At 46.8% G+C, this 72,089-nt stretch overlaps 2 protein-coding genes across 10 annotated transcripts; one reads left to right on the top strand and one right to left on the bottom strand.

Annotated features, from left to right (window-relative positions):
• Positions 1 to 22,198: 22,198 nt before the first annotated feature.
• LOC130119216 (uncharacterized) lies at positions 22,199 to 29,566 on the bottom strand. The gene is made up of 4 exons (XM_056287652.1): positions 29,422 to 29,566; positions 28,851 to 29,283; positions 28,361 to 28,364; positions 22,199 to 22,248 (listed from the first exon to the last, which is right to left on the bottom strand). Exons 1-4 carry the CDS (start codon positions 29,547 to 29,549, stop codon positions 22,199 to 22,201), a joined length of 615 nt encoding a protein of 204 aa, XP_056143627.1. The 5' UTR covers positions 29,550 to 29,566.
• Positions 29,567 to 59,431: 29,865 nt separating this feature from the next.
• Positions 59,432 to 71,189, top strand: pecam1a (platelet and endothelial cell adhesion molecule 1a). 9 transcript variants are annotated; one of them, XM_056287236.1, is made up of 15 exons: positions 59,432 to 59,629; positions 59,765 to 59,785; positions 61,246 to 61,539; positions 62,188 to 62,484; positions 62,596 to 62,856; positions 63,407 to 63,685; positions 63,818 to 64,117; positions 64,269 to 64,550; positions 65,830 to 65,959; positions 66,109 to 66,176; positions 66,371 to 66,424; positions 67,274 to 67,363; positions 67,488 to 67,544; positions 68,671 to 68,693; positions 70,311 to 71,189. In XM_056287236.1, the coding sequence occupies exons 1-15, from the start codon at positions 59,575 to 59,577 to the stop codon at positions 70,479 to 70,481; spliced, it is 2,382 nt and encodes a 793-aa protein (XP_056143211.1). In that variant the 5' UTR covers positions 59,432 to 59,574; the 3' UTR covers positions 70,482 to 71,189. The 9 variants fall into 9 exon arrangements, with proteins under 9 accessions (XP_056143211.1, XP_056143210.1, XP_056143209.1 ...); XM_056287235.1 differs by having other exon boundaries at positions 67,485 to 67,544; XM_056287234.1 differs by having other exon boundaries at positions 67,226 to 67,363.
• Positions 71,190 to 72,089: the final 900 nt, after the last annotated feature.

The following is a 72,089-nucleotide window of genomic DNA, read 5'->3' as shown; positions in this document are numbered from 1 at the left end:
GCCTCTTGTTTTTTTTCCAGACAGTTTTAAGCATTCCATTGTTCACCCATTGCTAAAGAAACCTAATCTGTACCCTCTGTCCATATGTAGCTACAGACCAATCTCCAAATTGTCTTTTTTTTATCTAAGGTCCTGGAGAAAGCAATTTAATCACAACTGATATCTTTTATGAATAATAATAGTGTTTTTAACTGTTTCCAGTCTGGTTTTGGAGCACTTCACAGCACCAAGACAGCTCTCGCTAAAGTTACTAATGAACTACTGCTGACTGCAGACAGAGGTGACTGCTCGATTTTTATTCTTTTAGATTTAAGTGCTGCCTTTGACACAGTCGATCATAGTAACCTCTTACACTGCTTGGAGACTTGGGTAGGCATCAAGGGCTCGGCTCTTCGCCTATTACGCTCGTACCGCTCCAACAGAACTTTTTCTGTCGTTCTGGGCAACAACATAGGCAAAAATCACAGTGTGGGTGTGCACATGGAAAATCAGGTGGGCCTAGCCTGTCAAAGATCAATCCCAGTTAATAAGTTCTGAAACGCACATGTTAACCAAAATAGGCCATTACAACTGTACTTGCTTGAATGCACCACAGTGTAATCGTACAAGCGGTATACATCCTCAGAGGTAATGTTACAGACACCAACAACAGCATCGCATAGCCTGGCAAGCCAGCCACATATTCACACACAGAGACACAGCTGACAGATACAACAGCATCAAGCGTATGGCTAGAGGTACACCAGCGCCAACATGCTCAGTAACGCTAAAGATGACCCTTGACCATAGCCTGGCATGGAAGCCACATAAACCAAAAACATGCTACTACAGTCCGAAATTGTACATTAGCTTACTTTTGATAATTACAACAGGCGATGACTGGGCTTGGTGTTGAACACTGAAATTATTTCATTATAATCCAAGGATTCAGTCAGTTCTCTTTCCAAGGACAGCAAGGACAAAGAATTCAGTCTGTATGTCATCACTGATGCCCTGATGCCAGTTTTTATCCGACTGACAGTAGAAAGGAGTCTTTCAACAGTAAAGACGGTAGAAAAGTCTTTCAACAGTATAGCTGCTGACGGGGAAAGGGCTGAATTAGCAGCCACGTACGTGTCGTTACTACTTGGCACTTGAGGGGAAACTGGAACATGAGTCGGTGTCTGGGCTGAGAATGATGGCTAAACTTGAGCTGAATTCTCTTCCTCCCTGTCCTTATAACGTCTTTTTGTGAAACACTTAAGCAAACTGGTTTGTTTCGCCCATGACTGTCCTCTTTACCTACATTAAAAGTAGGCTTCCTCTGTGCAATGCGCGGGCTGTACACTGAGTGAAAGAGGAGGAGCTATTCACAATCTGGCATTGTGAAATCCACTGTCACTCAAAAAAATCTATCATCATCATATGGTAAACAAGAAGCAAGAAACAAGAATTGTTTTATTTTCATTGGTCATGTCAGTTTTTTCCCCAAATAATTTCAATAGTGCGATAATAAATAATATTGATATTTTTTTAATTTGCAGTTAACTCATACATTTTTGGGTGTGCCAACTTGAGATTTAGATGGCACAAGCACATCCGGGCACACCCGTGGCTATATGGTTGGTTTTGGGTAACTCTACTTCCTCAGTTGAGTTGTGGTGTCCTTCAAGGCGCCGTTCGTGGCTCCCTTCTGTTTTCTAGCACTTTTCTAAAACAATGTTACAAAGTGCTTTACAAAGAAATAAAACCAGACAAGGCAAAAATATCAAGGCCAAATAAGTAACAGTAACAATTAAAAAAGTTGAATAAATAAAAGCAAAAATCAAACATTTGTAAAAGCTTTCACAAAAAAAAGAAACGTTTTAAGATGCGATTTAAATGAAGCTAGATACTTGGTTTGTCTTAGTTCAACAGGAAGAGTGTGAGGGCTCTAACAGCAAAAGTCCAATCACTCTTTGTGACAAACCAAGACCTGGGAAAAACCAACAAGGCACCATCTGCTGATCTTAATGGACGAGAGGGTGTATACCAGGTCAATAAATCACAAATGTATGTAGGCGCAATACCATTTAAGGCCTTAAAAGTAAGCAAACAAATTTTTAAATCAATTCGAAATATATTTCTTCAGGTTTTTTTTTATAGGTAACTATAATGGGGCTCGAACATAAGGACCTTCTTGATGTGAGGTGACCGCGCTAACCACTGTGCCACCATGCCGCCTAAAAATAAAATCTAAATAGCTTGCCGTGTGGAACAGTTCTCTATGGCACAATCATCCAGATGCAACAGTAATATTAAAAGGTATGATTTAATTGGGCACTTGGATTTTTCTGACTGTGCACTTGTTAAAACATTTAAGCCAAAATAATAAACTTGCATATCATCTATTACTTCCATCCATCCATCCATCGAACCATCCGTCAACTCAACTCAACATCAGCTCAACAACAACAACTCAACATCAGGTTCAAAAAAAGAAGTGGAGGAACCATTAATGACATACTGGATTGATGGGGGATATAGAGTGATTAAAGGATGATGAATTAAAAGCATCACAGAACTTAAGTGCAGAGCCAGTGTTGAGCAGGTGAGAGCGTCTTTTAGGGCAGTGACTAGGAACTGCGAGCTGTGGTGGAACTTTGAAAACGAGAGCTTTATGGTCAGTTTCAAGCATATCCACCAGAATGAGATGAGAGTACAAGGTCTAAAATGTGACCTATGGAATGTGTGGCCCATTTAACAGATTGAATGAGATTAAAAAGTCTATAAGATCCACAAAAAAAAGTGAAGTCAGGGAATGGGAAGGACAAACACACATGAATATTAAAATCACCAAGAATAAGCACCCTGTCATATTTTATCATGACAATAGATAGAAGGTTAGAAAACTCAGATATAAAACTAACTGAATTAGGGGGCCAATAAATTAAGATGCAGAGTAAAGAGGGGAGGCCAGTGATTAAAAAACATAAAATGTCAAATGAGATAAAATTACCAAAAGTAACAGGGTGGCACTTAAGACCTACAGCTAGGCCACCCTCTCTTCCAGAGGGCCTGGGAATGTGAAAATATGCAAAATAAGGGGGCCGAGCCTCAATCAGGGGAACAGTGTCCCCTGGGGACAGTCATGTCTCAGTAATCATAAAAAAGTCCAGATTATTAGAAACAATAAAATCATTAATGATAAAGTAATTATTACCAAGAGCTCTCACATTCAAGAGGCCAATATTGTTTGGTGTCAGAGTTAAAACCAGCAGGAGTACAACAAATAGGACGCAACTTGCAGATATTTGCTCCAGATATTCGGTTGTTGTTGTGTCTATTATTACATATGTACATGTACATGTTGCCTCTTGACCAGGTTATTCAAAATCATGACATGCTTTACCATTTCTATGCCAACGACACTCAGTTATATTCAAACCCACAGATCCTAGCAGCCTGGCGAATCTCACAACTTGCCTCTCTGATATTAAATCCTGGGATATCCCAAAATGTTCTTAAATTTAATGATGATGAGTCTGAAGTCATTCTGTTCAGTCCCCCAAATTCCATCAGCTCTTTTGGTGCTAATCTTGACGATTTGTCAAATAATCCCAGAAAGTTGAATCAGTTCATCTGGACACAACTTTTATTGAGAGAAATGTTTCATCACTCATCTAAGTGACCTCTTCAGTCTAAACTGACTGCAGGTATCCCCACCCTGCAGGTATCCCCAACAACACAGTGACATGCTAACAACCGAAAACAACAATCGATTTCAAATGCAAATTGCTGTGAAAATTAACTAGAGTAACAATGGCCATGTGTACTATTCACAGAAGATTGGGGAATAGTTGCAACTACAGCATTGTAAGATGGTGACAGATGTATTCTTAGGCCCCCCTCTTGGTTCAGGGATGGTCGTTCCCTCTTCACATAGATGGCCCTCCCCGTTCAAACCAGCGTTGCTCCCTATCAAGGATGTGCACATCCTCATCCTTGAAAGAGTGGCCACTGGCCTGTAGATGGTGTAGACTGCAGAGTCCTGGCCTGACGTGTTAGCTCTTCTGTGTTGTGCCATCCTCTTGGCCAGAGTCTGTTTGGTTTCCCCGATGTACAAGTCACGGCAATCCTCCCGGCACCTAACAGCATATATTATACTGCTCTGTTTGTGCTGGGGTAACCGATCCTTGGGGTGGACTAATTTCTGGTGCAGCATGTTTTGAGAATCAGAATATTTTATTCATCCCCGAGGGGAAATTGGGCTCTATTACAGACACTCATGCTCTAGTAAATTGGGCTCTATTACAGACACTCATGCTCTCGCAGCCCCCCTTCCCATCCATCCCTGTATGTTTGTGCTATGTTTATCTGTTGTCTTGTTTCACCCCGTTTACTGTAAAGCGACTTTGAGTATAAGAAAAGCGCTATTTATTATTTATGATTTATTATTATTATTATTTAGTAAGAAAAAACTAACAAGATAACAATAAAATAGAAAGAAATCGAAACAAGAAAAACAAATAAATAGAAATAAAAGATAAAATAAGAACAAAATATATCAACAAGCGTGGTGCACATAACACCCTATCTATACTGCACTACCGCAGCACACAACAAGCAACTCAAACAAAACCTGACAGGGTAAAACAAGTCGAAGGGCCAGTCCAATGACCATTACCTCCGAGTGTCTGACACTCTGAGGGAGGAGTTGTAAAGTTTGATGGCCACAGGCAGGAATGACCTCCTGTGGCGCTCTGTAATGCATTTCGGCAGAATGAGTCTATTACTAAAAGTACTCCCGTGCCTGACCAGCATGTCATGGAGTGGGTGGGAGACATTGTCCATTATGGCACATAACTTCAACAGCATCCTCCTCTCAGAAACCACCACCAGAGAATCCAGTTCCACCCCCACAATGTCACCGGCCTTGCGGATCAGTTTATTCAGCCTGTTTGCATCCGCTACCCTCAACCTCCTGCCCCAACACACAACAGCAAACAGGAGAGCACAGGCCACCGCAGACTACCACATCCTGAGCATTGTCTGGCAGATGTTGAAGGACCTCAGCCTCCTCAAAATGTAGAGACGGCTCTGTCCCTTCTTGTAGAGGGCATCAGTGTTCTTAGCCCAGTCCAGTCTATTGTCTATATACACCCCCGGGTACTTGTAGTATTCCACAGTGTCCACACTGACCCCCTGGATGGAGACAGGGGTCACTGGTGTCATGTCCCTCCTCAGATCAACAACCAGCTCCTTTGTCTTAGTCAAGTTGAGCTGCATATGGTTCTGCTCACACCATGTGACAAAGTTTCCCACCACAGCCCCGCACTCGGCCTCCTCGCCCTTACTGATGCATCCGACTATAGCAGAGTCATCAGAGAACTTCTGAAGATGGAAGGACCCTGTGTGGTAGTTGAAGTCTGTGGCGTAGAGGGTGAAAAGGAAGGGAGACAGGACTGTCCCCCTGCGGAGCCCCAGTGTTGCTGACCACTCTGTCTGACACACAGTGTTGCAAGTGCACATACTGTGGTCTACCAGTAAGGTAGTCAACAATCCAGGACACAAGGGGGGCATCTACCTGCACTGCTGTCCACTTCTCACCCAGTAGAGCTGGTCGGATGGCATTAAAGGTACTACAGAAGTCAAAGAACATGACCCTCACAATGCCTGCTGGCTTATCCAGGTGGGCATAGGCATGGTTAACCAGGAAAATGACGGCATCCTCAATTCCCAGCCGGGGCTGGTAGGCCACCTGGAGGGGGTCTAAGTGTGGCTTGACCGTGGGCCGAAGCTGCTCCAGGATGAGTCTTCCCAGGGTCTTCATAATGTGTGAAGTCAATGCTACCGGTTTGTAGTAGCATTGACTTCACACATTATGAAGATGTTTGGAAAATACACATCTCAACTGTTCCGACACTCCCGCCCACATATGGACTCACCACTGGTTTACGCTTCGGGGATACCTGCAGTCAGTTGAGACTTAAGAGGTCACTTAGAAAAGTGACCAAACATTTCTCTCAATAAACGTTGTGTCCAGATGAAATGATTCATCTTTCTGTGGTTTTCTTACCTGGATTATGGAGCACGCATAAAGACATCTGTCAAATCATATTAAGCAGGCTGCTAGGAATCTAGGGGTCATAATTCATTCCACCCTCTGTTTTGATGATCAAGTCAATAACGTTGTTCAGTCATTTTTCTTCCAGCTCAAGATAATCTCTAAAATTTGGTAATTTTCACCAATTGCTGATCTACAAAAAGTTGTACATGCCTTCATCTATTCTCGGCTTGGTTACTGCAACGCACTTTACTCGGGTGTCAGCCAGGACTCCCTCCACCAGTCGGTACTCTCCAGTAGCTGCTCAACTTGTTAGCGGGACGAAGAGGCATGATCACATCACCCCTGTGCTTGCCTCCTTCCACTCGCTCCCTGTTAGATTTCGAATTGATTTTAAAAATTTTACCGCTCACTTTTAAGGCCTTAAATGGTCTTGCTCATAAATACATCTGATTTACTGACCTGGTATGTGCCCTCGCGACCATTAAGATTCATGGAGGGAGCCCTGCTGGTTACTCACGGGGTCATGGTTTTTGACAAAGGGTGATCAGGCTTCTGCTAGTGGAGCCCCCACGCTATGGACCTCTCTGCCTGCTGAACTCAAGACACATTAATTCTTTAGCTTCTTTTCAATCTCTTCTGAAAACTTTTCTCTTTGTGAAAGCCTTTGGAAATGGGTGCTATGTGTTTACTCATACTAACTTTATTCCTATTTATTTGATCTTATTTGTTTTATTGTCTTTACTTCCTCTGTGCTCGGGTCCTTTGGCCTTATTCTCATTTTCATTTTATTTGCCTTGTCTGGTTTTATTTCCTTTTGTAAAGCATTTGTAACACGGTTAAGAAAAGCGCTACGTAAATAAAGTTTATTACCATTATATTATTGTTATTATTATGCTTTTTATAATACGATTAGATGACTTAAGTGTTGCATAGTTTAAAAAAAATGTTATTATATACATGATGCGGTCCACAGTAGCGTTCTTAATGATTTAGCCCTGATACATTCATTTCAAATTTTAGATGAAGAGCACTTTTATGTCACTTTTATTTTTGCTCTTATTGCAATTCAGCCCCAAAGACATAAACAGCAAAAGCCAGACTGCATGTTGCTAATTGAGCCATGAGAGAATTGCCTGCATTTTGTTGTGATAGAAGGGAGAAAAGTGAGGAGAGTTTCTGCTGGCCCAGCGTTATTGCATCTGGAGAGTCGTGATGAAGTCAGATCTATCTGCCGTCCCGAGGACACGTTTACGTTCAGTACCCTGGCCCCGCTCCCACGGGCTAAGGTACCATAGTCTGATTCCCTTTTGCTCAAGAGTCCGCACTGCTCTCTTTTCAGGCATTGACTGTTGCAGTAACTTGGATTGGTGCCAGCCTCTTTGGTCGGTCGTGGACTGACTCAAAGAGAGCCTGAGAAACCACCTCAGAAGGTTTTCCAGTCCAGGAAAAGATAAACGGGAGGGGAATCCCATGTTGTTGAAACTCTGTTGAGGATCAAGTCCACCCAGCGAGCACAGCTTACGCTGTTACGTAACCCAAATGGCCCAGGAGGAATTCCTAAACGAACCGATACTCACATGAAAGACATCCCCAGACTCACACAGCACAGGCCTGACTGCCGCGTTGGACAACATGGTACCACGCTAAACGAGAGGAGTGCACGCAGTAGAGTACAGCTCTCCGCCGGGCGGATGGATCTCCAAAAAAACAACGCTTTTAATATGCAGCACTCAAGCTAAAAACAAAATCTGCCTAATAAAAACATTTTGTCTGTCAGTCTGGATGCCTCCTTGGTGGACAGTCGCACAAAAGCGACCGAGTCTACTAAGAAAAGACACAGATCAGGCTATCATAGTCTCAAAGACATTATTAAGAGGCGTCAAACGTGTTTAACCGTTGTGGTTTTCATGATATAGAATGACTTAAGGCAAATGGCTGCTCTGCTGATTGACTTTCATTCATAAAACAACAGTAAGAAAACGTAGCTCAGGGGCGTCCGGGTAGCGTAGCGGTCTATTCCATTGCCTACCAACACGGGGATCCCGGTTCGAATCCCCGTGTTGCCTCCGGCTTGGTCAGGCATCCCTACAGACACAATTGGCCCTGTCTGTCTGCGGGTGGGAAGCCGGATGTGGGTATGCATCCTGATCGCTGCACTGGCGCCTCCTCTGGTCAGTTGGGGTGCCTGTTCGGGGGGGAATAGTGTGATCCTCCCATGCGCTACGTCACCCTGGTGAAACGCCTCATTGTCAGGTGAAAAGAAGTGGCTGGCGACTCCACATGTATGGGAGGAGCCATGTGGTAGTCTGCAGCCCTCCCCAGATCGGCAGAAGGGGTGGAGCAGTGACCGGGACGGCTCGGAAGAGTGGGGTAATAGGCCACGTACAATTGGAAAAAGAAAACATAGCTCCGCCCTGGGAAATGTTCTGTTGTGGCTACTGGGATGATTTCCAGCTGTGGCTGTGATTAATCCTACTCTTGAAATTGTGTATTTGAACATTGGAGACTGTAGCACTTCCGCACGGCGGCGAGGTGAATAAGACGAATGAGTTCTGGTCCATCCAGCGCTCCTCCGGTTCTCCCGTGCTGAGATCAGCAGTGAAGGACTTGCTGGCTGGTGGAATATGATGGACTTCTCGTTTACTTTCAAAACTCACACCCCGATACGTGAGATGTGAGCCCAGTGGCTTGCGAGATTAATCGCAGACACACACACACACACAAGTGCTTTAGTAGTCTGGATTCAATCTGACGCAAAACATATTATGCACCGTCTTTGAAGAACAACAAAGCTATTTTTGTTTCTTTCTCATCTTGGGAAGAAGATAAGTTACATAATCTTCAAAGACCACGCCGAGGGAAGGAGTGACTGGCAGTTGAGGTGGCACTTATGAATTCCGTGGATAGTGAATAGTGAAGGAACCGACGGAGTTATTCTGAGAAACAAGGTCACGGGGGTCATTAGCCTCATTGTCCGTTGGTGCTGGTGTGTTCACTTATTGCTTATAATTCATTGATGCAACCTTATCTCCCGGCCTGGATTTCACATTTTATTGCTCACCTTTAAAGCACGGAGAGATGTTTGGCCAACAGTAATATATCAGCATTGTTGTTGTTGTTATTATTATTATTATTGGAGTGTTCATACATATTAACTGGTCTGCAGGCAGCTGATTTGAATTCTGCGTTTAAAGTGAGCCAAAGTAAACACACCTGACTTGCATTTCATTTCTTTCAACTTTTCAAAAGTTTGCACAAAAACAAAATGACTTAACAATTGGATGGAAACACGGCTACTAACTGCCAACGTGCCACAATGAGACGTGGTTATATTGCTCGTAGAAGAATACGTGTAGGCTGTCCGACTTGGTCAAAAGCGAATAGAGGTGATGGTTTATGAGAACGGTGGCCTATTGTTTTGGTACAGCTGTTTGTTTGTTTTTTAGAAATCCTTTCACGCTACCTTCGTTTTCGTCGCCTCGCCTTACTGACGTGCGGTGATCCTTTTGTACGTGACGGACGACATAATACCCCGCCGCTGGACCGAGCCTTCCCACGCCGCACGAAAAACAGTGGCCACGAGGCAGCTTTTACTTTTTGTCTGAAGAAGATTGATTTCCATCCAAACCAAGGGATGCTGCTCTGGTACCTCAGAGTCTTGACCCCCCCCTTTTTTTTTTTTGGCCCTTTGCATCCCCCCTCCCTTTCTCTTTTTGCTTGTCCTCCCCTCACACTTGAGACCTGCGGGCCTTATGCAACCTTGGATAAACTCACTGACGGTGTCCTGAGCAGACAACAAAGAGTGTGCATGCATGCACGCACACATGCACGTATACACACACTTGCACACACACGTGCACAGGCACATATACACACGCACACATGCACGTGCACATATACACACATGCACATACACATGCACACACACTTGTACATGCACATGCACATATACACACATGCACATACACATGCACATGCACACACACTTGTACATGCACATATACACACGTGCACATACACATGCACATATACACACATGCACATACACATGCACATATACACACACTTGTACATGCACATGCACATATACACACATACACATGCACATACACACACACATGCACATACACATGCACATATACACACGTGCACATACACGTGCACATATACACACATGCACATACACATGCACATGCACACACACTTGTACATGCACATGCACATATACACACACTTGCATATACACACCCTTCTCTTCCTTTGTCTGTCTCTGTTCTCTCTCTCTCTCTCTCTCTCTCTCTCTCTCTCTCTCTCTCTCTCTCTCTCTCTCTCTCTCTCTCTCTCTCTCTCTCTCTCTCTCTCTCGCTCTCCCAGACTCATGTTAGTGTTCCCGCCTGTCGAGCACCAAAGCCAGCAGGCCCACGTATATGCCCAGGCATTCAATATTCAGGGAGTTTCAGCGGAAGTGCCATATTTTTCCCTTGTGATGTTGGTTGGCTGCCATGCGTTGACCTGAGCAAGCGGCTGCCAAGTGTCAGCACTTGTCTCGAGCCTTCGTATGTCCCTATTTCTAACCCTCATTAGCCCGCCCTCCCCCCCCCATGACTCTAAAGTGCCTCCAATTTTAATAAGTGTCTGCTTTCTGCCTCCCTCCCTCCACAATTTTGCACAACAAAATGTGCAAAGGAGAGGGGAGATGTGGGATGGGAGGGAGGGAGAGGAGCTCTCCCCAGGGATTGGCAGAGAGAGCCCGTAAGGGACGTCAGTGATGGGCGACATCGTCACTGTGTTCAAGTTGAAACAGTGAGAAGTAGAGGGGTGCCCTCAGTGGCGTGCCGATCTCTGCCAGGCCTACATATCTCTTCGTCTCCGGTGTTCGAACTTGGCAACAAACCACCCCTTTTTTCGCCTACCGGGAGAAGGGAAGTACACTCACACACTGTGAATGGGAAATAAGGGGGGGGGGGGAGTGTTAAATATGCAGCCTTCAAGCTCAAAAATCAACTTAATAAAAACATTTGGCCCGTCAGTCTGTTGAAGATGCACAAGCCAGTGCATCCTTAGTGCCGGTCCCAACCCAGCTAAACGGGGAGGGTTGCATCAAGAAGGGCTTCCGGCATAAAATCTTTGCCAAATCAAATATGCAGATCGTAAATCAGATTTCCATACTGAAACGGATGATCCGCTGTGGAGACCCCTAAAGGGAGCAGCCTGAAGTAGTAGTAGGGTCTGTAGCTGCGCCAGCCTCCTAGGTGGAGCCTCGCATGATGGCGACCAAGTCTGACACCAAACGGCAGAAATTAAGCTATCATGATTTCAAAGCCCGTGTTTAAAGGCTTCAAATGTGTTCAGCCATCGCGGTTTCCGTGATATAAAATTAACGCTCTGCTGATTGACTTTCATTCATAAGACCGCGGTATGCAAACATAGATCGGCCGTGTGACAACACAGCTCGGCCGTGCAAACCGTTTTATTGGAGCCACTGAGAGGACTTCCAGCTGTGACTGTGATTAATCCGCCCACCCGTTATCCAAACCGCTCATCCTGCTGTCAGGGTCGCCCGGATGCCGGAGCCTATCCCAGCAAGTCATTGGGCGGCAGGCGAGGAGACACCCCGGACAGGCCGCCAGGCCGTCACAGGGCCCACACACACACATTCACACTTAGGGGCAATTTAGTACGGCCGAGTCACCTGACCCACATGTCTTCGGACTGTGGGAGGAAACCCACGCAGACACGGGGAGAACATGCAAACTCCACACAGAGGACGACCCGGGACGACCCCCGAGGTTGGACTACCCCGGGGCTCGAACCCAGGACCTTCTCACTGTGAGGCGACCGTGCTAACTGTGCCGCCCGTGATTAATCCTACTCTTGAAATTGTATTTTCAGAGGGCGGCGATAGTGAGAACAAAGATTTTTTTGAAGGTTTTCAATCACAAAAGGTTCTTCGTCATCGAATCACGACTGTGCACAAAACATTTAGGCTGATTCATCCAGTAGTTTCTGAGATTAGCTGCACACACACACACACACACACACACACACACACACACACACACATGCGACCAAATGCGTAACCCCCTCCCGGCTGCCTTCCACCGGGCAGAGATAAGAAGAGGGGAGCGAGGCAGTTTACCTAAGGAGCTGTTGTGGTGTCTGGAGCGGGTTTGGGATGACGGAGGAGAACGGCGAGGCCCACAGGCGTCGCGATGGTGACGGGCGGCTCTGGCCTCGGGTGAATCTATTTCCTCTGCCTCTCACTCAATCTCCCCCCGTTCAGCGGGTAGCGCCAGCAGGGTGAGCGACGGGTCGAAATGAGGACTCGCGGCGATCCGCCCACGAGGTGACAAGTTGTCCTCACGCGCCTCACTAAAGCGCTGGCTACTCCCGCGGGATAAACGCCCCCCCCCCCCCCCCCCGAATGGGCCGAGCAGCTTTTCAAGTCACCTCACGTCACCTCGAGACGGGCGCGGGTGACACGTGCCGGCGTTTGGGTTTGACCGAAGTCTGGCTCACAGAGGATTTTTAATTTAAAGAACAGGAGAATACAAACGTAATAAAGCCGAGGTGGAATAAACCGGGCCACGTCATTTCTCGTACCGTGTGGCCGTTCCTCGGCCACGTGTGGGCCCTGTGATGGACCGGCGGCCTGTCCAGGGGGTCTCCCCGCCTGCCGCCCAATGACCGCCGGGATAGGCTCCAGCATCCCCGCGACCCCGAGTAGGATAAGCGGCTTGGAAGAGGGATGGACCTCATTTCTGAGCGCCATCCGTAATTAAAAGTGACGCCTATCGTAATCAAATCCAAGGCTTCCTATGTGGCAGTTTGATCTCTGGACCAAAAGATGAGAGAAAGCATAACTCCCCCTGTAACAACAGTGAGAGTGTGTGCAGGGCAGTCAACCAGAGAGTGTGGGGGTGGGGCGACGACAAAGGCATAAAAGGAGCAGCGAGGCCTCCTCCGCCAGATTGGAAATACTTTGTGTCTGTCTCATTTATTCAGCATCTTGCCAGGGCCCCAGTGGGACGAGCGTGTTAGACTGAGGAGCGACTGTCGCCACCTCCCCTAGCGTTGCCCCGTGGCTTGCTGCGCCGGACCGGTGGAAAAGGCTACGTTTTCCCCAAAGCCTGTTTCAACTTCATAGCAGAAAACTCTGTGTTGCCTTTGAAATTGCACCGGAGTTGGAGCCAGCGGGGGGGGGGGGGGGGGGGGGCTTCCCCGGCGGAGAACAGGTAATGAGCACCTCCTTTCTGTACTTGGTGGGGAGTTCTGGCAGTCCCGGCGAGAGAGAGGGGGGGAGGGGAGGGGGGACAACCTTCTCCATCCTTTTTACACACAAATTCACATCTTAACACATTTATACAGGGAAGAGGAAAACATGGGGTCGTTTGTGGAATTCCCTCACATACTTGAGGAAAAACCTCCTCCTCTTCCAAGACAAGGAGGACTCGGCTGTCTGGTGAACTCACGTCAGCCTACGGACATGTGCTTGGGAGTAGAGAGCGAGGCAGCAGCAAATGTCAGTCTAGACACTCTTGGCAGGCCTGGGAGTTTGGAAGGGTAGGATAACGCAATTACAATTACGCTTTCATGACCCGACGAAGCTCCCACGACTTCCCGTTAACGTTTCATGAGGGACGGCGCGCACAGTACTACTGCTCCAACGCAAGCATGCTAAACTCTCTGATCTCAGGAAGTCGTCATGAAATCACACTGGGCTTAACGTGACAGAAAGCTTGATACTAGGATAGATGTCTGGGAACGGGATGACATTGTATTGCAGCGAGAATTCAGGGGGCAGGCGGGAATCGAACCTGGGTTCCCCGCACCACGGACGACTGCGCTAACCAGTCAACTAAAGGAGGCCGTTAGCCAAGGGCTAGCGAGTCTGCACATCCGTGGTCGTTACGCTGATGCAGTATTCTTACATCCATCCATCCATTATCCAAACCGCTTAGCCTGCTCTCAGGGTCGCGGGGATGCTGGAGCCTATCCCGGCAGTTACTGGGCGGCGCCGGGCGGGCGGGGAGACACCCTGGACAGGCCGCTTATGTAACAGTGTAAGGACCACGGATGTGTAAATTCTTACTCTGTTACACTTAAGGAAATGTGGTCTCTGCATGTAACCCATCCTATTGTATAGCAGCAGTGGGCAGCTGCAGCATCCGGGGCCCAACTCCAGCTCTTCTTTCCACTGCCTTGCTCAGGGACACAGACAGGAGTATTAACCCTAACGCGCATGCCTTTCTGATGGTTGGAGGAAGCCGGAGCACCCGGAGGAAACGGGGAGAACATGCAAACTCCATACGGAAACGACCTCGGACGGCCTGGAGTTCGAACCCAGGACCTTCTTGCTGTGAGGCAACAGTGCTAACCACTGGGCCACCGTGCCGCCCTACGCTTCCCCTTTCCCCTTCTTCCTTTAAAATTGTTGCTTGGTACTGGTTCTATTGGGCCCGGTAACTTGAAATCATAAGTGGAGTCCAAAGATAGTCTACTCTGTCCTTCAGTTTCACTGGTACTGAGGCTGCCACTCACGTTCGAGTGAGAAGAGCAGAACAAGGCCGACCTACCCAGGCTCCAGAAGTAACCAATTACATACAATCCACAGTTACTGTAATAACAGTGATGCATTTGCATAAAGCAGACGGGTTAGCTGCATGTTTGAGACCCAAAAAATAACAATACATGACGAGGCGTGGACTGAAATAGTTTTTTTCCTCCATATCCTACTGACTTTTGCAGCAAATAAACAAAGACATGATGGCTGATGTGTTTATTTCCGTTGTCCGCGTCACCTGAATTATCCAGATTTTTTGTTGTTGTTGTTTTTACAGTTATTGCCAGCCCCAAACTTCCAAACAGAACCACAGCCTTTCCCTCCGGAGATGAGTTTCCACGACAAATGTCTTTTTCTGGTGCACCACACGGTACAAAAACAAACCTGCAAAGTAATGGCAGCTGCCTCCCACCCTGTCACAACACACGGGGTGAAAAAGCAAACTGGGGATTTATGTTGCGGGGTTTATGTCTCCGCCGTCCTGAGGGAGGGGATGCGTTGCCAATTCAAATCTCGTCAAGGGCCGAAAACAACGGTGTGCTCGCACGCAGGCTACACGCCAATGAGACGGCGGGGTCTTAGCTGCTGTGGCTGACATCTCCTCTAACCAGATTCTCACCTTCAGTCAATGCCCTACACATGTAATGTGCACTAGCGCCTCCTCTGGTCGGTCGGAGCGCCTGTTCGGGAGGGGGGGACGTCCCACGCGACCCCCCCGTGTAGGTAGGCAACAGACAAGGCTCAGCGTTTTCGGTTTTTATTTTTCAAAGCCATCCAGCATGCCGAATTTGGCCACAAGAGGGCACTGTTACGTAACCTCACACGAGCAGGAACACCTTTTGGATCCGTGGAAACATAAAATCCGGGGGGGAAATCCGTTTAAACTGATCTGCTCCTTTTAAAAAAACGTGGGTATTTTTTTGGTGAAAATCGGTACAAACCGCTACCCGGACATCAGCTTGTTTTCTGAGGCGAATTCGAGGCTTGTGAAGTTTCTTCTCCACCGGGGGTGGGCAATTTTATCTAGGAAGTGCCGGTTCGGGTGCAGGTTTTTGTTCCAACCAAGCAGCTACACACCCGTGTCTCCTAATCAGGTTCCTCAGCAAAGACTCTACTGGTTGTTTAGTGGGATCAGGTGTGTAACCGCTCGGTTGGGACAAAAACCTGCACCCACACCGGCCCTCTCTGCGCAAGATCGCCCACCCCTGACAGGTGTCATTCAGGGAGGGTGTGGTGATGTCTCCCTGTGGCATTTTGTTGGCCAAGATCAGGCAAATCACAGCTCAGCACATGCGGTTTAGCTGAATTTGTAGCATTTGTCTCAAATTGGCATTTCGTTTTGATGTGCGCAGGTGCGAAATGAAATGACAATGAACTCAGCAAGAATCTTGAACTCATAATCACATCTTCATGTGTTGAGACAAACTGCTGTCCTGTGAGACGTGCTGCCAGCAGAGGCTTTGACACTACAATGCCCATAAATTATCCGTCGTCCTGTCGCAAAACAGACCAAACACCGTCTTCCTCTCGCTCTTGGACAAGCTGTGTGTGTTTTTCTGCTTTGTATTGCATGCTTGAGAGATGATGATATTGACATTTGCTGAGGAAATGAGCAAAAAGGTCACAAGTAATAGCTCCAATCAGTGCAACGTAGTAGTGGCGGCGGGGGGGGGGGGTTCGGAAAGCCTGGAATTAAAAGCTTGCTTGGGTTTTCACATTTTTATTTCTAACTAATTAGTGTCATAACCTCGGTTAAAATTGGCTCAATACATCGGTTGAGGGACTTAAAGAAAATAGTGGAGGCTCTCTGAGGCCCCTCTCGCCCCTTACAAAAGGTCCAAAATGGTTTAGTCCGCCCCTCACGAGCATCTCTCAATGCAGCTCACCTAGGCCTGTCGCGACTGCTGATACAAGCACGAGCACAGAGTCGTTTTTTCAGTCACCGCAAGATAGTCAGGTGAGGTTGAGTCAGGTTAAAATAGATTAACGTACTGGGATTGAAAATAATACACAGTATGCTAGAACTCAAAGAAGTGATGGGTGAGAGGCAAAAGAGGAAAGGGGCCCACAGAGACTGCTTATGTATAGGGCCCAGAATTTTGTGCTACACCCCTGGCTCCTTAGGTTTATTCAGTAGCGTGGTAGATCCGGCGCAGGGTAGGTGTCCTGCTCACTGCACTAGCGCCTCCTCTGGTCGGTCGGGGTGCCTGTTCGGGGGAGAGGGGGAACTGGGGAGAATAGCGTGATCCTCCCATGCGCTACGTCCCCCTGGTGAAACTCCTCACTGTCAGGTGAAAAGAAGTGGCTGGAGACTCCATGTGTATCGGAGGAGGCATGTGGTAGTCTGCAGCCCTCCCCGGATCAGCAGAGGGGGTGGAACAGGGACCGGGACGGCTCGGAAGAGCAGGGTAATTGGCCGGATACAAATCCTTAAAAAAAAAAACCCTCAGTGCAAACTGTACGTAGGCCTAAGAATGTAAATCTGTGCTAGCTAACTTCTTCACTTACGTCAGAGGGGGGCGGTACAACAACTATTTCCAACTAATTCATTTCTATTTCGGCACGGTGGCACAGTGGTTAGCGTGGTCGCCTCACAGCAAGTAGGTCCTGGGTTCGAGCCCCGGGGTAGTCCAACCTTGGTGGGTCGTCCCGGGTCGTCCTCTGTGTGGAGTTTGCATGTTCTCCCCGTGTCTGCGTGGGGTTTCCTCCGGGGGCTCTGGTTTCCTCCCACAGTCCAAAGACATGTGGGTCAGGCAGTGTTGTAGTACTCGAGTCCAGGACTCGGACTCGAGTCCGACTCAGGACTCATGACTCGACTTGGACTTGAGCACTGATGACTCGGACTTGGACTGGAGCATTGACTGCATTCGGACTCGGAAGTTGGAGATGAGGACTTAGACTTGTTAATTGATAAAGACTGTCTTTTTTTTGGTTAGTTGTAATAGGCCCTAATAATTTGGCATAGTTATTGATACATATATTAATTTCTGATTAATTATTTGTATGTCAGCTTTTTTACGGTGCCAGAGTGGAGCACTTGGAACTCGACTCAGTCTCAACCTAGATGACTCGGACTCAGGTAATGGGGACATGACTCGGACTCGACTCTGACTCTTCTTTTGGGACTCGGACTTGGACTCGGATTCGAAAACTGGGGAGCCGAGACTCGACTCGGACTCGAGGTTTAGTGACTCGACTACAACACTGGGGTCAGGTGAATCGGCCATACCAAATTGTCCCTAGGTATGAATGTGTGTGTGGGCCCTGTGTGGCGGCCTGGCGGCCTGTCCAGGGTGTCTCCCCCGCCTGCTGCCCAGAGACTGCTGGGATAGGCTCCAGCACCACCCTGGCAGCAGGACAAGCGGTTCGGACAACGGATGGATGGATGAATTTCTATTTCGCCAAAAACCCAAGGTGCTGCTGTGTTGGTTTTGTGACTGGATCTGGTGAATGTTCGTCAGACGCGCCACCTAGTGTCTGGATGTTTGATACTGCACACGGTGTGGGAGAAGGCCACAGCAAGACGGTTAATTTGAAGTGACTTACAAAACACTGCTTTCTCTGGGATTTGCCCTTCTGTCTTCTTCGGCTCCTCTCTCGGGTTTAATGAGGGAACCGGGCCAGAACGGGACGTCACAGCCGCAACCGAAACAAAGTGAAGTTGGGTTCTGGCGGAGCAGCGAAGGCCCCCGCGGGTGTCACATTCCTGTTAATCAGCAAAGAAGCACTTACGATTAATAATTCACCACGCCGGAGTCCCTTTATTACATGCACCGATCTGTCCTCATATTCGATGGGAGCCGCAGCGTACTTCCTCGCTTCCCCGGCTCTCATTCTACACTGCTGAAAAAGCTGCGCCCCCCCCCTCTCTCCCCCCTCTCTCCCCCCCTCTCGCCTCACCATCCCTCAACCTTTAGAACTGTAGCCTATTCTCACAGTATAGGTCTTCTTCTCTGCAAGAAATTATTATTACATAACCGCATCGTCACGCAGTATGTGAAAAAGGAAGGATAGGGGGAGCTGATAGGCAGCGAGGGAGGATGGGAGAAAGAAGGGGGAGGGGGGAGGGGGGATGGCTAATGTGTCCTATGGTAGCGCTCCTAACCCTTACTTCTTCTGAAATGCTTTACATAAAGTACTGCATGCTCTCCCTTGAGCCGCTGTCTGTGCAGGCATTAGAGGGCGCCCTCTGCGCCGAACATAAACAATGTGCATGTTTCTGCCGCTGTAATTAAAAGCCTTAATTAAACCCCGAGGGGGGCGGGATTTTGCATTGTGCTCTAATATCCACCCCCTTCTGGAAGGCACTGGCGTGAATTTGACTGTTGCGCTCTTCTCCTCGTGGTGACTGCGAGGCCGTAATGACGGATGCTTCGCTCCGCTGAACGCCTTCATCTTCGTCCTAATCTGGGAAATATCTGTGTCCGCTCACTTCCCCTCGCTCAATCTGCCAAATGCTGTTTTCATTCCCTCTCTCTCTCCCTCTCCCTCTCTCTCTCTCTCTCTCTCTCTCTCTCTCTCTCTCTCTCTCTCTCTCTCTCTCTCTCTCTCTCTCTCTCTCTCTCTCTCTCTTCTTCTTCTCTGTTTCTTTATTGAAACTCTTGCGGAACGCTGCAGCAACATGAGCGATAAGGCCGGACCCGGAGCACGGCCCATAAAGCCCGCCTGAGAAACTGTGTGTGGAGGAGGGTGCGGCGGTTTTCACCCAGGTCATCAAGTTCAAGCATCAGTCAGGAGACTTGGCTCGGTTTGGTCCCCCCACCCCCAACCCCCCCCCCCCCCCCGACACCCCAAAGAGCCTTTTCAGCTCGCCTTCATCCAAGCTACTCTCAGCTCTGTGACCGTCTCCGGGAGGTGTATCCTCATATACACGTGTATGACCCCCCCCCCACCCCCACCCCCTCACCCCGAACACACGCGGGCGCTTATTGTTTCTGTCGGGGCAGATGGAGGGCAGGTAAGTCATAGCCGGTTACATTCGGTCTCCGCTCCCGTATACGATACGTGCCCTGCGTGACAACGCTGTTCAAATCCGACGCACTTAGAGAGATAATATAATCTGATACAGCAGCGGCCAACCACCGCCACCACCACCACACCTCCACCACCGCTCACACCCACGCACATGTATGTATGTACATGCTCTTCCTTTCCTCCCTCCCGTGATAACACGCTATACGATGCTCGACCCCTTTGTCATCACTCCTTTCCCCCGGTGCCGGAGCGCCGGCGTGCCGGTGTGCGTGCCTGTGTGTGTGTGTGTGTATCATTTACTCGAGTGTGTCGTGCCGTTACCTCGGAGGACTCATCCGTTTGGTGTGAGTACCCCAGTCTTGGCTGAACTGAATGTTTTCCGAAGGCAGTCGCCAAAAGGAGCGCCTGATGTGCTGGGCGGAGAGGGTGGCTGTGCAGTGAAACCACTCCATTAAGAGTCTGCTGCTGGAGGCCCGCGGGCTATTACCCGAGCTGTCAGCCCGGCTAATGCACCGAGGGCCCCCCCCCCGCTCGCCGAGGCAAACACGCCCCCTGCAGGCAGCCCCGACAGCCCATACGGCAAGCGTTGCTGTTACCGGCTGAATTGGAAGGAGCCGGGCCACAGCGGACCGGGCTGGAGGACAACGGGTTAAGGTGGACTTGAAACAAACCCGAGGTGCCCGTCTGGTTAGTGTTTATCTACCACGCCGACGGCGCGTCGTACATATCCATCAAGCCACCTTCTGGGTTCAGGCCTGTGCTTTGGGGAGAGTCTTTGTGTAGAAGCCCTAAAAAGCAACCCAGACTGCCTGTATATATCTCTATATAGATGGATATATATGGCAGTGTTTTATGGCCTTGCTTCAGAGCTCCGGCATCATCCTAAGACAGTGCAGGCTCTTGCAGCCTCTCTGGGTTTAGCTGCAGCGAGGAGCCGTGGCGGGACTTAGCGTGAGGAGCACATGTACACTTCACATCCACACAAACATCTTCGCGCTCAGCCTCTACCAACACATGCTGTGTGCGTGTGTGTGTGTGTGTGTGTGTGTGTGTGTGTGTGTGTGTGTGTGTGTGTGTGTGTGTGTGGAGTCACTGGAGACGAGCTGTGAAGCAAGACAAGAAGAGACCATGTGCAAGAGTGACATTATGCAAAGTCAGGATTTATTCTACATTTATCTATCGCTCTCTTTCTCTCACTATCTATCTATCTATCTATCTATCTATCTATCTATCTATCTAACTGTCTGTCTGTCTGTCTGTCTGTCTGTCTGTCTGTCTGTCTATCTATCTATCTATCTATCTATCTGTCTGTCTGCCTGCCTGTCTGTCTGTCTGTCTATCTATCTATCTATCTATCTATCTATCTATCTATCTATCTATCTATCTATCTATCTATCTATCTATCTATCTATCTATCTATCTATCTGTCTGTCTGTCTGTCTGTCTGTCTTTCTATCTGTCTGTCATCTATCTATCTACTTGTCTGTCTGTCTGTCTGTCTGTCTGTCTGTCTGTCTGTCTGTCTGTCTGTCTGTCTGTCTGCCTGCCTGCCTGCCTGCCTGTCTGTCTGTCTGTCTGTCTGTCTATCTATCTGTCTGTCTGTCTGTCTGTCTGTCTGTCTGTCTGTCTGTCTGTCTGTCTGTCTGTCTGTCTGTCTGTCTGCCTGCCTGCCTATCTATCTATCTATCTATCTATCTATCTATCTATCTATCTATCTATCTGTCTGTCTGTCTGTCTGTCTGTCTGTCTGTCTGTCTGTCTGTCTGTCTGTCTATCTATCTATCTATCTATCTATCTATCTATCTATCTATCTATCTATCTATCTATCTATCTATCTATCTATCTATCTGTCTGTCTGTCTGTCTGTCTGTCTGTCTGTCTGTCTGTCTATCTATCTATCTATCTATCTATCTATCTATCTATCTATCTATCTGTCTGTCTGTCTGTCTGTCTATCTAGTATCTATATGTCTATCTGTCTGTCTGTCTGTCTGTCTAGTATCTGTCTGTCTGTCTGTCTGTCTGTCTGTCTGTCTGTCTGTCTGTCTGTCTATCTAGTATCTGTCTGTCTGTCTGTCTGTCTAGTATCTAGTATCTATCTATCTGTCTGTCTGTCTGTCTGTCTACAGCAGGAGGACATATAGGAGAATCAAGTGGTAAAGGATAAACAAGAATGGGTGATGTTTTTCAGCTGAACAGGAAGTTGAAGTGGTTCGTCCCTGCCTGGTCACGCCTCTCTCCTCTTTCATCACAACCTGTCTGTGTGAAAACCAGACCGCGGTTTGGTTCCGGGTCCTTGTGCTTCGCCGGGGTCGAACGAGGCCGGGTGAGAACAGTCCCCCCACGGTGGCTTTACAAACCCAGCAGCAGATATTAAATCCTACTGCTGATCCGCATTCAGCCACCACTCTCCTGGCGGAGGGCTATCTTCTTGTTTTGCTCTTCATTGCACCTCTCACTCTTCCTCTCTCACTCTCTCGCTCCCTTTCTATCACCCCGGATTTGGACGTGTGAGGCAAGACGCTCACGGACCTTACCAGAAACTCACTCGCCCATTCACATCGTCACAGTTAATGAGCTCTTCTCCACGAGGACGAGGGGGAGTAGCAGCAAGCCCCTACAGGGTCTGAGCCCCTACAGGGCCTCCAGCAGGGTCTGGGCCCCTACAGGGCCTCCAGCAGGGCCTGAGAGGGACGGACACGAAAAGGAAGAAATTTCCAAAAATATGTAAAAAAAAAAAAAAAAGTTTTGGTTAAAATTAAAAATTAACAACTTGGACCATTTTTTCTCTCTCCTGCTCTGAACCGCTTTCAACCGCCGTTATGTAACGAGACACTTGGTTGCTGAGAAAACAGAACTTTACACACTGCCATGGCAACCTAACTCCACCAAAATGACTAGCGACAAAACGGCTCAGCGGCGAAGCGATAGACCGAGTGATACGCAAGCACGCAAACATGTCCCCCGCGTTAACAGGAAACACGCGTGGACGTAAACGTGTGACACTTCACCCATCATGCACTTCACCGTCCCACCAGAACCAATGAGAGTCGAGTCTGCTGAGAGAACGACAACACAACAGAACTCATATGAGATAGATAGATAGATAGATAGATAGATAGATAGATAGATAGATAGATAGATAGATAGATAGATAGATAGATAGATAGATAGATAGATAGATAGATAGACAGACAGACAGACAGACAGACAGACAGACAGACAGACAGACAGACAGACAGACAGATGATGGAGACTGATAGACAGATAGACAGACAGACAGACCAATAGATAGATAGATAGATAGATAGATAGATAGATAGATAGATAGATAGATAGATAGATAGATAGATAGATAGATAGATAGATAGATAGATAGATAGATAGATAGATAGATAGATAGATAGATAGATAGATAGATAGATAGATAGATAGATAGATGGTGGACACTGATAGACAGATAGACAGACAGACAAATAGACAGACGAACAGACAGACAGACACAGACAGATAGATAGATAGATAGATAGATAGATAGATAGATAGATAGATAGATAGATAGATAGATAGATAGATAGATAGATAGATAGATAGATAGATAGATAGATAGATAGATAGATAGATAGATAGATAGATAGATAGATAGATAGATAGATGGTGGACACTGATAGACAGATAGACAGACAGACAAATAGACAGACGAACAGACAGATAGATAGATAGATAGATAGATAGATAGATAGATAGATAGATAGATAGATAGATAGATAGATAGATAGATAGATAGATAGATAGATAGATAGATAGATAGATAGATAGATAGATAGATAGATAGATAGATAGATAGATAGATAGATAGATAGATAGACAGACAGACAGATGATGGAGACTGATAGACAGACAGACAGACAGACAGACAGACAGACAGACCAATAGACAGACAGACAGACAGACAGACAGACAGATAGACAGATAGATAGATAGATAGATAGATAGATAGATAGATAGATAGATAGATAGATAGATAGATAGATAGATAGATAGATAGATAGATAGATAGATAGATAGATAGATAGATAGATAGATAGATAGATAGATAGATGACAGACAGACAGACAGACAGACAGACAGACAGACAGACAGATAGATAGACAGATAGATAGATAGATAGATAGATAGATAGATAGATAGATAGATAGATAGATAGATAGATAGATAGATAGATAGATAGATAGATAGATAGATAGATAGATAGATAGATAGATAGATAGATAGATAGACAGATAGACAGACAGACAGATACTAGATAGCTAGATGATGGAGACTGATAGACAGATAGACAGATAGACAGACAGACAGACAGATAGATAGATAGATAGATAGATAGATAGATAGATAGATAGATAGATAGATAGATAGATAGATAGATAGATAGATAGATAGATAGATAGATAGATAGATAGATAGATAGATAGATAGCTATTTGGCGGAACACTAATAAATAACATGATAAAAGTCAGAATCGTTGTACGGTATGTCAGTTCAATCCTCTAGACTGGTGTACAGGCTTCATCGTTTTGCAGGGTAGCTTCTTCGTCGGTCATTTTGGCGGCACTTTATGTCGCCTTCCCTCCCTCCCACGAAACGCCTGATTGAATAAAGCTCTTGTAAATATGTGAATAGTTAGTTTAATAGTGTCCTTTCATTTGAGCTATTTTGTCATTAATTTTCTTCCTCTCTCTCTCCGTCTTCATCACGGTGGCCTTTTCCCTCTCACGCAACATCACATGCAGATCCGAAAGGAACTCTAATCGCCGCCGTCACCCAGCCAGTTCTGCTGACCTTCTGGTGACGACGACTTCCCTGGCGCAAGAGTTCGCCACACGGCTTGAAGCCGCTTCGTAGTGAAACACGCCCTCATAAAAAGCTTTCTTGCTCTCGCGTTTGGAAGGTGCCGCGTCCCCACATTAGATCGAGAGCGCTCAAAGCGCCACTTTAGCACAGGAAACGATCAAAAACACAACAAGCGCATTTTTCTACGGCTCTGCGGAGGCAGCGCAGCTCAAGTCTCCCGAACCCGAAGTGACTCACCGGGTTCTCGGCTGTTTGGACTCTATATCTCCGCATCTATTGTATGACAGTGTTTGTCCTTGTTTTCTTGTTGACTTCTGCCTCCTTCAAACCCACCCGTGCCCTTTCTCGACTCCTGGCTCCAACATAACACAAACTCGTCTACCCCCCCACCCCACCCCCCCTCTCTCAACGGACCGGTCTGATTAAATCAGGTGGATCCGAGAGGAATTCACCCTTCTCTTTTCATCCTGCCACGGTATCAGAGACAAAGGTAGACAGGGCCATTGACAGCCTGCTCATTATCAGTAGAACAGTTTCTATGGCAACAGTCTCATTATGCTCCAGCCCAAAAAGTCCTCCGCGATGACGATTGTAAAAGAGAATCCGCGCCGTCTGCGAGATGCTACGGCACAAAGCGGTGTCAAGGTCAGCCTGGCGCATACTTCACCATCTTAGAGGCATTGTGCTGTGAACGCTCCCGGCAGAGGGAAGCTGAATAGGCCGAAGAAGAATGCAGCCGTTCGCTGACTAGTGAACGGAGCCCAAATTTAAGACCCCGCAAAAGATAAAGAATTTGTTTCGTACCAGAAGGTCTGTGAAACTCCCGAAGCCCACTGTTTTCTATGTACAAGACATGTTTTTTGGGGATTTTTTTGTTGCCTTTCTTTACGGCTTCAGTTGCCCGGTGGGCCCTCGGCCGAGCCAAGCCGCTCCCTCATCACAGCAGCAAGTGCCCTGGGTAAAGCTCAGTCTTATTTCAGGTAGATAGTGACGGATGCCAAGGAGAGCCCTTCTTCTGCCCTCCTTTACCTCCGTGGCCTTCATCGCCACCCCCCCCCCCCACCTCCTCCTCGACTCCGTCTGACATTCTCCTCCCGTCGACACTCAAATAAGTCTGCAGGCTGGAAAGACAATGTCGTGCTACGCGCATCTCTTCTCTGCCCCTCATCCATCACGTCTCCTCCCTCTCCTCCATTCCTCCTCCCGCTCCGGGAGAGTCTTTTCAGCATTGATCATTGTCTTCAGCTGTCAGTTTTTCCCCCATAAGATGTAAGACACGAAAGGCGGTCGGCAATTTCTGCGGTCTCACATTTCGTCGGCCTTTTTCATTTGGTAGCGACTAGGAATTTTAAGTCTTCGCGCATCTGGTCCTGATTTTCCCGTACTGGTGATAAACCGGCGATGACGACGAGCGAAAGCCCTCGATCGGTAATTCTCCCATAGGTGCCCTAAGAGAGAGAGAGAGAGATGATTGTTTTTCAACGCTATTATGGCTAACTGTGCTACGAGGCTCGGTGTGGGTCTTTTAATAGACCCTTGTAAGTACTACAGGGTCCTCCAACAGCTTCCGTGTAGCTGGGATAGAGATCTCTCTGGGATAAATGGTGGGACATTGGCTGTATCCCTTCTGCCCTCGGCCATCTTGCCTACTCCAGGACCCTTCACAAAATGTTGTCAACTTGTTTTCCTGTATCCCCCCCCCCCCCAGTTGTACTTGGCTAACTACCCCACTTTTCCGAGCCGTCCCGGTCGCTGCTCCACCCCCCTCTGCCGATCCGGGGAGGGCTGCAGACTACCACATGCCTCCTCCCATACATGTGGAGTCGCCAGCCGCTTCTTTTCACCTGACAGGGAGGAGTTTCACCCGGAGGACGCAGCGCGTGGGAGGATTACGCTATCCCCCCCCCTCCCCGCAAACAGGTGCCCCGACCGACCAGAGGAGGCGCTAGTGCAGCGACCAGGACACACACCCACATCCGGCTTCCCACCTGCAGACACAGCCAATTGTGTCTGTAGGGACGCCCGATCAAGCCGGAGGTAATGGGGATTCGAACCAGCGATCCCCGTGTTGGTGGGCAACAGAAGAGACCTCCACGCTACCCGGATGTCAACTTGTTTTCCGAGGCTTGTGAAGTTTCTCCTCCACCAGTACGGCACTAGCGTACAGGCGTCATTCAGGGAGGGTGCGGAGACGTTTCCCTCCGGCGTTCTGCTGGCAAAGACGAGGCGAATCACAGCTTGGCACATCCGGTTTAACCCAATCTGCAGCATTTGTCTCAAATCATAATCACATCTTCATGCGCCAAGTGAGACAAACTGCTCTCCTGCGGAACGCGCTGCCAGCGGAGGCTCTGACGCTACGGCGGCCATAAACCAGGCCGCCCTGTCGCAAAACGGACCAAATACCCTCCTCCTCTCGCGCCTGGAGCAGCTCTCCGCGTGCTTCTCCGCTTTGCATATGACGATATTGACGTTCGCTGAGGCAAAATGAGCAACAGTGTCAAACGTAACAGCTCCAGTGGGGTTTTCAGTAGTGCCGCTGGTGACACTGTATTTTTCAAGACTGCAAAAAAAAAAACTTGTGAAACTTTTCCGGGGACTTTTTTTCGGTGTATTTTCGATATTCACACTAGCTTGACACATTTCATTGGGCTATGGTGGCAGGCGGTAGCACTTCCAAGGCCCTTTGTCTCGTTCAGACATTTTGCTTTTAACAGGTGTGTGTGTGTGTGTGTGTGTGTGTGTGTGTGTGTGTGTGTGTGTGTGTGTGTGTGTGTGTGTGTGTACCATGGTTAACTATACTTGTGGGGACCAAACCACCTAACTTGTGGAGCCCTTTTATCGGACCCCACAAGTAAAAGGGTCTAGTTTAGGGTTAGGACTTGGTTTTAGGGTTAAGGTTAGAATTGGGGTTAGGTTTAGGGTTAGGGTTAGGCATGTAGTTTGCATGGTTAAGGTTAGGGTTAAGGTTTAGGGAAGGGTTGTCAATGAATGGCAGTCAATGAGGGGGCCCCCACAAGTATAGCTTTACAAGTGTGTGTGTGTGTGTGTGTGTGTGTGTGTGTGTGTGTGTGTGTGTGTGTCTTTCGTTCTCCCTTTCTTCAGTCTTTCTTTTGTCTGTCTCTCTCTTTATTCCTGGGAAATTCCTGCCAGCCTGGAACGGAGGGAGCATTATAATTGCACAGAGCAAGCTGGGGCATTTCTCTGTGTTGCGTGCCATCACACAAACATGACGCGTGTACTGATTTGTGAGTGGCTTCTCACCGGACCCCCCCTTCCACTGTTGGGGGAGTAGGGTGGGGGTGGGGTGGGGGGGGTTGTTTAATGAAGTTAAGGACTGGGGCGAGACACGGCGGCTTTAATCAGAGGCCTTGTGACTAGCAGAGATAAGCCTCTCGGGGGGGGGGGGGGGGGGCTGCTAAATTCATTATCGCCACAGGACCGAACCTCTGACCGGTAACACTCGAGCAGCGCAAAGCGGTGGGAAGAAACCAAGTACAAATACTCCGTTACTGTACTTAATAAGTAGATTTTTTTTAGGTATCCATACTTTACTCGAGTATTTGTTTTTCTGACAACGTTGTACTTTTAACTCCCTACATTTTAACACGGATTTCTGCACTTTCTACTCCTCGCGTTTTCAAAACGGGCTCGTTGCTTTAGTTTTCATGCGTTTGGGGGGAATTATCGATTATTAACGTTATAACCTTGTAGACTCGTGAGTCCGTCTCTGAACGCTTAGCGGAGACGATCTCGGATAGTCTCGCGATACCAGACAGACGTGATTTTAATTGTGAGTTGGATTGGTTACGATAATACGCCCATTTCACGCCGCGGCCATCTTGGATTTTTAAAAAAAAACAAGTGGTGGGAACTTAGCCACGCCCCCTTCTTACTTCGTTGAAAACACTGCTGGAAGCAACATGTCGTGCTGCTGTGTACCATCCTGCAAAGGGAAAGAGATCATTTTCAGGGACCACTGTTTTAAACCTTTGTTAAATTCAGCTGACAAGAAAATAGTGCACACAAACCTTAGCTAGATTGAAACATATTTAACTTCATTTCAGTACAGTCCCATTTTTTAGCCCACACCTTGAGATGAGCAATCACTATCTTAGTTTAGTAAACAATTGATGATTTGAGTTGGTAGCCAGTTCCAGTTTATTGCTACAACAGAATGACAGTTGACCCAACATATTTTAGTTTAAAATGAACCAACAGTTTTGTTAAAGTTAAAGGACAAAGAATGAAAATATTGTATTGTATTGTACAGTATAAAAATGAAATGTATCTTATGTTATTTTATTGTGATTTAACAGCTTCTTTGAATACAGCCCTGTGTGTGTGTCTTTCCTCACTGGCACAGGAGAGGCAGAAAGTACTCGAAAAAGAAAAGATCCATCTTAGTTTTCATATTCTCCCATTCCTCTGCATCAAAGTAGATTTGCTCCAGGTGGTAGTCATCTCGGCACTTCACAAAAAAGTCACACCACATCATCCCTGTGATTCCCATTTGTCCCATCATCTGATTGTAGTAGCCATGGCAGTGTTTGAGAGCAAAAGATCCATCTGGTCTTAGAGAAAGGTACTTGCACTCCACAAAGCTGTCCACATCAGGACACTTGATTTCCAGCAGTCCCTGAAGCTGACCGGAGTCATCCGCCACCTTTCGGTCAGGGGAGGCACCCAAATGTGGGGCGCTGGGGTTGATGGCGAAACCGCAAGTGGAGACAGAGTGTCCAGTTACTTCCTCATACTGTATAGCTGCAACGGGCTCCAACTCAATTCCTCTCATCATGGCCTGTGTCTGCACAGTCCTCTTCGGTCTCTGCATTCTGGCTGCCAGAGTCTCGAAGTCTGCCACCCTTGAGATATTGGGGGCAGAGGGGTAAAGCAACTTCAGAATGTATACATCACAACATATATAGTATTAGAAAGATGTTTTATTCACTACAGGGTACTGAAATTTGTTGTGAAATAAATAGCCATTGGTCCAGTCTTACCTTGAGACTATGCTCTTGAAGTCTGATGATGTCAGACGCTGGGCGCGGACACGGTGCCAGGTCTTACTTGTGCTCTGCCCCCTTGTCTCGACCTCCAGTGCCTCAGCATCAGGGTGGGTGACAGCCATGCCACCGTAATAGATGCTCTCATTCCTGTTGAGAGCTGTGGCATAGTTTGATGGTTGTGGTGGCAGTGGAAATGGAGAGTGGGGGTCATCACTAGTGGTGGGCAGGTTAAGTGTTTGGTAGGTCAATACTGAGCCAAGGGGCAGGTCTCCATATTTAGTTTCAACCTTTTTTGCTGGGTGTCTGCTCGATGCCTGCAGTACCTTTAACATCTGGCTGTTACTTCCAATGGCAGCAAGGTTCTTTTGGAGGTCAAGTGCAAATTGGTCGCTTGGTAGGGGCAGTGGAACGGGGCAATATACATTGGGCCTGATGGCATCACTACTTCTTTTGTACTTATTTGGGGGCATCTTATCTGTGGGTGGCTTCAAGTTGCATACTTTGAGTGTATTCACAGGTTGTGGTGTAAAGCCCAAGGCCCGAGATGGAATATGCCATGTCTGTGGCAGCGAGGTCTTGCTGACTGTGGGCGGCACAGCTTTGTAACCTTTTTTGATGTAATGTGCAAGTACGTACAACAACCCTATCTGATGGTTGCAGTGGCCCTGTCCTGCTTAGCAACTGCATGTCGACTGCCCGAAGAATGCGCCTTCTGATGGAAAATCGACCTGGTAACAGAGAAAGAATCATGAATGAAGTCATGAATAGGCTTTAATTATTATCCTCAAACTAAAAGCATGTTGAATGTTGACATAATGTTGTTTGGGTTAACAAGGACTTGGGAAAAATAGTGTGCATTTAGGGAGCACTAGATCATAGTGTTACCAAACATCATGGAAGTGTTCTCCTGAAGGTATGTCTGAACTTTGCCTGGCTACTAACCAACTACCTGCACATGGTAAGGCGGCTCATTCTTCCTCATTGAGCGATATGCCCTCGCCCTAACAGCAATGCCTGTCTCACTCGGCCTGACTGTAAAATCGTATGACAGCACAAAAGGTTAGCAAGTTTATCAACAAATACAGTGTACCTTAACTTAGTAACTTAACAAGCTACAGCTGAAAGTGTTGGATCGGAAGGTGTCACATCGGCTATCCTGACAACGTTGTCAACACAACCATAACAAACGCTAGCTAGCTAGCTAACTTACCTTCAATATCAAAGATGTAGTCCTCTATTCAATTGCTATATCCTTTTAGCAGTACATCCCTTGGGATCCGACGCCCCTTCTCTGCCCATTTTTCGATGTCATTTGTGGTAAATGACGGTAGGTGCTCGAGGTTGGTAGTCCAAACCATGTTTGCTGCGGGCCCCGGCTGCACTGATTTCCGATTGAGTAAGAAGGGGGCGTGGCTCAGTTCCCACCACTTGGTTTTTTTTTAATCCAAGATGGCCGCGGCGTGAAATGGGCGTATAGTAGAGTTGAACGTTGTGGGGGGGGGGACTATACCGGTGTTGTCGCGTGTTTGTTTTTGTTTTTTAAAATTCATATTTTCAGGGGACAGCCCTATCATAACATGATCTACTTCTTTGGCTAATATTGACGGTGCCTTGATGGAAGTCACGGACGTCTGAATTCATAAAACGATCTTTTCTCCGAGGACTATTTTCGGGCTAGACTTTTCAAATCAATCCGCGCCTTCAACGACAAATCAATCCGCGCCTTCAAAAACACAACGATGACGTAACTTTGACTGAAAATGAAGGCGACGCGGTGAAACGGCCGAGCCTGTACTTTTTACTTTCATACACTTTGAGTACATTTCAGAGTCTGTACTTTTTACTTCCGACTTAAGTAAAGAAGTTGAGGCTGTACTTCTATTTTTACAGAAGTACCTGCACTTCTACTCGTGTGGAGAATGTGTTGTGGCGAGTTCGGGGGGGCAATCCGGGACCGCCACAGCCGGGACGCGAACCCGTGTCTCCCACACCGCAAGCGACAACGTTAACCAGTCGACTAAGGGGTCCGACCCGTTAATCGAGGACCAACGCGTCTACTTATCCATGCACGTTACACTGTGTACTTCCGCCACCTCTGGCTGCCATGTTGAGAGTGCCGGTGCGCGGACGTGTCTTGCGAGGTGGTGCATTTTAGCTGCCATACAGAAGCCCTGACAGAGAGATGCGGCTCATACCTGGCTGGGGTCGGTGTTGTTATCGTTCCAAATGGAGGGGCTAGACAGACTACATATATAACATTGCTGAGTGTGTGTGTGTGTGTGTGTGTGTGTGTGTGTGTGTGTTGCTTCATTCAGTTTTTAACGTATTGCCTAGAAAAACTACACTCCGGCCAGTGATCGTTTCTAAGAAAACGAAAACAGGGTAGTTGTAAAATTCACGGTGGGTGAACGCTGTGATTTGTTATAGAAATATGGCGTCCTGGATTGGAGCGAGGCCCATCACATTTACAGCTCCGAGGCTGGAGTAACTAGAATCGGGCCGGATGGATGGTCATGGTCATTGCCCCCTCCCTCCTACCTCCCTGTGAGCTGTTCTTCGGGATGTGGGTTTCTAAATCACCTAGTGTTTCAGCACTGCGCTCGCGAAAATGAACCAGCGAGCGTCTCTTGATGCACGAGAGCGCAAAGAAAGACTCGGCTCTCCGGAGAGCCCCTGGTCTCTTATCAAGTCCGTCCACGTTCACGGTACCAGAAGATTCGGCTGCTCTCCGGTGCTTTCTGGAGATTTGCAAGAGTCGAGACAAACCGGTTTCTCCGTGGCAAATGGGTCCTGACAGCCACTGCTATCAAAAAGCCACCGGGCCACCAGTTGCAGCTTGATTCTGGGAAGCTCTGTTGCAAGAACAGCGTGTCCGTCTCAAGTCTGCAGCACCGACTTCATCAAACAGCCTATATTCATACATCTTCATCAGCCAGTCCACGTTACGTCATTATGGTGTTAGACCTCTCCTGCCCTCCGTCCCAATGAGGCCTTGGAGGCGAACGGTAGCAGCCAACGCCACGCTGTAAACTCCATTTCTGACATCTTAGTCTTGATATCCCTTGATAAAGCTTACGTTTAATCTCTCTCTCTCGCTCGCTCGCTCGCTCTCGGATTTTGATTGTATCTTCCTGTGAGTGAATGAATGAAACGGTCCTGAATCAAGAATTATTTTTTTGAAATTGTACACTGTCAGTTTTGTCAGCTTGGTCGGACATTCATTTTAAAATGAATCCTTCAAATTAAAAGAACGAACAAAGAAAATGACTGTTATTGTAGATTCCCCCTCCTTTTCTCCCCAATTGTATCCGGCCAATTACCCCAGTCTTCCGAGCCGTCCCGGTCGCTGCTCCACCCCCTCTGCCGATCCAGGGAGGGCTGCAGACTACCACGTCTTCTCCGATACATGTGGAGTCGCCAGCCGCTTCTTTTCACCTCACAGTGAGGGGTTTCACCAGGGGGACGTAGCGCGTGGGAGGATCACACTATTCCTCTCAGTTGCCCCTCCCCGCAAACAGGCACCGCGACCAACCAGAGGAGGCGCTAGTGCAGCGACCAGGACACATACCCACATCCAGCTTCCCACCCGCAGACAAGGCCAAAGAAAATTACTTTTAACATGATGGCTGACGGTCGTGAGATCGCAGATACAAGCGGCTGAAATGAGTTTCCTCCGTAGGGTGTCTGGGCTCAGCCTTAGAGATGGGGTGAGGAGCTCGGACATCCGGAGGGAGCTCGGAGTAGAGCCGCTGCGCCTTCGCATAAAGGAGCCAGTTGAGGTGGTTCGGGCATCTGATTAGGATGCCTCCTGGGTGCCTTCCTTTGGAGGTTTTCCAGGCACGGCCAACTGGGAGGTGACCCCGGGGTAGACCCAGAACTCGCTGGAGGAACGATATGTCCAATCTGGCCTGGGAGCGCCTCGGGATTCCCCAGGAGGAGATGGAGGGCGTTGCTGGGGAGAGGGAGGCCTGGAGTGTCCTACTTAGCTTGCCGTCACCGCGACCCGACCCCGGAGAAGCGGCTGAAGATGAGATGATGATATCTATGTGTGTGTGTGAGTGAACAGAGGAGGTGAAGGATCCCCTGGCTTTTGGGCTTTCTGCGGGGTGTCGACATACCGCAGGCGTCGAAGATCGATGGCCCCCTGTGGACTTTCAGATGGAGCGGTCCATGCACCACACAATGTGGGTAACATGCGCTGGTTCTGGGATACTGAAACTCTGAGACGACCTTCCTGCATCTTGACAAACGCTTCCACAGTACAGAACAATTAGTGAGGCTTTTTCTAATGCCCCCCCACCCCCATACCAAAGACCTGGTGCAGCTGTTTTCACTGACATGGTGCAGAAGCAGAACCACGAGCCTTGTCTTGATTTTCCCCGGCAACCCTGAGAGAGCCGATGTGGAGTGAACCTCCCGCAGAAAAGCCTTTCAGATCATGTATTATTGATTCATGAGAGACAGGTTGGGTGAAGGGAGGGACAGAGAAAGAGCGGGAGAAAGAGTGAGAGAGTCCCAGCGATCGGATTTAATTAGCGAAAAAAATAGTCATGGCAGACGGCGAGAGCAAACAAGCGAGAGAGTGAGAGGAGGGTGAAGACGTGAAAGAGAGAGGGAGCACAGGGGAAGGAAAAGGAGGCGCGAGGGAGGGAGAGTCAGTGTCAGTCGATTTAATTAGTAAAGAAGAATATAGTTGCCATCGTGACAGTCGGACAATGAGGGAAAGCGAAGGGAAAAGAGAGAGGGGAGTTAGAGAGCGAGATAGACAGAAGAAGAAGAAGAAGAGGATCTGGATTTTAAAAGCGTGCCCCCTGGCCTCCGGTCGGCGAAAGGCTGCAACGTCTTCACATCTTCCCTTAACAGCATTGCCCCAACTATGGGGTCACCCTGCCCGGGGTAAGTGGCACATTTCTTACCGATTATGCTTGGGAGATGCAGCCGGCCCCACGCTGCCAACACAGACCACGCGAGGGAAGGAGGGGAGGGAAGGGGTCTTTATGAATCAGTATGTGACCACGGGGCAGAAGAGTGAAGAAAGGGAGTGTTGTGTGGAAGAGATGTGCACACAGCAAACACTCGTCAGAATGGGGCGTGCGGGTAGCGTAGCGGTCTATTCCGTTACCTACCGACACGGGGATCCGGGTTCGAATCCCCCTGTTGCCTCCGGCTTGGTCGGGCATCCCTACAGGCACAATTGGCCGTGTGTGCGGGTGGGAAGCCAGATGTGTCCTGGTCGCTGCACTAGCGCCTCCTCTCGTCGGTCGGTCGGGGCGCCTGTTCGGGGGGAGAATAGCGTGAACCTCCCACGCGCTACGTCCCCCTGGCGAAACTCCTCACTGTCAGGTGAAACGAAGCGCCTGGCGACTCCACGTGTATCGGAGGAGGCACGTGGTAGTCTGCAGTTCTCCCCGGATCAGCAGAGGGGGCGGAGCAGCGACCGGAACGGCTCGGAAGAGTGGGGTATCGGCGATACAACTGCTTGGAGCCCCAGGCAGTAGGGGCTCCCCGAGGGCTGACACAATTTACTCCACAGCAGTGACCGCAACCCCGCCGCCTTAAACAACCAACGGGCGATTTGCAATGACATGACGTCACTGTAGGAAACCTCCCTTGTAGGGGCCCCATATCATTCGCGTTGCACGGCCGCTGCCTGCGCTCTTCGGAAGTGAAAGTTACTCCCATCGTCCACACCGCACAGTTTATATTTCGTATATTTTTTGTTAGTGTCAGGTTATTTATAACATAATGGCGATGAACGCTGGTTGGGGGGGGGCCCTCCTGAGAATTTTTGCCTAGGGACCCAACAGACCCTAGCATCGTCACTGATCACACGCCGCCCTGCTATTTCACAGTGGTCGATCATTTGCGATCAGTCCAGCGCAGATTTTTGTGCACAGACATCTTTATTTCTTATCTTGCGCGATCCCCCATCAGCCATATTCCAGTCTGGCTTAAACCAAGCCAAAGCTGTCACGAATTTTTTTTCTTTACTCACATTTCTCCAATTTCACTTCTTCAAGCCAACCAGGCAAAGGTGCAATGTAAATAAGTTTCATCCATCCATCCATCCATTATCCGAACCGCTAACCCTGCTCTCAGGGTCGCGGGGATGCTGGAGCCTATCCCTGGAGTCATTGGGCGGCAGGCGGGGAGACACCCTGGATAGGCCGCCAGGCCATCACACAGGGCCGATACACACATTCACACCTAGGGGCAATTCACCTGACCTATCATGTCTTTGGACTGCGGGAGGAAACCGAAAACCCACGCAGACACGGGGAGAACAAGCAAAACTTCACACAGAGGATGACCCGAGACAGACCCCCCCCCCCAAAGGTTGGACTACCCCGGCGCTCGAACCCAGGACTTTCTTGCTGTGAGGTGACCGCACTACCCACTGCACCTGCAAATAAGTTGCCCGGGGGGGGGGGGTTCTATGCCATTTCGTTCTTCTTTGCACATATCCCATTCAGTTAGATGAGTCTACCCGCCCCTTAAAAATGGCGTGCATACACTCATCCCTGTCAGTGTGAAGGCAAAGGCCTGATTTAGCAGCGCCTTCAGCAAGACGAGTCCCCGGGAGGCAGTTGCCTTGGGACGACAGTCTGATAGTATAAACTGGATCACAGACATTTACAAAAAGTGTCACCACACACCATGCCTGTCTGTCTGCCTGTCTGTCTGTCTGTCTGTTTGTTTGTTTGCTTGTTTGCTTGATCTAATTTCGTTGCTTCTAATGAGAGTCATCAACAACTCAGAGCAATAAAGTTGTGCTAATTTTAATGGCCCCATTGTTGATATAAAAAAACAAAACAAAGGAGCAATGAAGACATAAATCCCAAAAGATGAAGGACATTTTCTCTTTAAAGAATTAGGGCCAGGCTCTCCAACGCTTGAATGACACATCCGCTACTTGATTTGGTTAAGGTTAACGCGGAGAATGAGAGCCTCATCTCGGGGTAATATCACACCGTAAAGGATAATGAGAAAACAGACCGGACTGGCACATTAATACTGATTGAGTTTTATGAGATGACTTATTTTTATGTTTTTCCTTGCCTTGCCTGCATAGGATATATCTGCTAGGTACTCACATAAATATAGTCCTCCCTCTCTCTCCCTCTCTCTCTCTCTCTCTCTCGCGTTGAGCGACCTAATAAGAAACCCATTATTGCAGTGGGGATGAATCTCAACAGGCGTGGTGTTGTGTCACAGTGTGCAGCGGAGCCAGCGCCTGTTTGACAAGCAGAAAAGAGGGGAAGAGGGCTCGCGGCGGTGCCCCTGGGCTTTGACATCAATCACACTGCCACCCCTAAAAACCACCAACAACTGACCCAGTCAATTGGCATTTCTTCCTGGGCGCATCCGAACCCTTTACATTTTAAGGGGTTTCACGCAAAGACCCGTCAGATTTTGTTTTACAGGTGGTGCATTCTTGGGGGGGGGGGGGAATCAAAAGAGCAAATGTCAAGTAGGCCTCGAGCATCTGCAGGCCGAAATGTCAGGTTATCAAGATGTTGCCATCGTCCCACCCACACACGGCTCGCCTCCTGTCTCTCGGGCGCCAGTGCCTGCGGGGCGGGCAGGGTGTCCATGCGGCTAGTCGTGGCACGACAACAGGAAAGTCAAGCTGGGTCGTTTCGAGTGTTGCGCCCCGGCTGTATGTCACTCAGGCCCAGTTTGCACACAGCGCAGCTGTACAGCTCTGCACACAACCCTAATTAGCCTATAGCAACCTCAGCTAAACAACGCCATGCTGCCAAGCGAGACGACTCTACTGACACAGGGGTGCTGTAAAATCTGTTGCAGCAATTTTTGTCTCCGCTGACATTACACACAACTATATATGACTATTCATGTTTTGTCATATGTGTGTGTGTGTGTGTGTCTGTGTGTGTGTGTGTACATGCACATGCACATGTATATGTATGTGCATGTGTACCGGGCACACAGACGTTGATCCACATTGAATCATAATTACTCATCACTTCAGCAAACCTGCTCTATTTGTCATCTGGTGACGCAATTAAGCCCTAACCTTCTCTACGAATCTTTAACCCATGCTAATGCGGTTGGAAAGTCGGGGTGAGCAGTCTCGCTAGAGTTCAGTCACGTGGGCACACGGAGCTCCACGCGGAGCCCAGTGAAATCAGGAGCGAACGCGTACAGGGTCGCTTTCTCTATAACACTTGAGCACATCTCAGTGGTCAGAATAGGTATTGCAGGTAGGCTTGCCGCTTATGCTTGAAAGCAATAATCCTGAACGTTCAGAGAAGCTAAAAGTCCCCCGTTGACAGTTTCTACAGCTGTGTTTAAGACAAGAACAGCCACAAAACAAACGCCTCGGTCATGTGCTCGTTTCAGATTTCAGTGGTTCCTGTCACGTGAGAGAGTTTGTCAGGGGAATATGATGCAGCACGTTGGGTTTAATGAAGCGTTTGGTTTTTACGTCATAAGGTCCTGGGACACCAATGGGGAGGGGGGGGGGGTCCCGTGGTTTGAATGTGAATTGAAAGGTTGAGAGGTCCTACCACAGCGGCGTTACATATGGGCATATCTTTTTAACATTATTGCTCAAAACTGGAATCAAAGAAAACTGAAAACCCCCCTGGAGAGTTGATCTGGATCTGCAGTTTATCAATGGATGGATTTAGAGAGAGAGGAAACACAGCAAACGTCACGGGAGTCACCCAGAGACTCTCTCTGACTAAGAAATCGTCACATCAGTAGAATAATGAAGGACTGAAGAGACTGACATCTACACAAGTCCAAACACCTTTTGCCCTGGTGCCTTCCTATCTGGACTTATCCATGCAACCTTGACAACGAAAGGGGTCCATATTCTCAAACTGAGACCTGTTACTCATCTATACCTGTCACTTATTTACCTTTGAACATATAATAATATCAATAAACTTTATTTCTATAATCCCTTTCAAAACCAGAGTTACAATGTGCTTCACAGAATACAATTGCCGTACAATATAGAGAAATAAAACAAAGCAAAACAAATGTAACAATTAAAAGCACATCGAACATACAGAGAGGATATATATATACAAGGAACACATTAAAAAAAAACATCAAACATTTAATAAGACGCCCCTCTTCTCAGCAATGTTCGGTACCTCTTTACAATTAATTATAGTACTTGTTTATAAGTGGCTATGAATTACTTTACTAATGTCAAAAACATCATTTATAAATAAATCAGTAATCAGCGATGGGCCATATTTCTCTTACTTGTATTTGAAATACATACTTCAATTACTTTTGAGTTGAATTTACTTTTGAATGGCGACAGGCATGGGCGCAAGTCTATGAATACTGGGATGGCATCCAGCGACCTGTGACCCCGTCCATGGGGTTAGCGGTTGTGTCAGGAAGGGCACCCTACGTGAAATTTTGCCAAATCATTATGCGGATTGACAAGAACATACCAGATCGGTCAAGGCCCGGGTTAACAACAACCGCCATTGGTGCTCTGCCCTTAGAGGGTACCGATGGAAACTATCAAATCCGCTGTGGTGACCCCTGGGAAACAGGGAACAAGCCAAAAGTAGAAAAAGAAGAATTTCAATTATTTTTGAGTATTTTATAATTGGTATTTAGATGCTAAGATTTTCACTGGGAGTAACGAAGAAGGACAGGATTAGGAACCAGTATATTAGAGGGACCGCTCAGGTTGGACGGTTTGGAGACAAAGCAAGAGAGGCAAGATTGAGATGGCTTGGACATGTGTGGAGGAGAGATGCTGGGTATATTGGGAGAAGGATGCTGAATATGGAGCTGCCAGGGAAGAGGAGAAGAGGAAGGCCAAAGAGGAGGTTTATGGATGTGGTGAGGGAGGACATGCAGGTGGCTGGTGTGACAGAGGAAGACGCAGAAGACAGGAAGAAATGGAAACGGATGATCCGCTGTGGAGACCCCTAACAGGAGCAGCGGAAAGTAGTAGTAGTTGTAATTGGTATTTGACAGGGTAGAAAATGTTCAAATGTAATTTGTAACGAGATACTTTGGAGTGTGTCTGCTCCTGAAACTATGTCTTCAATCCATGTACTTCACATACAGGGGGCAGTACTATAGGCAGAGGCATGGGTGTGCTATGGGTTCCCCAGTCTCACCTGTCGTGGCCAACTTGTATATGGAAGAAGTGGAAAAGAGGGCTATGATGTCCTGTCGAGGGACACCACCTAGCCATCGGTTCAGATTTGTGGACGGCACCTGGGTTAAAATTAAATCTCAGGATGTACCACGTTTCACCGACCACAATAACTCTGTGGACAACCACATCAAGTTCACCAGCGAGGATGTGAAAGATGACGGGTTAGCCTTCTTAGACTGAAATTGCAATCGGTGATGGGGACATTTGATTGTTGACGTTTACCGTAAACCCACACATACTGATTAGTACTTAAGGTTTGACTCCCATCATCCGCTGCATCACAAACTAGAAGTCATCAGGATGCTGTACCACCGAGCTGACAGCTAGGAGCGGGAATCTTTCGGAATCTTACGATTCGATTCGATTCAAAAGGATTTCGATTCAAAATCGATTCCAGATTTGGTACATAGGGGGTGCTAATTTCAGGATCTACTCCAGTCCGCTGTGCGCTAAGAAAGGCAGTGTGGCAAATTATGGCATGAAAACAGACTAAAGTGTGTATACGTTTATATAGGTATGTATAAGATTGTGTAGTTTTATATTTGAAAAAGTTAGATCAATTGATTGCAATAACATGAACACGCAAAGGCAAACCTACCCTTCCTCAGTAAATAACCGACGCGATGGTATGTCGTACTTTGGCTCAACTGTCTGCATCATAGATCTAAAGCCTACATTGTCAACTACTCTGAAGGGGCACAGGTCTTTGAAATGAAACAGGCGATGGATCTAGTTAATCTGCAGTGTGCGTTGGTTGTTTGTTAATGTTGCAGGAGGTCTTCCACTTCTTTCAACTCTGGGTGACGGCGTATGGTGTGAGACCTAACATTTGCAGTGTTCCCGAAACACTTAACTTTCGTTTTGCAAATTTTGCATATTGAATGAGTCATGTCAAGCTCCTCCTTCCTCAGGAGACTGTAAAATCCAAAATTCGCCCAAACGCTTGCCTTCGGTGATGATGGGACTGGCTGAATTTCTTGCTGCTCCATTTTTGGAAAGGCTACCAAGAGCTAAGGTTAGCAGCGACTCACTGGCCACTGACGTGTTTTCCGGAAGCCGGAACAGGTTTCGCAGCAAGTCAACATTGCCAGCAGCGAGGAGGCTACTTATGGCACAACGCAGGAGAGCTAACACGTCAGGCCAGAGCCAGGACTCCGCACTCTACACCCATCTACAGGCCAGTGGCCACTCTTTCAGGAATGAGGATGTGCACATCCTTGATAGGGAGGAATGATGGTTTGAACGGGGAGTCAGAGAGGCCATCTATGTTAAGAGGGAACGACCGTCCCTGAACCGGGGGGGGCTAGAGTCTAGAGTACATCTGTCTTCATCTGACAATGCTGTGATTGCAACTATTCCCCAACTCTCTGTGAATTAGTACACATGGCCATCAAAACTCTAGTTAATGGGCGCACCTATATTTTTATTTAAGATTTTCGTAGTATCCACACAAAAAAACAAGAACACATTTATGAAGCAAGCAAATCAATTGATAAATCAACCCAACCACAACAACCATAAAAAGAAAAAGAAAAAAGACAAGAGAACAAACAGGAAAAGGTGGGGGGGGGGCATTAATCAGGGGACAGAGATTGAAGAGAGTGAAAAAAACATCAAAAAGGGTTGCCATCTGCCATAAAAGTTATCAGAGTTACCTCTCACAGGATATTTGATCTTCTCTAGCTTAAGAAAGGACATGGTATCCCTGAGCCACTGAGTGCTGGGGGGAGCTTTGGTAGACTTCCAGTGGAGAAGAAGGTGGCGTCTCGCCAGCAAGGAAGAGAAAGCTAGAACATCTAACTGCTTAGAGGTGAATTGGTAGCAGCCTTCTGGGAGCCCAAATATGACAATATGGGGAGAGATTTTTTATAGTTTTAAAGTATTTTTGACATAGTATCACAGTAGTTCTGCCAAAAACAAGATAATAAAGGACAGGAGTAGAACATATGGGTGAGATTGCAGGATGAAGCATGACATTTATCACAACTGTCAGTGATATTGGGATAAATTTGTGACAATCGCGCTTTGAACCCTAAATAGTACCTTGAACTGTATGAGTGTGAGTTGAGCGCAAGTTGAGCTTGTGTGAATTTTGTTAAGGGCAACATCCCACTAGTTGTCATCCAGGTTAAAGCCCAGTTCAAGCTTCCAGGCAGCCTCGACTTTAGTGGCCGGTGAACTGTCAAATAAGAGAAGTTTGTTATAAACCTTCACAACAAGTGACTTTTGATGGGCATCGGTGCTGAGAAACTCATCTCAGGGTTGACTCGGAGGAGAGGAGGGGGAAATTGAAAACAAAAATTTAACGCAGTGCCTAATTTGAAAATAACCAAAGAGATGGGAAGGTGGGAGACGAAATTCACATGATAGATCTGCAAAACTACAAAAGATACCGTCCTTATACAGATCTTTAAAAAATGTCAGGCCTTAGTCATGCCATACAGAAAAGGTGGCGTCTGTAGACGAGGGTCAAAATAAATGATTCCTCGGCACAGGAGCTAAAGTGGATGCTGAAACAAATTTAAAATGCCTCCTGAACTGATACCAAATTTTGAGGGAGGAATGTACCACTTGGTTATTTGTAAAGCCAGAGGGGCTGGTTGCAATATGGGAGGTAAGCAGAGCCATTAGGGAAGATGAAACACAGGACTGTACCTCTAACTTACACCATGGCAGATCCATTGAATTAAAGTGATTTTTTTTTTAATGTATGTCACCCAAAAATACATCTGGAAATTTGGCAGAGAGAGGCCACCATTGAATTTGCATCTCTGAAGAATCGATTTACTGATTCTGGGTGCCTTTCCACACCATAAAAAGCCAGAAATGGCTTGATCAATTGTTTAAAAAAAAAAAGTTACGGCAGAAATAGGGGGAGACATTGGACAGAAATAAAAATTTGGGCAAAATATTCATTTTAACTGTGTTAATTCTACCAATCGAAGACAGGTAAACTATCCCATCTTTGAAGGTCCAATTTAATTCTAGACAACAAAGGGGAGAAATTATTCAAAAAAAAGTGTGGCCAGTTTCCTGGTTACATTTATCCCCTGATACTTAAAGTCAGAGAGACTCAATTTGAAAGCAATATCAGACTGACTGAGTTGTATTGCCAAAGCATTAATAGGATAGCATTCACTCTTGGAGATATTTACTTTATAGCCTGAAAATGATACAAATCTCTGAAAACCGGAGAGAATTGCTGGTATAGAGTGGTTTGGATTTGAGACATACAACAGCAAATCATCAGCATAGAGTGAAAGCTTAAGTTCCGTGCCCAAATGTGATATCCCAGTAAAAGTGGAACAGGATCTCAGAAAGATTGACAAGGGCTCTATTGCTAATGCGAATAATAGGAAGGATAAGGGACAACCTTAACAGGTGCCGCGAGATTGAATGCCATTGGCATTGATACTAGCTTGTGGGGACATATAAAGGAGACGTATCCATGAAACAAATACATTTCTCAGCCCAAATTTACTTAATGCAGCAAACATCGCTAGTCCCATTCAACACTGTCGGACGCCTTTTCAGCATCGACTTAGATCACTACTTCAGGGGTTGTTATCGAAGTTTTAGAATAGATAATATTTAAGAAGGTACAGACATTATAGAACAGCTGGTGCCCCTTTATAAATCCGGTTTGTTCATCTGAGAAACATTTGGGAGAATATATTCCAAGCGATGGGCCAAGGCCTTAGCAAGGATCTTAGCATCCACATTTATTAAGGAAAGAGGTCTGTATGAGCTGCAGATATTTGGGTCTTTGTCTTTTTTTTAGAAGCAGACTTAGAGGCTTGTCTTAAAGTTGGAGGGAGAGAACCATACTGCAGTGATTCATTATATATAGAATGCAAAAGGGGGGCCAGATTATTTTGAAATCTTCTTAAAAATTCAACTGGAAACCCATTGGGGGCAGGAGCTTTATTATTTTGCATATTATTCATAGCAAGGGTGATTTCCTCTACGGTCAATTGTGATTTGAGTTCTTTCATGATAACTGGATTTATCCCAGGGAAATTGAGACTATCTAAGAAAGGGTGCGTTTCAGTGGTGTCAGATGTAGATTCAGATTTATATAAAGAAGAGTAGAAAGTGCAAAATATAGAGTTAATGACGGTGGGGTCCCTATGCAGTGTGCCAAGTGAGTCTTATCTGAGGGATCATGCGCGAAGCTGCCGGTTGACATAGTTGGTGAGCTAAGGGGCGGCTTGCCTTATCGCCGTGCTCGTAGTATGTGGAGCAAGATCGTAAAAGAAGGCACTCTGCATCAGCGGTTGTAATGAGATCAAATTCAGTCTGCAACTCAACACAGCATTTGAATAGACTGGGAGAGGGAGAAGTAGCAAGTTGTTGGTCCAAATTACTAATATTAATAGAGAGCTGTTGCAGTTTGGCTTTATGGGTTTTATTCAAATGTGCAGAGTAGGAGATAATTTGACCCCGAAGGTATGCTTTTAGCAATTCCCACAACAGTGAGCGAGAAACCGGTTCCATCTCGTTCTGATTAATTGAAATAAACTCATCAATTGCAGCTGCTATGAACTTATTGAATTTATCATCTGAGAAAAGTGAAGTATTGAACCTCCATGGAACTGAGTACCGAAGTTGTGAGGAGAATTGGATATCTAAAGAAAGAGGGGCATGATCAGCAATAACAATAGGATGGTTATTAACAGTCAACACCTTGGAGATTAGTTTGGCATTAATGAAAAAATTGATCAATACGAAAGACTGATGCATCTGTGAAAAAAAAGAAAATTCCTTGATGTGGGAGTTGTAGAATCTCCAAGGATCAATGCAATCATTCTTAGACATGAAATCAGAAACTGACCTCGACATTGATGATGGGGTCAGGGTTCGTGGGTTAGAGTGGTCTAGATTGGGATCAATTACGCAATTAATGTCCCCTCCGAATATAAGGAGGTTATTATTCAATGACGGGAGACACTCAGCTTATTCATAAAGTGTGGGTCATCAAAATTTGGGGCATAAATATTAACTAATAGGATGGGAATATAAGACAGTGTGCCTGAGACGATTAAATATCTGCCATTTCTATCAGACATAACTTTGGAAGCAGAAAATTTAATTGACTTACCAATTAAAATGGCCACCCGTCTGGCTTTAGAGTTGAAATTTGAGTGAAATACCTCAGAATCCCAGGGGCATTGGTACGCATCTGGGTTTCCTGCAGAAATACTTGGTCAGCTTTAAGTTGTTTCAATGAGTAAGTATTCTCGATCTCTTAATTGGGCTCCCCATGCTTTTAATATTCCAACTCACAAACCTCACAGAAGAGCCACTATGAGGGATTCCTGAATTACTAATAGTGGCCATTTATTGAGCTATAAGAGGAAAAAGAACGTGGGGCCCCACCCGTACCCCTCTTGAAAGGGGAAAGGAAGAAAGGATTTTTAAAAAGGAAAAACACATCGAGACAAACAAACAGAAAAAAAGAGCACTAACCTCTAACCTCTAAAGACTTGTATGCCCTCATTGATTCTTTCATAAATATACTTGGTGTGTCTATGAGGTATTCAGTCACATCCCTCCAGCCAATGTTTGGCAACTCCGTGATGTCACTTGTCCACCGAGCTTCAGCAAGCACAAACGGATCGGGAAGTTTTTCTCCAGTGCTTAGCGTACGTTTCGACTCGTAATGCTTTCTGTCTTCCTCGCTTAGACCTTCAGCATATTCTGAGATTTCCATTTTCTCATAATTTCTGACTTTTCTCCGTTTAATTTTAAGTTTTACACGCTTTCACCTGTGAGTTTCACAGGTACGTACGTTGTTTCTCGGCCATGCTTTGCCACACGCTCTGCGCGCGCATCTTGTTTACAACGCAGCTTTTAGGCCACGTGATACGGGGTCTATAAGGGGAGGGGATACCTGCATACCTGCAGCCAGTTTAGACTGAAGATGTCATTTAGTTGAGTGATGAAACGTATCTGTCAGGAAACGTGGTATCCAGATGAACTGGTTCAGGCTTTGATTTAGAATGGAGCAATTTTGTATTTTCTGAATACTCAAAATACTTCTTCCATGATTCATAAAACCAAAATAAAATCATGTAAATACATCTTAAAAATGAAGAACAATACACTTACACACACACACACACACACACACACACACACACACACACACACACACACACACACACATTTATGGCTGAATCACCTGACCTACATGTCTTTGGACTGTGGGAGGAAACCGGAGCCCCCGGAGGAAACCCACAGACACGGGGAGAACACGCAAACTCCACACAGAGGATGACCCGGGACGACCCCCGAGGTTGGACTACCCCGGGGCTCGAACCCAGCTGTGAGGCGACCGCGCTAACCACTGCGCCACCGTGCTGCATAATATATAATGTATAATATTCAATTCAAAACTATTGTAAGACGCAGGGTCCATAACAAACAGAGAAAGGTAAAACAAAGCAAAACAAAACAAGCGAAGAGAAGAAAGAATAAAGCCATAAAAGAACCCATAGGTAAAAGATAAACCCTAGACAATGCATAAAGTAAACACAATAAAATAGCATAAAAGGAACAAGTCGGTGTGTTATAAGAAGGCAGCTATACCAGTGGCCCCACTGCCGGGATTGGTAGCATGTGACACTGAATCTTAGATTAGTTAAACTCTTGATGATTCCATTATCAGAGTCATTAAGCCGGCAAATAAATTTATACATGAGATTTCTTAGAAGAGCCTGAAAGGTATTGACTCCTGCAGCCACAAACATCTCACTTGCACTACACCATCTAGGTCTTTTTAGCAGTGTTCTCATAGCATCATTATAAGCCACTCGAAGACTCTGTAAGCTTGCTTTTTTTATAGTTTGACCACAGGGGACAGTATAGAGTGTTGTATTTTATAGTGTATAGTATAGTGCCCAAGATATTTCACCTTATTACATACCCCAAGATTATTATCAGACAATTTAAAATCAGGAAATGTTAGATGATTGACCTCTTTGGTTCTGCAGATCATGACAACACTCTTACTAGCATTGTATGTGATATCCTGCTCCACACCGTACACACAACATATATCAAGGAGCTGCTGGAGACCAGCGCTGCAGGGACTAAGGATGGCAAGGTCATCTCCATACATAATATGGTTCACCAAGGTATTACCCATCATGCACCCAGTGTTACAGGCTTTCAGCTGCTTGGACAAATCATCAACATATAGATCGTAGAGAACTGGAGACAGAATTCCCCCTTGTCTGACACCACTGCCAACCCCAAATGGGGCTGAAACGCCGTTACCCCATTTCACTTGCATAGTGTGGTGGGCATACCAATAAGCCAGGATTCTCACACAATGTATTTAGGCACCCCTCTTTCCCTCAATTTAACAAACAACTTTCTCTGATTAACACGGTCAAAAGCTTTAGAAGCATCAATAAAACACATAAGAACCGATGAGTTTTGGCCTCTGTATTTGTTAATAATTTCCTTTAAGGCAAATATACATAAGTCAGTGCCATGTCTAGCTTTAAAACCAAACTGGTTATCTGTGGAGTTGATAACTCATGCTCTCCATCCAGCAGGATTCTTTCTAGGACTTTTGACAGTATGCTGGCTGGAGCTAAAGGCCTGTAGTTATCTAGGCTGTATACTTTACCAGCTTTGTCCTTAATGACTGGTACTAACAATACAGACAACATTGAGTCTGGTAACAAGCCATGGACCATAAAGCCAGTAAACCATAAAGCCAGTAAAACAGATAGCAAGGAGAGGAGCTATCCTCGGACTGGCATATTTAAGGTGTTCAGCAGCAACATGGTCTAAGCCACTTGCCTTGTTAACAGACAGCTTGTGTATAGCTTAGTACACCTCGTGTGACATCATCACCATTGAATCATCACGTTCAATATTGCCCACCTTATACAGATCACTTTGGACACAGTTGAATAAGGTACTATAATGCTGTCGCCATAACCCAGCAATATATAATAATATAATATTAATTATAATAATTATACATATATATATATAGATACATATTAATAATTATATTCATCCATCATCCGAACCGCTTATCCTGCTCTCAGTGTCACGGGGATGCTGGAGCATATCCCAGCAGTCACTGGGCGGCAGGCAGGGAGACACCCTGGACAGAACGCCAGGCCATCACACAGGGCCAACATATACACACACACACACACATACACACACACACACTCATACCTTGGAGCAATCTTTTAGTATGTCCGATTCACCTGACCTACGTGTCTTTGGACTCTGGGAGGAAACCGGAGCCCCCGGAGGAAACCCACGCAGACACGGGCAGAACATGCATACTCCACACAGAGGACGACCCGGGACGACCCACCAAGGTTGGACTACCCCAGGGCTTGAACCCAGGACCTTCTTGCTGTGAAACAAGCGCACTATCCACTGCACCGCCGTGCCGCCCTAATAATTATATATATATAATAGAATAGGATAACTATCCCACAGTCCAAAGACATGTGTGTCAGATAATAATATATTGATAATTAATTAATTATTAATTAATAATAACATATCAATACTATATAATATATATGAATAATATATTAATGATAATATGGTATAATATAATATAGTATAACTGTCCCACAGTCCAAAGACATGTAGGTGAGGTGAATCGGCCATACTAAATTGACCCTAGGTGTGAAAGTGTGTGTGTGTGTGTGTGTGTGTGTGTGTGTGGTGGCCTGGCGGCCTGTCCAGGGTGTCTCCCCGCCTGCCGCCCAGTGACTGCTGGGATAGGCTCCAGCCTCCCCATGACACTGACAGCAGGATAAGCGGTTCAGATAATGGATGGATGGATGGATGCAATGACTATATAAAATATATCTTAATTTTTAGAATGTACAGACATTGGACGCTACAGGCAAAGGCTCAAGGTAGAAACGTGGCCTGGTGGTTAAACAAGCCAGTGAGCCAGCAAGCTACTTAGTTAGCAATGTGTGTTTGACCTGAGCTGCCTGTTGGACGGTAAGACAGTGTAAACGGACTTGTGTTGGTAACGGTAGCTTGCAAGTTAAGGACAGAAAGTTTTTTTAGCAGTTGTAGGAAATAATTTAAGTATTTACAATCATTAAGTTTATCTTTATATAAGGTTAATAATCAATAAAGTTTAGATGGGTTTGTATGGGTTTACCTGTGTAGAATGTAGGATTATTACAAATCAAACGTAGCGTTTTTTTATCTTAGATATGTTGTTAACCGTTTTTTTTTATCTTAGATATGTTGTAAACAGGTATTTTTTTATTTTAGATATGTTGTAAACAGTTATTTTTTTATCTTAGACATGTTATAAACAGTTATTTTTTATCTTAGATATGTTGTAAACAGTTATTTTTTATCTTAGACATGTTATAAACAGTTATTTTTTATCTTAGATATGTTGTAAACAGTGATTTTTTTTATCTTAGATATGTTGTAAACAGTTGTTTTTTATCTTGGATATGTTGTAAACAGTTATTTTTTTATTTTAGATATGTTGTAAACAGTTGTTTTTTATCTTAGATATGTTGTAAACAGTTATTTTTTATGTTACATATGTTGTAAAGCTATTTTTTTATCTTAGATATGTTGTAAACAGTTATTTTTTACCTTAGATATGTTGTAAATAGTTGTTTTTTATCTTAGATATGTTATAAACAGTTATTTTTTATCTTAGATATGTTGTAAACAGTTGTTTTTTATCTTAGATATGTTGTAAACAGTTATTTTTTTATTTTAGATATGTCGTAAAGTTATTTTTTATCTTAGATATGTTGTAAAGTTGTTTTTTTTTAATTTAAGATATGTTGTAAAGTTATTGTTTTATCTTAGACATGTTATAAAGTTATTTTTTTTATCTTAGATATGTTGTAAACAGTGATTTTTTTTATCTTAGATATGTTGTAAACAGTTGTTTTTTTATCTTGGATATGTTGTAAACAGTTATTTTTTTATTTTAGATATGTTGTAAACAGCTATTTTTTATCTTAGACATGTTATAAACAGTTATTTTTTATCTTAGATATGTTGTAAACTGTTATTTTTTATCTTAGATATGGTGTAAACAGTTGTTTTTTTTTCTTGGGTATGTTGTAAACAGTTATTTTTTTATTTTAGATATGTTGTAAACAGTTATTTTTTAATCATAGATATGTTTTAAGCGGTTATTCTTTTTTATCTTAGATATGTTGTAAACAGTTATTTTTTATCTTACATATGTTGTAAACAGTTGTTTTTTATCTTAGATATGTTGTAAACAGTTATTTTTTTATTTTAGATATGTTGTACAGTTATTTTTTTATCTTAGATATGTTGTAAACCGTTGTTTTTTATCTTAGATATGTTGTAAACAGTTTTTTTATCTTAGACATGTTATAAACAGTTTTTTCTTTTATCTTAGATATGTTGTAAACAGTTATTTTTTTTTATCTTAGATATGTTGTAAACCGTTGTTTTTTATCTTAGATATGTTGTAAACAGTTGTTTTTTTATCTTAGATATGTTGTAAACAGTTATTTTTTATGTTACATATGTTGTAAAGTTATTTTTTTATCTTAGATATGTTGTAAACAGTTATTTTTTTACCTTAGATATGTTGTAAACAGTTGTTTTTTATCTTAGATATGTTGTAAACAGTTATTTTTTATCTTAGATATGTTGTAAACAGTTGTTTTTTATCTTAGATATGTTGTAAACAGTTATTTTTTATCTTAGATATGTTGTAAACAGTTGTTTTTTATCTTAGATATGTTGTAAACAGTTATTTTTTTATTTTAGATATGTCGTAAAGTTATTTTTTATCTTAGATATGTTGTAAAGTTGTTTTTTTATCTTAGATATGTTGTAAACAGTTATCTTTTATCTTAGATATTTTGCAACTGGAAATAATGGCGTCTCAAAGCAGGGTAAGTGTAGTATAGGCCTATGTCACTAAATGGCAACAAAACACTTATGGAAACTAATGGTATCAAGAAGTACAGTACATGTTAATACCACTAAAGGGCACGAATATAAAATATAATGGGGTATATACATTCGGGGTGACTCTATTTATAACTTAGGAAATAATGGAATATAAATTTGGGGTGAGTCTATTTTCTAAAATCAAAGGTGTGGTCAAAAGGTTAAGGCCCCGTAAAGGGAAAACAGAAGCTAATTCAGGTTCTGCTGTAACCTCTGTACTGACACAAACAGAGCCACTTGTTTCTACTTAGACGTCACGTACTACTACGACTTGTGTTTTGCCTACAGCTGACCCCCCCCCCCCCCCCCCCCCCCGCTGCTGTCGGCAAGTCCTTGGTACTGAGACAGTGGCTGCGTCCTTCATGTTTACCCTCGTCTAGAAGTGCTCTTCCTCACAAAAGGGAAAGTAGCTTGTTGCACCTGCAGAGGAGTGGAGGGCTGCTCCCTTTGTCTGGTGTCAGCAGAAAACCACATTCCACCCTGATATGCAAGTTGTTTCTCTCATACTATCAAACAATTATGTATCTAATGCTCTGAGCTCATTCTGGCCTTGGCGAGACTGAGACCACGTACGTGCAATCTTCTGTGAATTAAACTTACTAAGAGAGACAAGACGGCCTATTTTCTTTTTATCACAAAGTTTGCCACCACAGCCCCACAATAGGTGGTACTATGGCATAAAGTTGCGTGCATCAGGAGGTCAGGTCAGTTGCTCCATGGACCATCTCGGTATACTGCTGTAACCATTGAGTACTGCTAACAACAAACCTACTCGCATCAGACGAGTAAGTATTGGACCTTGATTTATTGACTTTGAAGAACAGTGTGTCGAGAAGAAATCCTCCCTCACAGCTGTGTCGAAGAGCAAGGACTCACCCACTCCTTTTGGTCTTCATGGTCTTCATGTCTGTATATCTTATACTGTGTTTGACTGTGTGTCTTGCACTGTTTGGTGAAGCCACAGCCCTCATTTCCTTTTTAACATGTGCCTGCACATTGTTTTTAATGACAATAAATTGAATTGAATTGAACTGAATTGACAGTTTTAAGTACCACTAGTGTTTTAGCTACAGTGTGTAAGCTAATGGCTAACTGGCTAACGGTAAGCTAGGGATGTGAGGGAGCGGGAGAACGGGTGAGGGGGCGGGAGAACGAGTGAGGGAGCGGGAGAACGGGTGAGGGGGCGGGAGAACGGGTGAGGGAGCGGGAGAACAAGTGAGGGAGCGGGAGAACGGGTGAGGGAGCGGGCGCGGGAGAACGGGTGAGGGAGCGGGAGAACAAGTGAGGGAGCGGGAGAACAAGTGAGGGAGCGGGAGAACGGGTGAGGGGGCGGGAGAACGAGTGAGGGAGCGGGAGAACGGGTGAGGGGGCGGGAGAACGGGTGAGGGAGCGGGAGAACGGGTGAGGGAGCGGCGGTGTGGCTGCTATCAGGGCGGACAGAGGTGTGCCGACCATTGCAGAGCTGGGTGAGCAGTATAAACTGTTGACTGTAGCTGTACAAGTCATTCAAGCAGAGTTCCTGAATTTTGTGTAGGTACATTTTACTGATTGTGGCGACACAAGTCAGTCCCAATTTATTCCAAGGAGCAGTAACAGTGTCTCAGAGCTTTTCAACCAGCTATGGAGGATGCAGCAGGAAACTTTGAAACATCAATTATTTACATAAGTTCGTTTTGCTTAGCTACAGCACCTTGTTATACAGAGGCCACGGGTGTGCTGTGGTTCCAGCATTTTCTCTATAGTGTGTTTTGTGCGTATCCTTTTTACCCACAGGTTTTCTACTGTGCATATTTGATTGTTAAATGACAAGATTAATTAAAAAATCCAAGTAGTCAAACACAGCTTCTTGTTATTTGTAGTAATTTCTTCATTTCAAGTTCGGGAAGAAAGGTTGAACAGTGAAGTGAAACCTGTCTGGTATTTTGGGGCTATACTGTGTGAAAATGGTTTGTGTTCGCATGTGCACATGTGGATGTGTGCGGAAGTGTGTTTATGCCTGGGTAAAATATGTAGCATACCACTTCCTGTTCTTCCTTCCTGCAGGGTTCACTCTCACCAAAGCTTTGTTTACTTTATAAAAATCTGGAACCTCTGCCATTTTGCAAAAATTGAGAATGCCCAATGTTACAAATGTATTTTCCTGTACTTTGAAAATACAAACTACATGCATTTTTCTTTATACATTTTCTGGTACCAGTTTTATTTGAGGGGGTATTTTGTAACAAGGTACATTTTGATGCATCTTTGCCCATCTCTGTCAGTAATAAGCTGTTATAACGCATTAATAAAAATACTTACTTAGGTTGCCAGGTTGGTCCATAGGGTTAGTGGTTGTGTCAGAAAGGGCATCCGACATAAAATTTTGCCAAGTCATTACGCGGATTGACAAGATGACCATCGGTGCTGTGCCCTCACAGGGTCCCGATGAAAACCATCAAATCTGCTGTGGCGACTCCTGGGAAACAGGGAACAAACCAGAAGAAGAATAAGGTTGCCAGGTTGAGAGCCCATATTTGGAAACCACATAACCAGCAAAGACTGCCAATTCACATTCTCAACAAGCATCGACCAACGTCGCCACTTGAAATTGTCATTGAGTGCACACGCAAAAGTCACATTTTGTACGCGAGTGACATCAACCACAGTTTACAGGGGTCAAGTTTAGGGTTAAGTTTATGTCGTGGTCAGTGGTTCCGCTAACTTTATCTAACCACATGGTTTCTGAGAATGGCAGTCTATGGAGACTGCCATTTTATTGGTGCATTGCAACATCTTATTACTGATTCATAGCACGACAGATGAGTTTATTAACCACTTAAAAAGCAATTAGCAACCAGTTATAATCCCCTTATAAATTATCCCTTTTTACAAAGTGTGACCGCAATGTTCTTTCTGTCTTATTGTATGTTTATGACATCTGGTCACCCTCTTCCTCCTCAAATCTCTCAGAGAAAGGGAGACACATAAAAATACAAAAGAATGAGTTTGGACAAATTAACCACAATAATTGTGAAATGACTTATGTCATACTAAACAGGTTTACTGCAAACTAATACGTTAGCCTCCAAACACAATCAATTCATTATAACATTGATATAATATAAACGCCCAAGTGTTTGGTATACCGTACGTGAAAAGTCACACTGACCGCCAGTGTGGCGGAGTAACTAGTTACATGTGACGGGGTTATGTAATTAAATTGGGAAATAAATTGCATCATACATCATTTCAAAAATAACCTTCTCAACACTGGTGACCATTAAAAAACAAGCAAGACAACATGTGGTAATCCAGTAATGCAGCAGAGACACCGAGATGGCGAAACCTGCAGTTTTGCTTAAAGATGTATAGGTAAATGGAGAGATCAAGCAAAGCTGAAGACATTTTTTAATATTTTGCATCACTTTTGACTCTTTTTTGTTGTTGTTGTTGTTGTTGCTTTTGCCATTATCTTAGCCAGGAAGACATTGACCTGCAAATTTAGTTTAACCTATAGCAATCTCTGACTTTGAAACTCACACAAGTTGGTCCTCTCACACTAACTGACGCCGCACTCAGTAATTATTCATGCATGTGTAACGACCACATAGACTCGCTAGCCCTGGGCTAACGGGTCGGACCCTTTAGTCGACGGGTTAGCACAGTCGCCTGTGTTGCGGGAGACCCGTGTTAAATTCCTGGCTGCCCCCTGAGTTTGTTACAGTAAGGGTCCGTTAGCCAACCGGCCAGCGAGTCTTCTCATACATGCTCGTTGGTTAGTGCAGTACACACCGGCTCCCTCAGGCCTCTGGGCACACGTGCTTCCGATGGCCTCAAGGTCTAACCAGCCCACTTCTGACACCAATGTAGCAAATTCAGGGGGCAGCCAGGAATCCGCTGCAGCCGGGACGCGAACCCGGGTCGCCCACACTACGGGCAACTGTGCTAACCAATCAACTAAAGGGTCCGACCCTTAATGTAGCGAACTAAGGGGGAAGCCAGGAAGCAAACTCAGGTCTCCCGCACCATGGGTGAGTGCGCTAACCAGTCGACTAAAGGGTCCAGCCCGTTAGCCAAGGGCTAGCGAGTCTATTCATCCATGGTTGTTTCACACACACACACACACACACACACACACACACATACAACCAATTCGGGAAGTGCGTTCCTGAGCTTCAGCATACAAGTAATTTTTGAAATGATAACACATTTGATGTGTTATCATCTCAAAAGCCATTTGTCTATGTGTCACTTGTGACACAGACATATGGCTTATATGTCATAAGTGACACGTAGGCCATATGTCTCTTGTACTCAACTTACATAGTCTTTGATCCAAGCTGGCTGTGTTCTGATCCGCTGGCTCGGATTTCGTATAGTGTCACTTGTAGCAGCCTCTGTAGGCCTCTGATCTTCTGCTGGAAGAGTGAAGGTCTCTGGCAGTGCGTACAAGTGTGAAGCATCCCAAGTCTTCCCATCAACTAGTGTGTAACTGTGAGGTCCTTTCTGCTGCGTCACCTTAAGAGGCTCACTGAACTTGGACTTTCCTTTCTTGACATGCATAGGGTTTCTCACATGCACAAGGCTTCCGGGCTGCAGATTAGGAGTATTAGCATGTCTCTTGGCATCAGCATATTTTTTCATGTGTGACTGTTTCTTTGCAACTCTGTCTCTCACTTCATGATCTTGCGCAGGTGTGAACTTTAATTGGATAGAGAGTTTGGTTCTCATTTTTCTTCCATACATGAGCTCCTCTATGTGTGGAATGGGGTAGCAATCAGTCACTACGGCCTTATTGGGCTCCCTGAGGTCTATGCACATCCTAATTCGATGTGAATTCTTGCGTTGAGTCACCACGATTAGCGACACCCATGGAGACGCGTCGATTTTCTCAATTATGTCAGCACTTAGTAGGCATTTTAACTCTGCAGAAACTATGGCCGGAGTCAAGAAACAGCAATAATTGGCAGCGCTGTCTTCGGGAGGGGGGTGGAGTCGGCTTGTGTTCGTCACATGAATGCGTCTCTGTGTGTGTTGGAAAAAGCAGTGGTTCGGCCTGGATTCGCCTTGTCACGGAAGTGGCGAGGCGTCTCCTTCGAGACTGCCGGCTGGAGAGACGCAGTTGGCAAACGCATGTAGTACGAGGGTGGGTGTTTGAATTAAAATAGGGGGATCGATTGGCCACTAAATTGGGAGAAAAGGGGAAAATCAGAAATCAATTTTTAAAAAACCCTGCAGATACTGTGTCCCTGACAGAGAAGGGCACTCTCTTCAATTTCTGTTGCACTGGTTTTATGCCGTCTCTCACTGTAACTTTATGTACAAAATTCTTCACACAGCCTATGGCTGGAGGCGGAACGGCAGTGGAGTATGAAGGAATGGCTGTAGTAGCAGATGGAGGTGAAACTGTAGTAACATGTGGCTGTGGCGCTGCTATCACTCTAACTGGCTGTTCTGAATTGAGGATCACTTTGTTTCCCCACTATAACCACTTTTAATGCCTCAATTAAGTCCAGCCCCAGAAGTAGTGAACCTGACTCCACAATGTAGAAGGAGGCTGGGGCAGAACATCCATTATGAAGTACATGTGTATCCAGTCGGCCTAGTACAGGAATTCTCTGTCTGGAGTATGTCACCAGAGGAATTTCTGCTGGTTTCAGGGGTATTCCACTAAATTAATGATCATAAACATGAACAGGCAGCAATGAAACTGAAGACCCCATATCTACTATCACCTGAAATGGCTGCCTATTGGATGTGCCCATTTCTACAGTGCACATTATTTTCTTCTCTACTGGGCCAGCATCTTTCAGCGGTAGCACTGTGAGCTCAGGAATAACAATCTCCTTTCACTTCTTGTTTTTGCCTTGAACAACCGTCTGTCCACATGATTTGCATGTTTTGTTTATAGCAGGGCCTTTTGTGGAGTTTGCAAGGTGCTTATATGAGTCACATCTGTAGCATTTGTGTGTCTCACTTTTTCTTTGGTTACTTGCACTGGTGGCGTGTTTCTTCCCCCCTTTGAAAGTGTAGTCATTTCCTGCACCGGTACGTCACCGTTTGAAAGTGAACTAGCATTGCACATGGCCGATTCCACTTGATTTGCACTTTGACTGGCTTTATCCAATGTCAACTTATCTTCAAGCAGCAAGCGTTCACGTACACGCGTCCATTGTAGGCTTTTCCCACTAATTGATCTCGTAGCATATCTTGTTCTGCGGCTCCGAATTCACATAGTGTAACCATTTCACGTAGCGCGGAGATATATTGTGCACAAGGCTCAACGTTTTCGGGTTTTTTACCAATTTTCCCCGAAAAAATACCCAGATTTTTTAAAAGGAGCAGATCGGTTTAAACTGATTTTCACCCGGGTTTTATGTTTCCCCGGATCCAAAAGTTGTTCCTGTTCGTGTGAGGTCAGGTGACAGTGTCCTCTTGTGGCGAAATTCGGCATGCTGGGCGGCTTTGAAAAATAAAAAACTGAAAACGCTGAGCCCTGATTGGGCAATAGTTTCATCGTGTCTTTGCGCTCCTTGGCAGAATTTATGTCTTTCGGCAGTCACATTGACCTTTGGCACGAAGTGCGCCTGCAGGGCAGTCACGGCCTCTTCGTTGATGGTGCCTGTCGCAGTCAGTGTGTAGAAAATCCTCTGTGCTTCGGTTCCGAGGCTGTGCAGCAGTGCAGCTCGCTCGCTTGCAGGTATCGGGCCACTTAGCTCCTTCCACATCAATCACGAGTAGGGTCGTTTTCAAACATCTTTAGCCATGTGACAAGTGGCATAGTAGTGTAAACTACTAATAAGACACGTTAGCCCCTAGCTAACGGGTCTGACCCTTTAGCCGAGCGGTTTGTGACGTCGCCTTGTGGTGCAGTACACCCCGTATCGAATCCCGCACCGGGCAAGAAAATAACCGGTTACATTGGTGGCAGCGGTGGGCGACTGTGCTAACCAGTCAACTGGTTAGCACAGTCGCCTGTGGTGAAGGTGACCCGGGTTCACATCCCGGCTGCCCCCTGAATTCACTACACTGGTGTCAGAAGTGGGATGGTGAGACTGTGAGGCCATCAGAAGCATGTGTGCCCAGAGGGAGCTGATGGTGTGGGGGGGGGGGGGTAGTGTAACGACCACGGATGAGTAGACTTGGTAGCCCTTGGCTAATGGGTCAGACTCTTTGGTCGACTGATTAGCACAGTCGTCCGTGGTGCAAGAGACCTGGGTTCGCTTCCTGGCTGCCCCTGAGTTCGCTACACATGGAAAGCGGTATTTGTTTAATTTCCAGTGAGTACAAGTCTGCTCCCTATACGTCCAATCCAGCTGCCGTAATACGTGCTTTTTTTGGGGGGGGCGGGTTTCTTTCCCCCTTTTTCTCCCCAGTTGTATCCAGCCAACTACCCCACTCTTCCAAGCCATTCCGATGGCTGCTCCACCCCCTCTGCCGATCCGGAGAGGGCTGCAGACTACCACATGCCTCCTCTGATACACGTGGAGTCGCCAGCCACTTCTTTTCACCCGACAGTGAGGAGTTTCACCAGGGGGATGTAGCGCGTGGGAGGATCATGCTATTCACCCAGTTCCCCCCACCCCCTTCCTGAACAGGCACCCCAACTGACCAGAGGAGGCGCTAGTGCAGCGACCTGGACACATACCCACATCCAGCTTCCCACCCGCAAACACGGCCAATTGTACCTGTAGGGACACCCGTCCAAGCCGGAGGCAACAAGGGGATTCAAACCGGTGATCCCCGTGTTGGTAGGCAACGGAACCCCAGGAGACCTTTTGCCACCTCAGAGACAGAACTTGATGAAAAGTGACTTAGTTAATATTGATAACTGCTCATAGTCATATTCACTGATAATTAAACATTCAGTTTCAGACGGTGACAGCTGCTTGTGAAGAGATTGTTTAAGTACTTGGAAGGAAAAGAATATGCTAACCCCTTTTTGCAATACTAGCAACCCCACCCACCCACCTACCTCCCTCGCCCCGTCAAGTCAGAAATCTCACGCCAAGACACCCCCCGGATGTTGGCAGCCCTGAGTTTTGGTAAATAAGCACTAAGTTGGATTACGCATAAGACCTTGACTATATCCTTGACTATATATGGGTGTCTGTGGGTTACTGGATTGAATGGCGTCTTCAAGGCCTCCAACTTAAACTAACCCCCAATTCGGGATGAAGACTCCCTCCTCCCTCTATACAGGTGCATCTGAAAAAAGTAGAATATTGTGGAAAAGTTCATTATTTTCCATAATTTAATTCAAAAAGTGAAACTTTCATATATTCTAGATTCATTACACATTACAACGCGGACGAGCTGAAGGCCGCCATCAAAGCAACCTGGGCTTCCATAAGACCTCAGCAGTGCCACAGGGCTGACTGCCTCCATGCCACGCCGCATGGACGCAGTAATTCATGCAAAAAGAGCCCCGACCAAGTATTGAGTGCATAAATGAACACACTTTTCAGAAGGTCAACATTTCTGTATTATAAATCCTTTTTTGATTGGTCTTATGTAATATTCTAATATTTTGAGATACTGGATGTTTGATTTTCATGAGCTGTAAGCCGTAATCGTCAAGATTAAAACAAAAAAAAAGGCTCGACATATTTCACTTTGTGTAATGAATCCAGAATATATGCAAGTTTCACTTTTTGAATTCAATTATGGAAAATAGTGAACTTTTCAACAATATTCTAATTTTTTGAGACGCACCTATATGTACAGTAGCCAGGCGAAGCGACGCTGAACACGAGACTGCTGACAATAACAAACATAGACTGCGGTAGCATGAATTCCTGATTCCTGAGGAAGTAACAGTTTCCTGGCCAATCAAGGAACGTGAGAAGACAAGACGAAAACCACATCTCTCTTTCTCTCTCTCACTCTTTCTCACACACTACCCCAAACAGAATACTCCTCCCTCTGCATGACCCAGCCCTGTACCCTATCCGTCTGACCGCCCTTCTTGCCCCTGCCCGCTGGTCTTTCTGCCACTAACTCACAGCGGATTACCGCCATCATTCAGGATGAACTCCAGACCTCCATACCGACTGCTGCTTCTCACCAGCTTCCTGAGCCTCTGTAAGGACCCTTCGTTCTGCTTGTTGTAGGATAGCAGCTTTTGTTGTTGCTGTTTGTTCCCCCCCCCCCTTTTTTTTCTTATTGGTCAGTTTTAACATATTTGTGTTTTATTTTTTGTGCTTCCTTCCACAACAGGGCAAGGTGTCGGAGGTCAATGTAAGTACGCAGAAACACTTTGCATGGCGCACTTCTTTCACAGCCGCTGCAAGAGAGCGTTGGTATTTTTCTAGCAATGAGACAGTTTGAGGTTAGGGTTAGGTAAGGACCACGTTAATTTTTTTTCCCCCAGATTCAGATTCAGACAACTTTATTTATCCCAGAAGGGCAATTTAGTTTTACAATCTACCCAGACCACACACAAACTCGCAGACAAGCAGCGATCATCAGTATGTCAGAGACATTATACACATAAAGATAAGGCTTTCCGTGCAGGAAGTGGGCATTTTACTGTTGCACCCTACTTTTCTTAACAATTTGCATGAGTTTAAGGTTTTTTTTTTAAGTCGTCGTAGTTAGTTATTTTGCTTTATTGCAAAAAAAAAATTCCCCAAAATGTGAACGTCAAGCTAACAAACAACCAATCAAGTAACACTATATATATAGAAGCAGAGCTGTAAAAACCAGGTCCAGAAAGTAAATGTCCAAACCGTGTATTTGCTCCAACCATGTCACTAAACCAGCTGATTTCATTAACTAGTTTTCCCTACCTAGTCGAGGAGTGGTGTTGACTAGAATCTGCTGGTGTAGTGCATGAGTGGAGCGAATACATGGTTTGGACTTTTACTTTCTGGACCTGGTTTTTACACCTCTGTACAGAAGGTAGCAGTTGTTCGTTACTGTACTGTCTGTAGCACATGGCTAGATGACTGGGGGGGTAGTTGGTGTGTCTTAGAAGTGCTACAGAATATTCCTGCAGAATCTCAGTTAGCCGCAGATGAGTCTGCAGGGTGCTGTCAGCTCTACCGGGTGTGCCAGGTGGTACCTTTAAATGCCTTGCCCGCAGGACGAGCTCCACAGTAGTTCAGGGCCGGTTACTTAATGTTGTTGCTGAGTGAGAGCAGGAGCCGAGGGAAAGGAAGGTCAGCCGGTGTTTGTGGAAGCTTTTCCTTCCCGCCTGCTTTGTGTGGTGGGGCCCGGGGAAGCCCCGGCGCCAAACGTCACCTGCATTGTACTGAGAGAATAGAAACTGTTTCTCAAAGACCCTCACTCATTAACTACACAGTCTGCTCAGTCACTTTATTCTATGTATTGTGTGTGTGTGTAGGAATGATTTGTTGATTGTCATTGACTGACTGATTTGCGGATTTAATGATCGATTGATTAAAATCAGTGTTTCCAAACCCAGTCCTCAAGACCCCCCCCATCCTGCAGATTTTCATTGTAACCCTGCTTGTATTTACTCAACCAATCATCTCATGGCACTTGATTATGCAAGGTGTGCAACATCTGGCACAATTGATTGCCCATTGGCTGAATAACTACAAACAGGGGTCCTTGAAGACTGGGTTGGGAAACTGGATTAAATGATTGATGTTGGCATCAAACTAACGGGACACACTTTTGCAATCCTAATGCTCTAAATATTCTAAGTGTATGTGTGTGTTTGTGTAATACAGCGTACACTATAGATACTGTTGGACTCTCGATCACACCAAGTGAGACCGTAGAGAGCGGGAGAGTGGTAATCCTGCGCTGTGTGGTCAGTGTGAGTCATGACTCCACCCTCCAGCTGACGCATGGGTTTCAGTTCATCCGCTACGACGTTCCTGTTTACTCCCTCGACACCAAGGACACTAGTGTCTCTTATCGGCTCAGCCCGGCAAGAGCAGCTGACTCCGGTACTTATGAGTGTCAAGTCACAGTCAAGGAAAAGAGCAAAACCAGCAGCTCCCAGAAACTCACCGTCACAGGTAGAGATTCAGGTTATACCCAGTTGGCGCTCAGTGCTTGTTGTCCTTAGAAAGTTAATGTGGGCATCCAGGTAGCGTGGCGGTCTATTCCGTTGCCTACCAACACAGGGATCGCCGGTTCGAATCCCCATGTTACCTCCAGCTCGGTCAGGCGTCCCTGCAGACACAAGTGGCCGTGTCTGCGGGTGGGAAGCCGGATGTGGGTATGTGTCCTGGTCGCTTCACTGGCGCCTCTTCTGGTCAGCCAGGGTACCAGTTCGGGGGGGGGGGCAATCCTCCCACGCGCTACGTCCCCCGGGACGAAACTCCTCACTGTTGGGTGAAAAGAAGTGGCTGGCTCAGAAGAGTGGGATAATTGGCCGGATACAATTGGGGAGGAAAAGGGGGAGGGGGGACATCCAAAGAAGAAGAAAAAGAACGTTAAGGTGACTCATCTTAATGAACTCTCTAGGGACAACAAGCACTGGCTGATTTTTGCCATGAACAATATGACACATGATAGTATGGAATATGCAAATCAGTTGAAGTAATCCCATAAGTACTGCTCGATCAGTTTATACTGTACACAGTTATTCACAGTATATAATAACATGGAGGGCTCTCTCTCGGCTGGTACGTGGCGGTTGACTCTCCACTCCCCGGTTACAGGTCTGCAGACCCCGGAGCTGCATCTGAATAAGGTGCAGCCTTTCGAGCACGAGGAGATCACCGCTACCTGCAGTGCTCCCGAGGAGAAAGGCTCCCTCCTCTTCTACTTTTACCAGGAATCCAGGAACGGGGACGTTAAGAAAATCAAGCAGTTGGAGTCCAGCGGGAACTCATCGGAGACCAAGTTGGTTTTTGGGCAGGTCGGAGACAGCCACCTGTACTGCAACTACAAAATCCCCACTCTCTCCGAAGCAGGGAACTCGAACAACAGCAACAAGGTTCAAGTAATTGTCAAAGGTGATTAAGCAAAGTGGTTGCGATGTCATCGGCGTCATGACGCGACAGATGCGTGGCTGTTGTTCTGGCAGACTCTCGCTGACTCGTTCGTTTTTATGTCGTTTCTCTCAGCGCTCCACATTACCCCGACCATGAACGTGTTGCCCTCCCAAAATGTGTATGAAGGCGACATCATCGAGGTGTACTGTAAGGAAACGACAAAACTGAAAGACGTGTACGTGTTCCTGACCAAGGACAGGAAGGTCCTTAAGAAGGCCGTTAACACCCTCAGCCATCGGTTTAGGGTGCGGCTGGAGGACTCTGGGGAGCTGGTCTGCAAGGCGGAGTGGAGCAGCACACAGAAAGAAACCTCGAAAAAACTCATCGTCAAAGGCAAGCAGCAGATTTTCTTTTTAACACTTAGGCAGCATGCGATTGTTATGCCCTCTAGTGAAGTACTATTTTACGTTGGGCGCCCGGGGTAGTGTAGCGGTCTAACACGGGGATCGCCAGTTCGAATCTCCGTGTCACCGCCGGCTTGGTCGGGTGTCCCTACACACTTAATTGGCCGTGTCTGCGGGTGGGGAGCCAGATGTGGGTATGTGTCCTGGTCGCTGCACTAGTGCCTCCTCTGGTCGGTCGGGGCGCCTGTTCGGGGGGGGGGGGGCTTATGGCGTGATCCTCCCACGCGCTACATCTCCCTGGTGAAACTCCTCACTGTCAGGTGAAAAGAAGCGGCTGGCGACTCCACATGTATGGGAGGAGGCATGTGGTAGGCTGCAGCCCTCCCCGGATCGGCAGAGGGGGGCGGAGCAGCGACCGGGACGGCTCGGGAGAGTGGGGTAATTGACCAGATACGATAATTGGGGGGACGTCACATAGGAAGGTTTATCTGCACGTCTGTGTCTGTTGCGTAACGCAATCCCTCTCCTGTCTGAAACAGAGCTCTTTTCACCGCCACGCCTGACCATCCAGCCCCTCGACGCCTTTGAGGGGCAGCGTTTCAGTCTCACCTGCTCTGTCCCCACTTACTCTCAGACGATCAGCAACGAAACCATACAGTTTTCCATCTACAAAGATCACGTCCTGATGAGGAAAGGAAAAACATACAGCGCCGTCGCACACCCTTCCCTCAACGGCAACTACACATGTTTAGCCGAGGTCAAAACGAACGGTCACATTTTGCCAAAAGAGAGCCCAACGCTCGTTTTTGAGGTCAAAGGTAAAATTGAGTGAAAAATAATGGGGGGGGAGGGGCAACTTCACACTCACACCTGATCCCTGACGGTTCTTCTCTATTTAGTACCTTTTGTCACCTCGCTGTCCTTTCCTGTCAACCCCCCCCCCCCCGTAGTTCCTGTGTCTCCACCTGTTCTGAGTGTGGTCGGGGGTCGGATGGTGCTGGGAAAGCCCTTTCTGCTACTCTGCCGGAGCAAGAACGGCAGTCTACCCATCACTTACACCCTGCAAGGCCTCAGCAGGAAGGCTGAGGTCAGGGTGGTCAGCAGGCCCGGCGACCAGGCCGTCTTCAACACGACAGCCATCTACAAGAGCTCGGATATGAAGAACTTCTTGTGCATGGCCAAGAATAATGACTTCACCGCCCAGAAGAGGAGCTCGGGGGAGCAGCTGCTACGCACAACCAACATCACAGGTCTGGCAAACGCGGATAATGACGCCGCATTCAATCAAGTGGACTGTAATGGTTTTGATTAGGATGTGGTGTGTCAAGAAAGACATTATGAGCATCTCCTTCCAACTTTACTTTTGTAGCACGATTTGTTAACATGCGTCTCGCCCCGCAGAACCTGTGTCCAAGCCAGAGCTGACCCTGTACCCGAACTCGGGGGATGTGTCTGAGGGGCAGGAATTGACCTTGGTCTGCTCCGTTCAGAAAGGCACAGCTCCCATCACCTACACCTGGTTTCACAGCAAGAGAAAAGAACCCCTTGGTTTCCAGACGATCCCCGAGATGAAGGGGATGTACAGCATTAATAAGGTGCGAGCGGAGCACAAAGGGGACTACTACTGTGAAAGCAGCAACTCAGCCAACGACGTCAAGAGGAGTTTCACTATCACAATTACAGGTGTGTTTCAACATTCAGGTGTGTGGTGGTGGTGGGGGGGGGGTTGGGGGACTACATTCCAACCATTAGCAAGCATCTCTACTGAGGTGTCACTGAACAGAACATTGCAGGTTTGCAGTTCTGTACCTGAACCAATTTTCTGACCTTGGTAACGGGGGGGGGGGGGGGGGTGTCACAGAAGAGGTGAATAAAGTATTTTTAAAAGAGAGGTAATTCGGATAATCTTTAAATTATTGGTCCCCTGTTGCATATTAATCTAAACGATAAGACATTCAGCTGATACTCTTATTCAGGTCCATTTAAATTACGCGCAACCGAAGAATAAGCCTACATGGGGAACACCAGTTCGAATCCCCGTGTTCCCTCCGGCTTGGTCGGGCGTCCCTACAGACACAATTGGCCGTGTCTGCGGGTGGGAAGCCGGATGTGGGTATGTGTCCTCGATCGCCGCACTAGCACCTCCTCTGGTCGATCGGGGGCGCCTGTTTGGGGGGGGGCGGGCTGGGAGGAATAGCGTGATCCTCCCATGCACTACATCCTCCTAGGTGAAACTCCTCACCGTCAGGTGAAAAAGTGGCTGGCAACTCCGCATGTATTGGAGGAGGCATGTGGTAGTCTGCAGCTCTCCCCGGATCGGCAGAGAGGGTGGGGCAGCGGTCGGCGAATATTTTTTTCCTAGGATGAATCCGGAAAGTTCCCGCCCTCAGGAGCTAGGATTGGCCAGATCTGCCTGTCAGTCAAGGCCGATGCAAACGCGCAACAACCCTAACCCTAGCCACGTTTGCTAGCTAACTGTTAGCCATTAGCCACGTTTGCAACCAAGCTAACTGTGCCAACTTAACTGTGTGTGTACGGTAACTGAATATTTTTTTCCTAGGATGAATCCGGAAAGTTGACTAGGCAGATCTGGCCAATCCTAGCACCTGAGGGTGGGAACTTTCCGGATTCACCCTAGAAAAAAAAATGGCAGCCGGCATGACTCAAGAGAGCGGGGTGATTGGCCGCATACAATTGCGGGGAAAGGGGGGGAACCGCCCACCCCAAAAAAGAAGAATAAGCCTAATTTCATACATGACCATCATAACAAGAAATGAATAGCATGTCACCGAAGAGTCAGAACTAATGGATTCTTACTGTAGACTAAACAGACATTTCTATGTCCCTTGAGCAATCCTGGTATTTACAGTTGCTAGCTTGAGATATGACAGAAACGGTTGAATGATTTTGTTATTGCATTCTTCATAATCTGGGTCATTCATTTTCACCGGTTTGTCCACAGTAAACCTGGCCGGCTGGAAGAAAGGTCTCATAGCAGTTGTCTGCATCCTCATCACTCTGGTCATCATCGCTTTTGTCATCAAAAAATGCCTTTTACCCCTGAGGAGGAGCAGAACAAGCGAGCTGTCCGTGTGAGTAGCCCCCCTCCCCCATACCCGTATCAAAAAGCAGCGTTTTGAAGGTGTAGTAATGTGATTTAGAAACACTGTGTATTGCATGGCCTTGGCAGAGATACCTGTTTTGAAGTGTTGATTGTGTTTTCTCGTCCATCCTCTCTCAGGAAGTCGGCCAGCAGTAAAGTGGAACGGCTGAGCCTCACCATGGCCGAGGTCAACGAGCCAGTTAATGGTAAAGGCTGCTGTACTCGCAAACACTATTCCCATGTGACAAGTAGTACATCCTCACCGAGCACCGCTGTAATAGACAGTGACAGAAAAAAACAACCTTCTGTGATTATCGCCAATGTCTGGTTCGGAAAAGGAAAAAATTAAGATCTAAATTCAAATCCTGAAACTGATCATGATCGTCTCCTGTCTGTTCAGCCACTCCAGGTGTGATGGGAAGGAGTGTCTGGAGTGAGCATGTGTCCGGCTCTGGTTAGTATTGACAATAGGCTACACCAGGGGTGGCTAACCGTGTGCCACGGAGAGCCATGTGTATGCAGGTTTTCATTCCAGCCGGACTCCACACCAGGTGATTTCACCGATTAGCCACCCTTCAACCAAAGAGGAAGAATGTATCAGTGAAATCACCTGGTGTGGAGTCCGGCTGGGATGAAAACCTGCATACACACGGCTCGCCATTGGCACACGGCTAGCCACCGCTGGGCTACATGTTTACAGATATCATGAGATGGAAAACAAACAAAAAAAAAGAGCCAATTAACCAAATTTCCATCATCCATCCATCCACTATCCAAACTGCTTATCCTGCTCTCAGGGATTTTCATCATAATATTACTCGTTCAGGGCGGCACGGTGGCACACTGGTTAGCACGGTTGCCTCACAGCAAGAAGGTCCTGGGTTCGAAACCCCGGGGTTGTCCAACCTTTGAGGTCATCCCGGGTCGTCCTCTGTGTGGAGTTTGCATGTTCTCCCCATGTCTGCATGGGTTTCCTCCCACAGTCCAAAGACATGTAGGCCAGGTGAACCGGCCGAACTAAATTGTCCCTAGGTATCAATGTGTGTGTGTGTGTGTGTTTCAACCCTGTGACGGCCTGGCGGCCTGTCCAGGGGGTCTCCCCGCCTGCCTTCCAATGACTGCTGGGACAGGCTCCAGCTTCCCACGACCCCGACTGGAATAAGCGGCTTGGATGATGGATGGATGTTACTATTTCAGCACTACTCTTTCACATAACATCTTGAGAAAGGTTATAAAGTCCAGCTTTCATTATTAGCGTGTCCACTGGCCCATCTAAACGGTGTCACCGACCGTTGTATTGCAGAGTCAGATGACCAGAATAGCGCGGCCTCTCCGGAGGAACCGGAAACGCAATACACAGAGGTCCGGATCCGGCAGCTGGACCCGAGCCCGGGTAACACTCCGCCCATTCCAAATTCTGAATTATCATATTCGTGGACATAGGTCTCTAGTATTATCGTATGTCTGCATCAGTTGTTTACGTCTCAAACTGTCTACGTGTGTTTACTCCACAGCAGTGCCGCCGAAGAGGGACACGGACACGGTTTACAGTGAAGTACGGAACCTCAAGCAAGGTGCGACCAACTTCCGGTCCCCCCTCCCCCCCCCCGCCCCGCTCAAAAATGTCAAGTTATGCAGCCACATAAACCAACGAGTTTGAAAATTGCGCCAGGAAACAGAAACGGTAAACAGCGGCATTGTTACAGTGAAAAGAATGCGCCATTAAAAGGCACAGGCCCCGATCGCCAGGTGTCCTACTTCCTGCGTTCGTCAAAGGGAACTTCCTGTTCAAACAATCGGTGTCGAACAGGGAGTCCGTCCGCCGGGCAAAGTGCGTAACACGCCCCATTGTTTAATATCCTTGGAAAAATAAAGGCGACCACGGTCCGTGTTGTCCATTGTTGAGTCGCCGGCCAACTCCTCGCAGGCAAAATGTCAGCGGCGATGGAATGAAACACGCCCCACAACCCACGGGGGGGGGGGGGACGCGCCATAATGGGGCCTGGGTTCGCTATCAAAGAATGGATTTGCTAGTGTAAACTACTAATAAGACACGTTAGCCCCTAGCTAACGGAATCTGATCCTTTCGCCGAGCGGTTAGTGATGTCGCCTTGTGGTGCGGTACACCCCGTATCGAATCCCGCACCGGGCAAGAAAGTAACCGGCTACATGGTACTGCACCACAAGGCGACATCACTAACCGCTCGACTAAAGGGTCAGACAGGTCCCACTGGTAGTTTACACTAGCAACGGGACGGCATACACCTAGTGAGTGTGTAGGGGCTAACGGGTCTCATTAGTAGTTTACACTAGCAACGGGACGGCATACACCTAGTGAGTGTGTAGGGGCTAACGGGTCTCATTAGTAGTTTACACTAGCAACGGGACGGCATACACCTAGTGAGTGTGTAGGGGCTAACGGGTCTCATTAGTAGTTTACACTAGCAACGGGACGGCATACACCTAGTGAGTGTGTAGGGGCTAACGGGTCTTATTAGTAGTTTACACTAGCAACGGGACGGCATATACCTAGTGTGTGTGTAGGGGCAAACGGGTCTTATTAGTAGTTTACACTAGCAACGGGACGGCATACACCTAGTAAGTGCCCTTACACGGCGCTCATGGCGGCCGTCAGAGCTCTGATATAACCACCCCGCTCCCTTCGCTTCCTGAGCTTGTTGTCTGGCCTTGTTTTTGCAGGTGCCCCAGAAGAAGCCGATGGCGTGAGTAGAGCAATACACTCACGTACATACACACACACACACACACTCATGACTCTATTGTGTCTTCGCTCAGAGACCTCTTACGGAGAGACAGTGTACAATAAACGGAAACCTCCCCCGGAAACGGTTTACATTGTTTGTAGACAGGTAATATAAAGCGCTAAACTTCAGGGAATGAGAGTCACTTTCTTTGCGCTGTAGCAGATGTTGCCTTCATTTCACTATAAAACCCCTTACAGCACATGAACGCTTCCGCTGCACCTACCGAGGAGGAGCCGCCGCCGTTCTGCGGGTCCTCCTTATTTTGCCTTTCAAATCCAAGAGGGCGGCGCGGTGGTTAGCGCGGGCGCCTCACAGCGAGAAGGTCCTGGGTTCGAGCCCCCCCCCCCTCCCCGGGGTTGTCCAATCTCGGGTGGGTCGTCCCGGGTCGTCCTCTGTGTGCAGTTTGCATGTTCTCCCCCGTGTGCGCGTGGGTTTCCTCCGGGGGTTCCGGTTTCCTCCCATAGCCCAGAAAAGATGTAGGTCAGGTGAATCGGCCGTACTAAACTGTCCCTAGGTATGAATGGGTGTGTATGTGTGTGTGTGTCGGCCCTGTGATGGCCTGGCGTCCTGTCCAGCAGAGGTGTGAAAACCAGGTCCAGGAAGTAAATCTCCAAACCGTGTATTCGCTCCAACCGTGTTACTAAACCAGCTGATTTCGTTAACTAGTTTTCCCTACCTCGTTGAGGAGTGGCGTTGACTAGTAAACTACTAATAAGACACGTTAGCCCCCTAGCTAACGTGTCTGACCCTTTAGCCGAGCAGTTAGTGACGTCGCCTTGTGGCGCAGTACACCCCGTATCGAATCCCGCACCGGGCAAGAAAATAACCGGTTACATTGGTGGCAGCGGCGGGATCCGGAAGTGTGCAGATCCTCAGAAGTCTCTTCGGAGCACGGGAAGAACAAAGCACGAGGGCGCGCTTCCGGGAGAGGGTGACGACTGTAAACTACTAATAAGACACGTTAGCCCCCTAGCTAACGGGTCTGACCCTTTAGCCGAGCGGTTGGTGACGTCGCCTTGTGGTGCAGTACACCCCGTATCGAATCCCGCACCGGGCAAGAAAATAACCAGTTACAATGGTTTACTTCCTGGAACTGGTTTTCACACCTCTGCAGTCCAGGGTGTCTCCCCGCCTGCCGCCCAATGACTGCTGGGATAGGCTCCAGCATCCCCGTGACCCTGAGAGCAGGATAAGCGGTTTAATATAACGGATGGATGGAGTTAACGCTGTGATTCGCTGCCCGGATATTCAATCTTGTGGTCAATCTGTAACAAAGGCAGGCACCAGCCACGGACACCAGCGGCGATCACACAAGCAAACGTAGTGTAGCGAATTCGGGGGACACCGCAACCACAGGAACCGCCGCGGCCGGGAAGCGAACCCGTATCGCCCGCACCGCAGGAGGCATCGCTAACCGCTCGAGTAAAGGCTCAGACCCGTCAGCCAGCGGCCAACGTGTCTTCTTATCCATGCATGTTACAGTAGTTTCACTAATGCAGTTTTCATCGGAGCTCTGATTTTTAGTAAACCTTTAGAATTTTTGCCATCTCTCTCTCTCTCTCCCCCTCTCCTCAGGGGACGGTTGAGTACGCCCAGCTGAATCACGACATCGGTCAACAAAATGCCCACTGGAACCACGATAACCCTGCTGACCACAGCGTCCAAAACGAACACGGCGATGACGGCGAAATCATCGACGTCGTCAACGATGACGACTGCACCCAACATCCACCTCCAGACTGTTAGCTCCGCCCATCTTCCACTCAGAATATTTATTCTTTCCAGGTGATTTCTCCTTCGCTCAAATATTTTATCATGGGGGCGGTGGCGTGGCGGTCTATTTTGTTGCCTACCAACAAGGGGGATCGGCGGTTCGAATCCCCGCGTTACCTCCGACTTGGTCGGGCGTCCCTACGGACACAATTGGCCGTGTCTGCGGGTGGGAAGCCGGATGTGGGTGTGTGTCCTGGTCGCCTTATTATGAATCCCACGGCACTTCCGGGCAAGACACGCCCCGCGTAACATTCAAGCGCTAGGATTGGCCAGATTGGCCAGTACTCGTTGGTTGGGTTGGTTAGGGTTAAGGTTAGCTAATCAGATGCAGAGTAGGGGCGGGTCTTCCTAGAATCCTAGCGCCTGGACGCCACGCGGGGCGTGTCGTGCCTAGAAGTGCCGTGGGATTCATAATAACGCCGCTTCCTGCACTAGCGCCTCCTCTGGTTGGTCGGGGGCGCCTGTTGGGGGGGGGGGTAGCATAATCCTCCCGCGCGCTACGTCCCCCTGGCGAAACTCCTCATTGTCAGGTGAAAAGAAGCGGCTGGCAAATCCACATGTATCGGAGGAGCCACGTGGTAGTCTGCAGCCCTCCCCGGATCGGCAGAGGGGGTGGAGCAGTGACCCGGACGGCTCAAAAAAGAGCGGGGTAATTGGCCGGATACAACTGGGGAGAAAAAGCGGGGGGGGGGGGGGACAAAAAAAACAGATTTTATCATCATGAAATCTCCATGACAATATGATGTATTATTTGATGCTTTGCAAACAACTGTACATGTGCTTGTAATGCAGAATGTGTTTTGCCTTTGACGAAGGCCAAATAAAATGCTTTTGTTTACTTGGGCTCCTTCTCTCATCAGCCGGTAGGGCTTTTCTTTCCCGAGAACACCATCACAGCACGTGTAACCCAAAGGAAAAGGCATTCAAATCTAGATCCACCTATCGGTGGCAGAGGGACTCTGTGTGGGGAGTGCTGACTGATTGGGAACAAAGCTGACCATGAGAAAAGGAATTAGCACTACCTGATGGCCCCACAAGAGGGCAGCATATTGATAAAGCCGCATGGAAACTTTGTTCCATCTGACTGAACTCCTTAGATGTGAGGGGGGGGGGCTTACACTGTGTTGTTACAGCATCGGGTCACATGGGTTTCACTTACCGCCCTCTGATGTCTGACTGAGTGACATAACGTGGGCCGAATCAAGGTCCCGCAGCTTCCTCTGTGCTCCACAAGGCAAACGCTAAACCAGATTACGTCATATTCTGCTCCGAATTCAGGTTCCTTTGAGAGGCTTGGACACTTCGGCATGGAAGACCACAAAACATGTGAATATTTATCTGCATGCACCCAGACCATACTCGTCGTTAGATACCGAACCCTGCAGGTGCGAGGGATGCCATGAATATTCACAACGGTGCGAACCGTGTACGGCCCGGTCTCTCGGCGTATTAAATTACCGTCAGTTTGACACTTAAAGCAGGGCGACCATTAAGCCGAAGTCATAAAACCTGATCTCTTGTGTTGCAATACACCCCTAAACAATGGCAGTGACTCGTGTCTGCAGGGCAGGGAGGAGTTTC

Source organism: Lampris incognitus, chromosome 10 (genome assembly GCF_029633865.1).
Source record: "Lampris incognitus isolate fLamInc1 chromosome 10, fLamInc1.hap2, whole genome shotgun sequence".
Classification (NCBI taxonomy): Eukaryota; Metazoa; Chordata; class Actinopteri; order Lampriformes; family Lampridae; genus Lampris; species Lampris incognitus.
Note: the sequence above shows the minus strand (reverse complement) of the source record. Positions and strands in the feature narration are given on the sequence as shown.

Excerpts from the sequence above, each read along its gene's own strand:
- pecam1a (XM_056287233.1), top strand. The coding sequence starts at position 59,575 with ATGAACTCCAGACCTCCATACCGACTGCTGCTTCTCACCAGCTTCCTG. Across the intron at positions 62,857-63,406 it reads GAAAAAACTCATCGTCAAAG|AGCTCTTTTCACCGCCACGC; the intron begins GCAAGCAGCAGA and ends TGTCTGAAACAG. Across the intron at positions 68,694-70,310 it reads CCCCAGAAGAAGCCGATGGC|GGGACGGTTGAGTACGCCCA; the intron begins GTGAGTAGAGCA and ends CCCTCTCCTCAG.
- LOC130119216 (XM_056287652.1), bottom strand. The coding sequence starts at position 29,549 with ATGGCTGTCACCCACCCTGATGCTGAGGCACTGGAGGTCGAGACAAGG. Across the intron at positions 29,284-29,421 it reads TTCAAGAGCATAGTCTCAAG|GGTGGCAGACTTCGAGACTC; the intron begins GTAAGACTGGAC and ends CAATATCTCAAG.